Source organism: Puma concolor, chromosome A1 (assembly GCF_028749965.1).
Source record: "Puma concolor isolate L17-30 chromosome A1, mPumCon1.1.hap2, whole genome shotgun sequence".
Lineage (NCBI taxonomy): Eukaryota > Metazoa > Chordata > Mammalia > Carnivora > Felidae > Puma > Puma concolor.
Window position 1 is genome coordinate 133123615 of NC_141667.1, and position 72089 is coordinate 133195703.

Genomic DNA, 72089 nt, shown 5'->3' on the forward strand with positions numbered 1-72089 from the left:
TGTCAGATCAAATTAGCTCTTAACTGATGGATGCCTGTGATGCTGCTTGTGTTTCTAGAGATGAGGGAAATATGACTTAGCAGTCCTGAATGTAGAAAATGCTGAGTGAGGTGTTTTGCTTTTACAAAGTGAAACCTATTGAACAAGAGATTTCTAGTTGTTTTCTTTTTCTTTTTTACTCCCTCTCCTTCTCAATTACTGATAATGTAAATGTGACTGAGGAAGATTAGGAAGCCATTTAATTGGAGTCCATTTTATTTATTTATTTATTAAAAAAAATTTTTTTTTGACGTTTATTTATTTTTGAGACAGAGAGTGACAGAGCATGAACAGGGGAGGGGCAGAGAGAGAGGGAGACACAGAATCTGAAGCAGGCTCCGGGCTCTGAGCCATCGGCCCCGAGCCTGACACGGGGCTCGAACTCACGGACTGTGAGATCGTGACCTGAGCCGAAGTCTGACGCTTAACCGACCGAGCCACCCAGGCGCCCCTAATTGGAGTCCATTTTAAATGAAATTCTCACCTAACTTAAAATACAAAAATGGGTTAGTAACTTTTAAATTCTCTTTACCCCAGCAGTAAATGATTTTGCATAAAAATAGTGATCCCATGGGGGCACCTGGATGGCTCAGTCGGTTAAGCATCTGACTCTATTTTGGCTCAGGTCATGATCTGACAGTGGAGAGACTGAGCCCCATGTCAGGCTCTGTGCTGACAGCATGGAGCTTGGGATTCTCTCTCTCTCTCTCTCTCTCTCTCTCTCTCTCTCTTTCCATCTCTCTCTGTCCCTCCTCAACTCACTCACTCTCTCTCTTTCACAAAATAAATAAATAAGCTTTAATTTAAAAAAATGGTTCCAATGTAAGTGAAAACAAATATCATCACCCTGTATTCAAAAAACAATGTGATTTAACAGTGACCCAAAATTGCATGTGAAAAAATATTTTTAAGCTTATTTACTATTTAAACTAAAGTGAGTGCTTAAGCAATATCTCACATCCAGATGGTGGTGATTTAGGGGCCAAGCCAAGTTTCCTAATATTCTAAGGGCCTGGGGTTTCAGACAACACTCATATGCATGTCAACACTTTGGGGTAGATATATAAAGAGAAAATAAAAAGAGTTGGAATTCCAGAAGTTGGTACCACGAGAAGAGATTTCCAAAACAAGGAAGAAGAAATTGTTAAAAGAGTGCTTGGAATAGACTGTTGAAAGCATTACAAACTATGAGAGCCTAAGTAACTTATAAATAATTCAACTATATTTAGTTTGAACCGTATTATTTACTCATAATCTAGTATAAATTCAGTGTAAAAATTTTTTGTAAAGGTAGAATGCCATGCGATACAGTAAAGGAATTTTTTCTGGAGGAGTGAGAAAATGTTATGCACCAAGGTTCATGAAAACACATCTTAATTTTATATAATTAGCGGTAGTGATGAAAAGTTAACCCAAGTCCAAGAGTAGGGAAGATCTTGTATGGGTGCTACCCATAAGTGAAGTCCCCATAATATCAGTGAAGAAAGTTCTGGAGTGCTCTGAAATTGATGATGATGGCATGACTGGAAGAGGGTGCTAACGCAGACTCAAACAATCATAAAGTGTGGGAAATAGCATCAGCAAGTGCTCAACTCACAAAACGTGAGTGGAGAGAACCTCCACCACTGTTCTATGAGAGATAGGTTTTCTTTTTTTTCCCCTTCAGATCATGGCAAATATTCCTAAATACAAATCTATGAAGTTGATATTTTTAAAATCTTGGGTACAGGCAGTCAGTAATCAACATGAGCTCCTAACACACAGATGTACAAGTGCACAGTGACCTGTTTGCAATGGTATGACTACCTTTTTTTTTTTTTTTTTTTTTTTAATTTTTTTTTCAACGTTTATTTATTTTTGGGACAGAGAGAGACAGAGCATGAACGGGGGAGGGGCAGAGAGAGGGAGACACAGAATCGGAAACAGGCTCCAGGCTCCGAGCCATCAGCCCAGAGCCTGACGCGGGGCTCGAACCCACGGACCGCGAGATCGTGACCTGGCTGAAGTCGGACGCTCAACCGACTGCGCCACCCAGGCGCCCCTGACTACCTTTTTTTAAAACCTTGCTTGAAGTTCTTAATTAATTTCTACAGGGTTTGGATTTGTATATATGTCTGCATGTGAATCAGGGACCTGTGATTAAACTTCCTAATGCTGAGTTGAAAGCTCACATCCTCAGTAGTGCACACCAGCTTAGAAAATTCATCTGGATCTCACTCATAAGCTGAGGACATGATCAATGAGGATGGCTAAAGAGAAAAGCTAATACTGGAAGTAATGACAATTGGAAACTTTATTTTCTTCCCTCCTTGGTCCTAATAGAGATCTAGACTTTATTTGGAAAAGATGGGGCGCTCTGTCTGCTTAACAGGGTGATTAGTATGACACCTGCCATATACACTAAACTATAGAAATCTACAGATGCTGCTTCGTGTTGGTTCAGTCTACTGCAGAGGTCAGGCCTTCTGCAAAGACTTATACACATATATGAACAGCACATATACACAACACAGATACATACACATACACACACATGCGCATCCCCTCTGTGGTGAAAGTGACTTTGGGTTAAGATGCGCAGGGAAATAGGGGCACCTGGATGGCTCATTCGGTGAAGCATCTGACTTTGGCTCAGGTCTGACTTTGGCTCAGGTCTGACTTCAGCTCAGGTCATGATCTTACAGTTCTTGAGTTCGAACCCTGTGTCGGGCTCTGTGCTAACAGCTCAAAACTTGGAGCCTTCTTCAGATTCTGTGTCTCCCTCTCTCTGCTCCTCCCCCACTCACACTCTGTTTCTCGCTCTCTCGCAAAAATAAATAAATAAAAACATTAAAAAAAATTTTTTTTTAATGTACAGGGAAATGAACTCCAAATCTGTTTCATAGATGATGCCAGGAACCAAAAGAATGTTTTTCATTTTTCCAGGGTGCTGAGCTAAATCATGCCTAAAGTGGGAAGAAAAGTAGCGGACTGCCCACCTGAGAAGAAACGATTTGACAAATCTGATGTAGATATACTGAATGCATTCTTCATTTTTTAATACCTTTTTCTGAACCAATTAGTGGCTCAAAAGGCAACTCACTGAATTATGGTGTTTTCTTTTATACTTTGGGGTGCCTGATATACAAAAAATTGATATATATTTTAAATATATATTTAAAAAAATTTTGCTATGTATTTTTTTTCTCGCATATTAGTGATTTTTTTTAAAAAAACATTTTTTTTTGTCACTCCTCTGGAGAGAATTCCTACTCATTGGACAAAATATTTTCTATTTTAATAATTTTGAAATTGTGTCTGCAAGCAGTGTAAGAGTCATATAAAATGTTCCATGTCAACTGTGCAGTGAGTTTATCAAACCTATTACCAAAATTAATGAAGGAGCATGAAATACAGTTAAAGAAGAATCAGTATTCTGAACTCTATAGCCTCAAATCATCTTTAGTCCCCTGAAGACACTTTTAATCACTAAAAGACATTAGAAAGATTGCTGGTTGAAACTTCCAAGCAATAAAGCCAGAAATAAATGGCTAAAGGTCTAGCTTGCATTCTCATCACTGTGTATGCAGCCGTTTATCACACCTATGTGAGGACCCAATAGTTCATCTTCTCTGGATGGCATCTATAAATATAAAGATGTTAATGGATGCTTAGGGAGCATGTTTGTGAAGTAATATAAACTCTTTGTAAAAACATCCCAAATACATTATTTCAACTACATACCTTTTTTTTTTTTTTTCCCTCCAGAGTAACTCTATCCCAGTAAGAAACTCATGCCTCCAGGTTCATTTATATTAACAAACACAAAGGGGAGTGAAGCCAGGCTACAAAAGTTGTCACCAGATTGTTCTCTTCAGGTTATCTACACTACTGTGCTAGAATCTGGTCGGCAAGTCAGGGATCATCTCTGTGGTCCAGACAAATTCTTGAACCTGGGCTCATTAGCATTTATGTTCAGTATTAAGAATTGCTGTCAGAATCAAAGTAAAAGTACTTGACATGTTGTTAGACAGGCTGAACTCCGACATCACAAATAATGTATTGCCTAGCTTTCTCCCAAAATTTAAAGTTGTCCTTTAATAAATGTTTAAGTGTATTTTTGCAAATATGTACCACTTATGTTGATCAAAACTTAAAAAAAATCTCAATATGGAATTTTATCATGGATAGAGATTTTCACAAGCTAATTAGATTTTTTTTAATGTTTACTTATTTTTTAGAGACAGAGAGAGAGACAGAGAGAGAGAGAGAGAGCGAGAAGGGGAGTGGCAGAGGGAGAGGGAAACAGAATCCCAGGCAGTTGCTGTGCTGTCAGTGCAGAGCCTGACGTGGGGCTTGAACCCATGAACCATGATCATAACCTGATCCAAAACCAAGACTCAGATGCTTCACTGACAGAGCCACCCAGGAGCCCCTGCTCATTAGATGCTGACAAAGTTTCTATGAACTCATATTGGCAAACGATATATCAGCTAATACCAAAAGATAAGAAAATTCACTGACTTCTGGAACTAACCCTGAAAGAGAAATGACTTAACGATCACTGGACCCAACCTCCTTCTATATACACAATGACAGCATGGACAGGTAAAGCTTGAGCCCACCAGCAGGTAGAAGTCAGGCTGCATGACCTCCCATCTAACCCATGACCTGCAGACTCTAAGAAAGGAGCCAAGTAGTATCTGAATCCAAAAACTTATGGTCATTGGTTCTTAAATTGTGGTCCCCAAACCAATAGCATCAGCATCACATGGGAATTTGCTAGAAATACAAATTCACAGGCCCCACCTCAGAGCTACTGCATCAGATACCCTGTGGATGGGGCCCAGTGATCTGTGTTTTAATAAGTCCTTCAGATGATTCTAATGCACGCTGAAGTGGGAGAACCGCAGCGATAGGAGATTAGTTCAAGAAAGGATGGTTTAATGTTACCTATTCACATTTACAAAGCATTAAAAATAAAACAACTGAAATTGAAAAATACTCTGATCAAAGATTTATAATTATGTTGACAATAATTTTCTTTCTTTCTTTATTTTTGTATAAAAAGCCAACTGGGTATAATGTTTAAAAGATATGCCAGTTTAATGCATGATTCTTTGCTAAAATAAATAGGTGAAGAGGATTAAGACATATAAACTTCCAGATATAAAATAAATAAATCATGAGGATGAAAAGTACAGCATGAGGAATACAGTCAATAACACTGTAATAGCATGGCATGGTGACAGATGTGATTACACTTATCCCGGTGAGCACTGAGAAATGTATTGAACTGATGAAGCACTATGTTGTACACCTGAAAGTAGCAGAACACTGTATGCGAACTGTAATTCAGTAAGAATAAATAAATAAAAATAATACCTTAAAGGAAACATACAGTTTAATATACAAGAGTTATATAATAAAACATCAGTCTTCAAAAAATGCTTATTTTCTTTAAGTTTTTATTTGGAGGTGGGGGGAGGGTCAGAGAGAGAGGGAGAGAGAATCCCAAGCACTGTTAGTTCAGAGCCCATCCCAAAAATTGTGAGATCATGACCTAAGCTGAAATTAAGAGGTGGATGCTTAATTGACTGAGCCACCCAGGCGTCTTAAAGAAATGGTTCTTTTCTGATGAAGACTCACTCCTCAGCTGAGTGCTGTGGTTCATTTTGCTGATGCCATATTACCTTGATATTTTCTTCTCTACCAAGAATTCTGTGTTGTGCCACATTCTATTCACCATCCAGGCACAGGCACAATTACCAACCACATGTCATTTCCTGTTTTCGTCAACTACAAAAAAATACACATTAAAACTCCAGATGTCTAAAATATTGAGTGACCTTAAATTTCATCATATTCATTATGCTAAAAGACAGAATATATCAGAAAATCTGTTGCAGCATAAACATTTCTAGAATTCACCCATACTGTGCATAAAGATATAGTCAATTAATTTTTGCTGCTGCATAATATTCCACTGTATGGACACACTCTCATTGACTCATCAACTCCTACTGACAGGCATTTGAGTTACTTCTAGGTTTTTGATCTTACAAACAGTGTTGCTTTGAACATTGTTCTCCATGTCTCCTGGAAGATAAATGTGAGAGCTTCTTTGGGGTCTACATAGATATAAGTGAAATTGCTAAGTCACAGAATATGTGAACATTGAATTTTACAAGAGAAGACCAAACTGCTTTCCAAATAATTTTTTCAATTTATACTTGAATACTAATCGAGAAGAAAGACTGTTAAGTCACATATTCCACAAACCTCATTATTGTTCCAACTTTTCAATACTGTTTTAGTGGGTGCAAAATGGTATTGCATTGTGGCTTTATTTGCATTTTTCTGACTGCTAATGAAATTGCACACCTTTTTCTACACTTATTCACATGTGTTCTTCCTATGAAACAGCTGATTATATTTTGCCCATTTTAAAATAACTTGTTGTGTAGGAATTCTATAGTCTTTTTACCCCCCAAAACAAATATGGTTTTTATTCATTTTCTCACTAGCTAGTTGACCTATCACACTTAAAAATTTCCAGTGGATGGGGCGCCTGGGTGGCGCAGTCGGTTAAGCGTCCGACTTCAGCCAGGTCACGATCTCGCGGTCCGTGAGCTCGAGCCCCGCGTCAGGCTCTGGGCTGATGGCTCAGAGCCTGGAGCCTGTTTCCGATTCTGTGTCTCCCTCTCTCTCTGCCCCTCCCCCGTTCATGCTCTGTCTCTCTCTGTCCCAAAAATAAATAAACGTTGAAAAAAAAAATTTCCAGTGGATTCAAGCAAACTTTTATTTCTTAAGAAAGCAATATTATAAATTCCCCACTTAGAATTTCTTATGGTTTTATATTGTTAAAATTTTTGTTCTATAATGGAATATGTTTTTGTTTCACCCACTGCAAAAGCTTTTGCTACATATTCATATACACTTGTTCCTAATAATACTATTAATAATAGAAGATGAGTTTAACTTTGGATGAATTTAGTGTTCCTGAGCTTTGGTTTCTTCATATGTAAAGTGCAGGTCACTAAAGATTAAAATGAAGTAATAAGGTATAACAGGTTTAGCACATTAAAGGCACAGTAAAGGATGGTTATTTTAACCTGAATGAAACTAATTTCCAATAGAGCAATACCCATAACAATATACTCACCACATAACATAAGAAGTTATTCACTATCATTCCCCCATCTACCCAGAGATAATCAAAGCTAGCCTGTTAGGCTGCCCAAGATCATTGAAGGCATAAAGTGGAAATCAACTATGTTCTAGCCAGTTGAATTCTCATTTGACAGATTCAAAAACACAGGTCTAGGAAGTTGGTGAACCTTGCCCTCAGATGGACAACTACTTTGGGGCTGAGCCAAGTTTAGGAGCAGGATTCTTCTTACGGATAAAAACACCTCCTTCATCTATGTGACTCCTCACAGTTTGCAAAGCACTTCCTCAGCTCCATGACCTTGTTTATTGCATTACACCACAGCTTATAGAAATGGCCTTTGTCTTCCTTCTTCCGTTTGGGAGAAAGTCTAGAGAGTGTGTTTGTTTTCTCAAACTCCAATGCTTTGCAGTTGATTCTACAATGAAACTTAGATAAAAAGAAAAAAAATCCATACACATAAACATGTGTGTGTGTGTGTGTGTGTGTGTGTGTGTGTAAATAGATATATATGGAAGAAGTCTTATCATGTCTCGTGGGTCATCCATTGCTGGCTAAATCTTAGCAGTCATGAAGAACAAATGGGGAATGGATTTCAGTTTGAGAACTTCAAGTTGCTTTGGATGCTTTGGTAATAAAGGGCTCAGAAATGTTTATGCTTTCAAAAAGGCATGATACCCATGCATACGATACTTTTTAATGAGGCTCATTTTGAGAAAGATGATGAGGTTGGCCAACTAGCCTTCACATAATTTTTTCAGGAAAGCATTCAAGGAATGAAAAGTTAAGCCTTTCAAAATTTCTCCTTTTAAAATTTTTCTTCTTAATATTTTTCTTATTTTAAGGTTATTCTGTTAAAATATGGGTTATTAAACATTATAAAAGATAAAAGAGATCAAAGAAGGGATAAAAATCAGATAACAAATCCAAAATAATTTGGAAATATTACAGATCAGAACTTGAGGGTGAGCAGAAAGGCACCATACACTCCCCCTCCCTCACAGAGCCGTTATGCACAACATAACTATCTTCAAAAGCAAGAATGGAAAGAAACAGACAGTAACTCAGCTGCAGAATGAAGATTTAATCTTGGCTCTTTAGCTCATAATCTCTTTAAAAATGGGCATCAAGTACTCTTTCCAGAAAAGGTAAAGAAAGATAAATCCAATTTAGACTTTTAGTCAGCTGTGTGGACAGCAGTTCACGCAGGGGTACACTGTTATGGGAACACACCCAGTTTTTCGCATTCCCGCCATAATGCTTGCACCCACTGGATGGGGAAAGATAACCAGATTTACTTATTTGAGGTCTGCTTGTTGATCCTGTAGACTTCTATACCATACCACTACCTGGTTTAGTTAATAAAACACCAAATGAGACATCTCAGTGCTTAAATGTGTAATGGTTGTTTGCAAAGTCATCAAAAAACAAAAACAAAACTACTTTCTTAGTATGTTTAGCATCTGCTGTACCAGTCATTTTAGGAGGTTTCCTCTAGAAAGCGTTGGTCACCCCAAGTTCTCCTTTTCATCAAAGGAATCAAATGGACACGCTATTTGACATTCAGGATCTGCTTGAGGTAGTAGAAGTCAAACCGCGTTGGTCCAGAATGAAGGCCATAAAGACTGGAGAGACAGATATATTCTAGTGGCTGCGGAGTCCCAGTTCAGATCCAGGCCAGGCTTGGGGACACTACCCAGAACAGGACGCTGGTGGGTCCTACATGCTGAGTTTCCATTATATTCACTTCTGATACTAATCGTTTGTTGGTTGTATTTGTTGAACATATCTTATTACAGTATGAGGTTTGTTTTTACATATATTTTTTGGTATTTCTTCATAACAATATTTTACTACAATTAAATACATCAAATTTTCTTTTAGAATTATTGCACTTTTTAGTGGCCTGCTTAAAATACTATTTCCTGGGGCACCTGGGTGGCGCAGTCGGTTAAACGTCCGACTTCAGCCAGGTCACGATCTCGCGGTCCGTGAGTTCGAGCCCCGCGTCAGGCTCTGGGCTGATGGCTCAGAGCCTGGAGCCTGTTTCCGATTCTGTGTCTCCCTCTCTCTCTGCCCCTGCCCCGTTCATGCTCTGTCTCTCTCTGTCCCAAAAATAAATAAACGTTGAAAAAAAAAATTTTTTTAAAAATTTAAAAAAAAATACTATTTCCTACCTCGAGTCAGAAAGATATTCAATGATATATTCTCAAGTTTAAGCTTTGTTTTTTACTTTTAATTTTATACTCCATCTGGATTTGATTTTGTGCATGATGTGAGGTTCAGGCCTAATGTCCTTTTTTCTAAATGGAAATTCACTTTTCCAAGCTTCTTTTATTGAATAATCCTCCATTTTCCATGGATTAGTCAAGCAAACACTGTCAAATGTCAAACTGACTGTGTCTGCATACGTCCTAATAATGGAGTAGGGCACGTTCCTCCTCCTCTTGTCGCATCTTCTTGTTCTTCTTGTCCTTTCCCCACTTCCTCCTTCATCAAAAGTGTCTTGTCTATTACTGGATCTTTCAATTTTCCATAAAACTATTAGAAATGTCCAAGAAAAAGATGTCCCAATGTCCAAGAAAAAGAAAAGCTCACAAGGTTTTTACTGGAATGACTCTGTGTAGCTCAAATTAGAAAAACTGGTATCTTCAGAAGTCTTCCATCCATGAACAAGATCTCTCTCCATTTATTTAGTATGCTTTATTTCTGAAAAATGTTATAAATTTATGCATCCAAGTCTTAGACACAGTTGTTAAATTTAACGTTAGGTATTTTGTGACTTTGTTGCCATTATGAATGATGCTTTTAAAACTTATATTTTTGAGTGGTTGATTTATAGAAATGTAATATCCACTCAGGTTGCCAAAATATAGTGCTTTTCTGTATATTATTTTTGTTTTTGGCTTTTTAAGTTTTTATTTTAATTCCAGTTAATTAATATATAGTCTTATATTAGTTTCAGGTGTACAGTATAGTGATTCAACAATCCCATACGTAACCTGGTGCTCATCACATGAAGTGTACTCCTTAATCTCCATCACTTCCCCTGGTAACCATCAGATTGTTGTCTATAATTGAGCCTGTTTCTTGATTTGTGTGTATCTCTTTTTCATTCCCTTTTTGTTTCTTAAATTCCACACGAGTGAAATAATATGGTTTATTTGTCTTTCTCTGACTTCTTTCACTTAGCATTATACTGTCTAGCTCCAATCATTTCATTGCAAATAGCAAGATTTCGTTTTTTTTTTTTTTTGACTAATATTCCATTGTGTGTGTGTGTGTGTGTGTGTGTGTGTGTGTGTGTGTGTATCTTACATACCATATCTCTTTTATCCATTCATCTACCAATGGACACTTGGGTAGCTTCCATATCTTGGCCACTATAAATAATGTTACTATAAACACAAGGGTGCATGTATCCATTTGAATTAGTGCTTTTGTATTCTTCAGGTAAATAGTAGTGCTATTGCTGGATCATAGTCCTATTTTAAATTTTTTGAGGAACTATGGGGAACCTTTTCAGATACCAAGAGCCCTCTCTTTCCATTATTCAGGGGGGATTGTATTTCTTTGTCTCTCTTTTCTTGCCTTCTTTTAGATTAGGTGAAACATGTTCTTTATTATTCCCTCTTTGTACCTGTTTGGAAGTGTGCTTCATTCCTACATTTTTAGTGGATAATAGGAATTAAAACATGTGTATTTACCAATTTCTGAATCAATAAGATGTTCAAAATTTGCAAGATAATTGACTGTATATAAATCTCAGGGAGTAGGGCATAGAAACATGTGTTTTAACAAGTTCCCTGAGTAATATTTACATATGATAAACGGAGAACCAGATTAGGAAACAATTATACCAGAAAAAAATAGCCTAAATTAGGCTAAAGCAATTAAGGTTAAATTATATCTATTTATTTCTTGGTAGTCAAAATGAAAGCAGATATTACTGAATTTCTCATTATTTAGCAGAAAGATGATAAGGAGAAGTCTATTTTGTGTTAGCAATGAATTTGAAGAGTAATTTTCTCTGTCAGATTTTAAATACACTTTCAAATAAATTTTTAAGTAAAGACATTGATCAACATAATGGACTGTGTCATCAGGAGCTATTTTACAAAAGATAAAGAAATATTTTTCATATCATCTATTGCTTAAAGCCAAACCCATTATGTTTAAATCACATTGCTACAAAGGTTTTTTTTTTCCACAGCTAAAGTAATTGCTCTTGAATGTGCCTTTTTGAACTCATGCAAGACTAGAAGACAGAACAACTCAGGCTTATCATGTCACTAACATAAGGAACAATTTTAGGATTTATTCTGTACTAAAAACTATGATGCACTGAGCATAAAGAAATGGCTAAAAAATGGCCTCTGTCCTTAAAGAATTAGAGTCTAGAGAGAAAGAGTAGACCACAGAATAGTACACTGCTGTGATAACTGCTTACTTACACATGTTCCACAGGCATCTCAGGAGAACAAATGACTGATATTACATGCAGCAGCAAGGAAGCATTCACATACAGGATGATACTCCTTGCTTCTTGAAGGATGTTTGCACAGAGTACAGAAATGTTTTTGACAAGTCAGCCTCCATTTCCCCTTTTTCCAGTAAGAGAATTCCTTAACTCCTTATAACTGCTCATCTTCCATCTGAATGGACTAACAATCACTGAGTCCTCTGTCTCCACCAAAGAAGGCATCATGAAACCACAGCTTCAATGAGAGCACCCAATTCCAACAGGTTCAATCCAGAAAAGTAGGCATTACGCAGGTATGGCTGATCAGTTTTTTGGGGGGAATATTTTGGATGTAGGGAAGAATAAACGCAGCTAGCTCTCTTTCTGAGAGTTCAAAGTACACTAAAAAAACTTTTCCCAGGAGCTGTCCATTGCTGTCTTTACTGTCATTTGGACAGAGTCTGCTTCCGTACAATAGTGCACATTTTCTAAACCAAATACCTAGGTGCAAATCTTACAAAGATGAGAAGACAGACTATACCAGGAAAAGATTCCATTCTGTATACAACTACATGTCAAAAGAACTTGAGAAGTTTGTTTTAGCTAAGAACAGTGTTCAGAGCTGAAACTGGAAAATTTCAAAAGAAGGCCTTTGCCTTTATTTTCGCTATAATGGGAAATGGTATAGATGAGCCAGTGGTGAACATGTCTTCTAGATCATCTAAGCTGAAGACAGGCTATCTCAAGGGAATTTTAAAGAACTACATAAAGACATTTCACTGTTGAGATCTTGTCCAAGTGGTGAAGTGTAGACATATTCTACATTATTTACTCTTTTATATACTTCTAGAAAAAGGTGTGTAGACAGCAAAGATAAGTTTCTTAAAAATTTAAAAAAAAAAACTAATTTTTCTTACTGAGGTGGGAGGTCACTTCTTGTGGATAGGCCACAGAAACACATACAATGTTAAAACTTTTTTTTAAAGTTTATTTATTTATTTTGAGAGAGAGAGAGAGAGAGAGAGAAAGAGAGAGAGAGAGAGCATGACCAAGGGAGGGGCAGAGAGGGAGAGAGAGAGAATCACAAGCAGGCTCCGCACCATCAACAAGGAGTCTGATGTGGGGCTCAAACCCGTGAACCATCAGATCATGACCTGAGTTGAAACCAAGAATTGGACACTTAACTGACTGAGCCACTCAGGCATGCCCCAAGACAAAAACTTCTCTTAAGGTTCCTATGTTCCCAAGATGGGCTCAACTGAAGGTCCAGAATCCTATGCTGTAAACCATAAAAAATGTCCGTTCCTGAAAATATTCAAGAAGAGATATAACCATTTAATTGGTAATTGGCTCCAATAAAGTGTTCAGTTTTTGAACAGGACTCTACCTTGATAGGCCAATCAAGGTGCCAGTGCCAGAAAAGGCAGCCACAGATAACCAGTTAGGGAAAGGTGCAGAAATTCTTTAGTATTAGCCATCTGGAAGTGAAAGGATGAAAGCCATAATCAACAGTTTGAGTTTGATATAATTAATATAAACATGTTTCTAATGATACTTAAATATGTACGGAATGGGGCGCCTGGGTGGCTCAGTCGGTTAAGCGGCCGGCTTCAGCTCAGGTCATGATCTCGCGGTCTGTGAGTTCGAGCCCCGCATCAGGCTCTGTGCTGACAGCTCAGAGCCTGGAGCCTGTTTCAGATTCTGTGTCTCCCTCTCTCTGACCCTCCCCTGTTCATGCTCTGTCTCTCCCTGTCTCAAAAATAAATAAAACGTTAAAAAAAATTAAAAAAAATATGTATGGAATGAACCATGCATGTTAACATATGATATGATACAAAACTTATCTTCTGTTCACTAAAACGGGACAGCGTGAGAAAGTTTATCCAAAAGTTGTATCAAATATTTAGATGGAAACTAAAAAATAAATAGATTTGAGATTTATGCCAGGTTATGATATGCAATATAAAGTCCACTTTAACATAACACAAAATTATTTGATTGTTAATCAGTAAAAAAATTCCCTGATTTTGAAACTCAGGTGTGATTATTCCTCTTAAACTAAACTCTACCTAAAATGGACATATTTAAATGTATCCTTATAGGTTTATTGTAAAATTTACAAAGAGATAATAATATTAAATCCTTCTGTAAACTACAGAGTACTACAAAGTATTAGTAACATTTTTGTTAATGCATTACTATATCATTGTACATATTTAAATAGAGAGCTGACAATGTTGAATACAAATTTATGTCCTCCCTTTAAATATAAATAGTAGTTTCATTAGAAAGAACATTTATTCCTACTTTGCTTTTTAAAAATTAGCACTAGAAGTATAATTCCTTGTTGCTTTTTTTTTCTTTTTCTTAAGCTGCTAAACCACCACAGCTTAACTGAGTTATGATGATAAATATTTACAATAACAAAATAAAAATTCAAAATATAGTCAGTGTTTAAACATTTATATGATCATAGAAATAATTTAAGTCTGAAATTATATTTGCTATGGTACCCAGTGGTCACTGTGGATCTCAGTTTGGTAGACTTCTGGAGACCAAACAAAAGCTCACAAAGCCATTAAATATTGATTTTTTGCACAAGGAATTTGTAATGGATCACTACAGATATCAATAGAGGCTCTGCTCAAATATTTACATCAATAACTAATGCCGATTCAGGGACTCAATTTTTTTAACGCATAATTTCAGTGAGAATTATTGAAGCACAAATTCCCATAATGAACAGGTGATGTATTCTAAACTATGGTATTGTGAGTTCCATTTATTATATGTGTGTGTTCAGATGTAAGATCATCCATTTATTATTTATTATGTATATGTGTGTGTTTGTGTTTTGGCCTCAGATCCATCCCTGGATAGAATTTTAGAACACTTCTTACCATATCTTATTCAATTAACCATCTTTAAATGAAAAATTTCTGGCATCTGAACTGCTTAATTATTAAGCGTCAGATATTCATTATTCTGAAGGCACTTAGTATACTGATGCTTGAGTCGTTACATTATTGTGAGTCATGGTATGTGAAGGTAAACACAAAGACAGCACTGAGAGAAACAACACACAGCTATCTCTAAGGTGGCACAACTTTCACTCACTTATCCCCTTTAGCAACCTAAGTAGGAAATGAGAAAAAGAATGGAAAGGGCAAAAAAGATAATAACTCCCAGGCCCAGGGATTAGTCAGTCTCCCCTAACCCCTGACCCATGAGTCTAGTGACCAGTTTATGGATGACTTCATAAAGAACTGGAGTTGCCTTATGATTATTGTGTGGCAGTATGCTACCAGTTCCACATACTGCCGGAACACATATGCTGCAATGACACACATAATGTATCTTAAAAAGGAAAAGTTAAATACTTGCTTTGTCAACTCTATATGTTTTATTTATGATTTATATTTGATTTATATGATTCATTTTTAAATGCTTTATATTTTCCTATTACTCTTTGAATCACAGTTCTGTATATGTTGTGCATTCACAATGAACTATCATCACTATATTTATATTATTGCCTTAACCTCGAGTTTGTTGCACCTAACATATGAAATGTGAAAGTTGAGGACTGGATGGAAAGTGCATTAAATACTTCTTTGCACTCTTCAGTGACCACCCTTAAAATACTTTATAGAAATACACAAAAAGAAAATCAACCTATAATAGCAAGAAGATTGGGAGGAAGTAATTTTAATGTATCTGTAGAAGAAGAAAAGTGAGTTAAGGTTGGTTTGTAGACAAAGCTGAGGAATGGAAGAGAGAATGCAAGGCAGTAACTCTTTCAAGCAGAATCCTAATAATGAGCATGGTTCTAGAAGTAAGAAGAGGAACAGAAAGTGGCCATTAGCTAAAGGTCTTTCTGAATGACAGTTATATCAGTTTCCACACCTTTCCCCCTCTATTCTGGACTCTGTGAGAGAATGAATTTTATCCTGAGATGGAAAACCTGAGGATTCTTCTTTAATGGCTTCTAATGTGGGTACTCATGCCCTGACAGAGCCAACCTCAGAGCACCTTAGAGGTACACAGTCTTGTGTCATATCCAGACATATGCACCTTAAGGTGACTTTCCAGAGAAGAAGCCTGCCATGACATAACTCTATCCACACAACAGTAGGGAAGGAAATCCTTATCCATTTTCTAGAATAATAATGGTATGCTTCATTAATAATATGCACAATCAACAATCAATAGAAGTGAAAATAATAAATAATACATAAAAAGACCAGAATGAAAAGAACAAATAAATCCAAAGGGAAAGTGTTTGACCATTGAAATTTAAACCACAATATGATACAAAAGCATAGCTGTCAGGATACCACAATATTGAATTTGGTGAAAGAAAAATGCCCTAGGTATAGGAATCGTCTCTTCTATATCTTGCTTTCCTTCCATTAGTACTTAGCACATTTATCTACAGATAATAGTCATGCTAGACATTTGGAAGTTGAAGCTGAGAAAACAGTAACTCATGCCAACTTTGGAAGGGTAAATTAGAACACATAATTTCTAGATCATAAGTGGTTGAGGTCACACAATGTAGCTGCTCTTATTTGACTAAGCAGAGTATGAGTTAGGCCTATGAACCCTAATCCCAGTAGTGGCGAGGACTGTTAATGCAGCTATGATAAAGGACATGAGAGTTGATGCATCAGACTGTTACATACTGAAGAGACCCTGCTGAACCAGTTTTAGAATCTTCACTTCAGATGTGGCCTAAACATGTGCTAACAGATGGAAAATAAGGGAGTCAAACACATCAAAAGAAACATCCTTCTGCAGTGTGTGTGTGTGTGTGTGTGTGTGTGTGTGTGTGTGTGTGAACAGAAAACCTACTAATTAGTACCTTGGGCATCATAATCATGGAATCAGGGTGGAAAAACCCACATCTTCACCACAAAGCATGTTACTTCTCCATAGTTTCTTCAACTCAGCTCTATTACTTATAACTACTTATGCCACACCAGACCAGTAAGTTGATCTTTCTGTGCCTCAGTTTCCTCACTTTTATTAAAAGGGAATAATTATACTTACCTCATAAGATTTTTGAGTTAAATGAGAGAATAAAATTGATAGTATATATATATATATATATATATATATATATATATATATATATATATATATATAAAGTACTTGGAGGAATAACTGGAATACGGTAAAGTCCCAGTGAGTACATGTGAGTCTAGAGATAATAGGTGAAACAATGAGAAAAAAAGAGGGTGGCAAAGAGGGAATGAGGAGAAGAAAAGTCAGCAGATGAGAAGAAGTAGGCTTTTCTGAGGGGAGGGAAGTACGTTATTAGACTGGCAGAGAAAGGGTACAGTGAAGGAAACAAATATGGTACGATGATAAGACAAAAGAATGAAGAAAAGGCAGGCCTAAAAAAATCAAGGAGAGAACAATTTTTTTTTAATTAAAAAAATTTTTTTTAAAACATTTATTCATTTTTGAGAGACAGAGAGAGATGGAGCATGAGCAGGGAAGGGGCAGAGAGAGAGGGAGACACAGAACCTGAAGCAGGCTCCAGGCTATGAGCTGTCAGCACAGAGCCTGATGCAGGGCTCAAACTCACGAACTCTGAGATCATGACCTGAGCTGAAGTCAGACGCTCAACCGACTAAGCCACCCAGGTGCCCCATGAGAACAAATTCTGAAGAAACAAATAGTTGACTGATTTTGAAGAGGTATACATCCTCATACCAAGTGACTTTCTCTGATAGTCCTAATAAACTGGGAAATTCTTTCTCCTTTAATAATACTCAGTTTGGAATGATGGACAATGTTCCAGAACAAGGACTGATAAATATGTCACCTCTCCTAGTGAGTCACACTGGATGTGCCATAAAGGACCATTATTTTTGTCTACTGCCCAATTCTACTTCTCAGGATTATGGAACTTTAATATGAAATAGGTAGAGCCTTACAGTTCATAGAACAGCTGTTTGCTTTTGCCTCAAAATAGCTTCTGCAGCATCATTGGTCATTATACCAGTGATCTCCAGTTGTGATGACAGTTTATTACAGCTGGATGACTCATCCAGTAGGAGTCTTCCTTTCAATGACAGGGTTTTTAAGCTTGTCTCACAGAGTACCAGTGCCCACTTCCTGCTCAATACAAGTGGTTCTGGAAGATGAACTTTCCATTACTTATTATACCAATCATGTTTATAGTAAACATGTTTTGTATTTTGTTGCTAATTTGGGGACACTTTCACAGATGAACATCTGAGTCACACTTCATGAGTTTGAATCATACAAGTCTTTCCCCTAAATAACTTGCTGTAATTAGTTTAGTGACTTTATACAATTCAGAATAAAAATATTGTTAAAAAAGTAAGAGTAATAATAAGATTTCATGTTGCATAGGCAGGGCTGATAATACAGCTTAAAACACTTTTGCCAATATCGTAAAATATCCAAAGTACAAAAACTTATAAAGAAGCAGAGGGGAAAAAAGTACTCATGGTTCTATCGATTACAGGCATATCTGATTGGCACTTAGGCATATTTGCTTTTTAATTTTTTGTAAACAATTATTTTAAATACTTAAGATTATGCTGTATTAGCTATTTTTTATTTTTTAATATTTTATTTCCCCTGTATTAAAAAAATTGTTCATTGTTACATCATTTTTAATAGTTATATAATATTTAACTGCTTAGCCACTGTAACATCATTTTAATGACTATATAATATTTAATTCCTTGATATACACTTTTCAATTATTTATTAAATGCATGTTATGGCTTATTAACATTATTTTTGATCCGTCAATGAGCTAACATTATAGCAAACTTATTTTCTCTTTTATTAGTTATTCATATTCTTTGCCCTTTTATTTTTGTTGTAGGTGTTCCAAAATCTCCCTATACAATCTTGGTGTCACATTCCCCTTTTACAACTAGTACAGATACATCTTTTTTCCTTTTTTCTTGGTTAAGTTTAACAAAACTGTATTTTATTCACATATTTCTAAAAAGATGATCTTGACTTTATTTAATGATTTCACCGAGTACTGAAAAAATTTTTTTCTGATTCTTTTATTCTGCTTTAATCTATTTCTTTCCCTTGTACTTTTTAATTTTTTTTTTCAGGTAATTCATGAATTCAATGACTAGGTTTTTATTTTAACAACAAAAGTGTTATTATAAGGATTCAAAACTAGGAAAGATATAATTTTAGAAAAAATGTTCCAATGACTTACCAAAAATGAGTATTTTGTTGTATGTGCTATAGACACATTATTTTTTTTAAAGAAATAAATAGCTAAATAACACTAACATTCTTTTACTCTTATACCTTCCTCAGTAAGCACTACTAATGTCAATGTGTACCATTTTTATAAACATTTTTTAAAAGTTACAACAAATATATATGATTATAAATGACATATAGTAATGTCTGGGGTTTTTTTTACAATTTATATGTAATATGATCTATATTTTCTCCAATAGTCTCTTATGCTTAATATTATGCTTTTGTGATATACTCATGTTGGTACATATAAACGTACTTTAATCGTTTGAGTCAGAGTTTCTCAGCCTCAGCATTATTGACATTTTGGTGCTATAATTCTTTGTTGTGGAGGCTGTCCTACACATTAGGATGTTTAGCAGCATACCTGGCTTCTCTATCCACTGAAAAGATGCTCACCCTTAGTGGTAACCACAGCAATGCAGAAACTTTCATCTACAGTTGTAACAACCAAAAATATCACTAGACACTGCCAAATGTCCCCTAGAGGGCAAAATCATCCCTGGGTGGGAACCACTGATTTAAACTAATATGTTATCTTATAAGAAAGATTTATTCACTCCCATTTGATAATTAGCTTGTTTATAATTTTCACTGCTGCAAACAATGTTGCAAAGAACAAAAAAGTGCTTGTTTCCTGTGCCCTTATGCTAGAATTTCCTAGGGCACACACCAACTGGTGGATTTGCTAGGATGTAAAAAAAAATAAATATTCAAATTTAAAAGATACACCAATAACTTGAAAATAGTTAAGCTAATCACCAGCAATGTATACATTTCATGTTTCTTCACATCTTTGCCATTATTTTATCAGAATTGAAAAATTCCTAACAGTCTTTTATATACAATAGTAACTTCCTGTTCTGTGAATTGCCTACTCATATCCTGTGCCATTTCTCAATTAGGTTTTATGTATTTTTTCAACTCAGTTTAGAATTTGTTTATCCTAGAAACAAGCTTTCTGTTTTTTTGTCTGTGCTTTAGTTGTGACTGCTGTTCTATAGCAGATTGACATTTATTTTCTTCAGATTACTTATCTGTTATCTGTACTATTCATTTACTTGCTTTTTATTGTTTACCTCCCCCCACCTTTGAATGCATGAGAATGTCAAAGTAAGAATAAAGATTTTGCTATCTTTATTCACCTGTATATTCCAAGTGTCCGCTACATGGTGAGTAAATTAGTACATGCAAATTACCTTTGAAACCATTGTTCCAAATATTACAATTGCTATTATTTAGTCACTTCTCTGCAACCAAGCTAACATGTAAATGAGGAATAAAGATTATAGAGCAAAAAATATAAATTAAAACCTAACTAAGTGAAATTTAAATAGCTCAGATTTGAGACAGGGAAGATGGAACTGAAAATAATGACATTTTAGTTTATTTGGGAGAACTTGAAATGAAATGCAATTTGACCTTTAATGGTTTCTGTTCTATAGCTTGGGTATGCATTTTGTCTAATTAGCTGTATTAACAGGAAACCAAATTTTGGATGCTGATTCTAGAAATTTAAACATAAGGGAGATAAATTAAGTTTGTGCTACAATTCAAGCTGCTGAAGAAAAGCTATTTGTAAGCATATTATTTGGGATCTCAAACTTAGTAGACAATGAATCTCAAACCATGGTCTTGTTCCAGGGATGAACACTTAGAAAGGATTATTTTTGAAAAAAAAATTGTTATTGTTGTTTTTTTAAGTTTATTTTTATTTATTTTGAGAGTGAGACAAAGTGGAGGAGAGGCAGAGAGAGGAAAAGACAGAATCCCAAGCAGGCTCCACGCTGTCAGCAGACAGCTTAAAGCTGGACTTAGAACTCACAAACCCACAAACCATAAGATTATTGATAGGGAAAAGATAGGATAAAATAGGCAGACAGGGAAACATTACGACCTAAAGTCCCTGTGTGGGGGAAAACACATATTTTGGAACAATTCTGGGAATGTGTGAACATGTCAAACCCCCTCAGGGGTAAGGTTCTTCTTAAGAATGTAACAGATGCCACCTACTCCCCCTCAGGTTTCCCTCAAGAATTTGACAAAAGACTTGACTAAAAATAGAGCATAAATCGTGTGTATGACCCACAAGAAACGTATGGCCATAGACTACCCTCATACAAGGGAAATGAGCTAATCAGGAATGGACAACCTAGCTCCTAGAGTTATCCAGCCAATAAGGGTAAAACCTGAGAAGGAACATGGGGGAACAGAAGAGGGGGCGACCAGAACCTTATAAAACAAAGACCCTTGACTATAGTTGGGGATGGGGGTGGAGGAAGGGTAGGGGGAGATTTACTTTTGAATGTGCCCTCTCTGTAAGGAGAGCCTTCATACTATTCTGACATTACACTCTAATAAACTTGCCTGCTCCTCATTTTGTGTCCACCTGTTCATTTTTGGAAGCGGCGAGACAACGAACCCCAGGTATTGAGGTAAAAAAAAAATCCTGCAACATTATGACCTGAGCTGAAATCAAGAGTTGGACGCTTAGTCCACTGAAACACTGAGGCGTCCCCCAAAACTCTTTATCCACAGGAATGAAAAAAAATGTGTCTGTACTTTGTAATATATATTTGGCAGTCTAAAATTTAACAAGGAAAGGTACTCATTCAAGTGGGCTAAGGAACCATGGAATTATGAGTCATCCCATATGTTTAAAGGGAATCAGAAGTAATTATTGATACCTAATGACTGAGAAGGTATTTTCTACTCATTGAAAATTCTGAGTATCTCTTAATAATAAAAATTATTTAGTTGCTAATAATGCTAGTTTGAGATTTATAGGCAGGTCTTGAGATGTTATGAATAATTGGAAAAGATCTATGTGTTCACAATGATAATGGAAACATTGTAGTCTCCACTGTAGTATCTATAGCCTCATGGGAAAGAGAGCTGTTTCTATTTAGCTTTAATTATTTTGCCATCTCATCATCTCAGGGACCATGTCCTTGGTGACCTGAGGAAGGTCATATCACTATTTGTCTTCTGATCTCCCACCTAGATAAAAGTAGAAAACAGGAAAAAATAACAACAATGTGAAGCACTTGACAGATTTGAAGGAAATTATAAAGATTAAATAGCCATTTGATAGAAGAATTAAAATGGTCATTTAAGATACACTGACAACTGGAAATTAATAACAAATTCATAGTGTATGATGCAAATGAAAGATGAGTCTAAACACCATGTTGGACCCTGCCTCTAATTTGTTATTTTGCCACTACAGGAAAACAACAACTCTATTTTGCTCACTTTTTCTTGCACCAACACCTGGTATAATTAACAGTAGCTTGATTGCTTCTCACCATTTTATTTTGAAATCATGTTTTTTTCACTCATTTGATTTTATTTTGGTTTCTGTTACCAAGGATTATTTTTTGGTGTTAATTTTCTGCTCATCAACTGAATGGTCAATGCAGATTTTTTACCTTTCAGGCCCATTATTTTCTGCTATGGTACACTTTATCAGCACCCTGCTAGGGTAACTGACTTTCCTGGTTTGCTTGGGGTTGAGTGGCCATTCAAGATACTGACTTTTAGTGGTAATTTTGGACAGCCTGGGACAGTTGGTCACCCTAGCACTGAGAAAGAGAAAGCATTTGTAAAGGTCTTTGAAAACATGAGATGAAACAAGAGAAGTTAAGGTGTTTTTAAAAACTTGGGCCTTTTTAACTGTATGTTCCTCTGTCAGTCCATTTCTGACATAAGAATGTTGTCTAAATTTTAGGATTTTTTTTACTGTTTACTTATTTTTGAGAGAGAGAGACAAAGCACAAGCAGGGAGAGGGGAGAGAGAGAGGGAGACACACACAGAATCCAAAGCAGGCTCCAGGCTCTGAGCTGTCAGCACAGAACCAGACACAGGGCTCGAACCCACGAACTGTGAGATCATGACTTGATCTGGAGTCGGACGCTTAACCAACTCAGCTATCCAGGCTCCCCTAGGATATTTCTAAGCAAAAACATTGAGGTTTAAAATTCTGTCAACCTAAGAGCAACGAGAAATGTCAGGATGGAAACATGTTCTACTTAGAAGTGGAAACTGCCAGACGTGAGCTAGTAGTCTCAGTGCTCTACTAAATACAAACTACTTTGAAAACTTAAATTCATGATTTTCAAATTGTTTCAGAGGTTTACTGAATTCAGCCAAAACTATCTTCGTAGGCAGGGATCCTCTACTTGCTATCCTCCCCAGGATTTTTTGCATTTTATTTAAATTTATTTAAGTTTTACTGTATTTATAATTTGTTAGAGAGTTCATTTCACATATCATGAGTTCTCAAGGATGGGATCATGTAGCCTGAGATTGAGGAACTAGCTGATAGATCCGTGATACATTTTTAACCTTCTTGTTAACCTTTTTGAAATTATTTCCACTTTTCTTCACTGACACCACTCTCTCTCACTTTCCTTTTAGTTTTCAAATATATCGTTCTAAAAACTCCTTCTTGGGAATCTAACAAGCTACTTCAGTGTGGGGATTTCCCAACCCTCTTCTTCTGCCTTGCCTTTTCTTGCCTTCTCTTTTACTGCCTTTTTTTTCTCTTCCCTCCCTTCTTTGCTCGTCTTTTCTCCTCTTTTTAGAGATGGTGATCTTAGATCGTACTTAGGAGATGATCTCATCTATTCTCATGGTTTCAATTGTCATCTAAATATTTGTGACTCTTAAGTTTGTAACGCTAGCCCGTATTGCTCTTCTGAGCTTCAGACTTACAGATACAATTGCTACTGGCTCTATACAACCAAACTCATGTGTTCTTCAATATCAACACATAAAAAATAACTCATCACTATTCATGTTCCAAATGGCTCTTTTTCCTGACTTGCCTTTTCAGAGCATGGCACCTCCTTTCCCCGAAGCCTGGAAATTAGGGCTTATCTTTTTTCTCATACCCATCCAGTCAACAGTTTTGATCAGTTCTGAACTTTCTAAGCTTTGTAGGTCTCCATCTTCTTTGCTGCATACCATCATCGTTGCTCCCTGGGGTTACTTTTTTTTTTTCTAAATAATGTCAAGTTTCTTTTTTTTTTTTAAGACTTTATTTTTAAGTAGTCTCTACACCCCACACGAGGCTTGAACTCACGACTCTGAGATCAAGAGTCACACGGTCTACCGACTAAGCCAGCCAGGCACCCCTCTAATCTGTTTTTCTGTTGATGAATGGCCTTGTCCTTTCTTTGGTGAATTGCACATACTTCAGCCAGGTAGCTTCCTAAATTATGAATCCTGTCATGTCACTCTCAAGCTAGATATCCTTCAAGGCCAAAGTCCAAATTCCTCAGTATAAATCATGCAGACTTGAACAATCTCATCTATTTACCTGTCTAGTACCTTTCCTGAATACTCATCAGCTCACTTCCTCCCCACCCACCTGCCCCTACCCCTACCCTCTGATGTTGTGTCTAGTCAAAGTAAGATGCTTACAGTTCCATGAGCAGATATTTGCTTACGCCATCCCTGTGCCAGGAGTACTTCTAGGCCTGGCTAATATTCTCCTGCCTTCAAGATTCAGTTCAGGTATCACATTCTCAAGGAAGTGTGTCAGTTCCCTCCACGATGTAATATAGTAACTGTGCATGCCTTCTACATAAACATTTATCACAGTTTACTATAATTTTTGTTATTCATTTGTCTCCCTCTATTAAAGTGGAATCTCCTTGCAAGAAGAGACCACGAATTATTTATCTTTGTGATTTCAGCTTCCAGCACTGAAGGTAGTACATACTAGGTGCATGGCAAATGTTAAATCAATATCTGCAATGCAAGCCATAAGAGCAAACATGATGACTTTCTAAACCTGGCTATTATAAATTTGAAGCATATCTATGAAATCTTAGGGAACAAAGAGAAAATTCTCCCCATTTGCTACTCTTACGCTGCCAAGGATAAAGATAATGTTCTCTATGTTCTGTAAGGTTGAGTTTCTTTTTTTTTTCTTTTCCTATCTCAAATTTCCTCAAAATCAATGTCTTTTCTATTATATAACAGTCTCTCTGTCTCTCTCTGTCTCTGTCTCTCTCTCTCTCTCTCTCTCTCTCACACACACACACACACACACACACACACACACACACATATATTAGTGTATGTTTTATATGTAGACTGCTTAGATCAGGGCGATGGTAAAATAAAAATAAAATTCTTTTCTCTCAAGTCAATAAGATCTGGGTTTGAATCCAGACTCTGCAACGTGTTAGCCTATAACTCTTCACACATAATTCACCTTCTTTTATTCTTAGTCTTCAAATTTAAAATGGTAAAGTGGGCATAATACAACTCTTATTGTAAAATTATTGTAAAAATTAGAAATGATATATGTCAAATAACATGTACTAAATGTTCAATAAATTACTACAACTGTGGTCGCAACAACAGTGGCTCAATATCCCAACAACAGCAACAGCTGTAATTCTACCACCAAACTTAACTTTTCTGTACTCTATAAAGGAGTAAAAGAAGTAGGAAACTCTTACAGTGTGAACGACATTATATTTTTAAATTTGTATTTTAACAAGAGCACCAAACTGTAGGCCTAACATAATAAATGATCCGAGTTCTTATTTAGGTTTGTTGATATTCATAAATTTATGTGTTTAAAACCTTTCTGAAACTCCTATCAAACATTTTGCTAAGCGTTATGGGAGAATGTAAGATAATGAGATCTATCATGACAAAAAAAGCTTAAAATTCATTCAGAAACATACAAGTAAAAATGCTGAATTATAACAAGTAATTCTTACTGAGTATCTTATTAAACATTCAGAACTTCAGATAAATATCCAGAGTATCAATTTACATAAAATAGCCTAAACTTCTGATAACCAGACATTATCAATTTAAATAAGGAAGTATATAATACATTTATTTCTTTTACGATTTCATTCAATATGCTGGTTTTAAATACAATTTTTGCTGATTAATTCCAAATTCATATTTCCAGTCTGGACTTCCCTGAACTCCAGGCTCATGTATCCAATTGTCTCATTAAATCTCACTTAAATTTAAAATGTCCAACAATGAACAGTGACATTTCTACCTTCATATCATGGTCTTCTCCATGTCAGTAAATAGTAACTCCATTCAACTAGTTTCTCAGGCCAAAATACTTAGTTCCATCCATCCTTGATTCTTGTCTTTCTGCTGTACATCCCTAACAGCCAACCTCATTAGTCTTGTCCTTAAAATATATCCAGATTCCAAAAATTTCTTACCATCTTAACTCTTAGGCTAGCCTAGGACATTATAACTACAATGTGGGTTGCTAGTCTCTCTGCTTCCCTATAATTTGTTCTATAAGCAGCAGTAGCCAGAAAGCCTTCCAGAAAAATTCAGATCTATGAACACTTTGCTCAAGGCCCTCTTTTGGTTTCCCATCTAACTCAGAGTAAAAACCAAAGCTCCCGCCATGCCCTATGAGGATCTGGCTTCATTACCTTTTTAACTTCCTGCCTACCATACTTGATTTCCTTGTTGTTTCTTTGAAAAAAAATTTTTTTAACACTTATTTATTTTTGAGAGAGACAGACAGAGCACAAGTCGGGGGTAGAGGAAGAGAGAGACAGAGTCACAGAATCTGAAGCAGTCTCCAGGCTCTGAGCTGTCAACACACAGCCTAACACAGGGCTTGAACTCATGAGCTGCGAGATCATGACCTGAGCCAAAGTCAGACACTGACTGACTGAGCCACCCAGGTGCCCCAATTTCCTGTTGTTTCTTAAATTCACTAAGGACCCAGAACTTTTGTGCTTGTTGTTCTTTCTGCTTGAAACATTTTCCCTTGATACATGTCTGGCTTTTTCTTCACCTGCTTCAGGCCTCTTTTCAAATTTTGCCTTGTCAGAGAAGCCTGCCTTGTTTGTCTCATATAAAATGGTATCCTCTCCTGGCACTCTCTCCTCCTTTCTCCTTACCACTTATCTCCACCTATCATCTTGGTATAAAATTCTTTTCTGTGCTGAGAGCAGAGAGCCCGATGTGGGGCTCGAACTCAGGAACCATGATATCATGACCTGAGGTGAAGATGGATGCCTAAGCCAACTGAGCCACCCAGGCACCTCCTGGAATAAAATGTTTTCTTTCTCTTTTGCTAAAATGTGAGCCATAATGGCTTTCTCGTTTACAGGGCTTTACTCACAGTGCCAGCCCACATCAGTGTCTGGCAAATGATAAGCACTTAAATATACTGAACAAATCACTGAATGAAACTTACTATGCCTACTATCAGTGGGAAACAAAAGCAAACAGCAAGTATGACTTCTCAATACATTGTTAGTAGGATGTTAACTCTGATACCAATAAAACTATTTACTCACCATCAATTAATCATGTTACTGATTGCTACATTCCTAATTTTCCTTTGCTAAGCTTGTACAGAACTATGGGTTGTACTTGAAACATCTTGATTTAATTAAAATGACATTCTTAAAAAATAAAGTCTTCAATTTTGCTTTGTAAACATGCAAGTTATCTTTGTAATATTCTTTTGAGTTTCTAAATAACAGCCTCTTTTCTCAGCTTCAAAAAACTCTTAAAGAAGTATTTACCTTCTTGTGACCTATAAAGCATCAGTCTGTCATTAAGCTTTTTAAAACCAAAGAACATTTTTCTTTATTTTGCAGAAAACAGGTATGTTAAAGCAGTTCGGTAAATTTCCATATGTTTTCCTCTAAGTTTTGCTATGTATTGGAATAAGCTAAAGGGTTTTCTTATAAGGTTACCATATTTAAAATTAAGTGTTTTGAATCATGTCCTTACTAGAATATATGTGTGTGATTTGGTGTGAGTGGGATGACAGACAAAGTATGAGTGTAAGAAGGATTGTTATAGAATTTATTAAATTTGTTTAATATTTTAGATCCTGAGATACAGCTCACACTTTGATGTCTTAGCCTATCTGCCAAGAGGTACGTACCTTTCACTCCCGAGTTTGATATTCACACTTTTTAAATTTTATTTAAATCCAAGTTAGTTAACATAGTGTAATAATGATTTCAGGTGTAGAATTTAGTGATTCATCACTTACCTATAACACCCAGTACTCACCCAAGAGGAGCCCTCCCCATCACTGGTTTAGTCTGTCCCCCTGCCCTCCACCCCTCCAGCAACCCTCAGTTTGTTCGCTGTATTTAAGAGTCTCTTATGGTTTGCTTCCCTCTTTCTTTTTATCTTATTTTTCCTTCCCATCCCCTCTGTTCATCCGTTTTGTTTCATCATATGAGTGAAATCATATGATATTTATCTTTCTCTGACTTAGCATATAATACACTCTAGTTCCATCCATGTTGTTGCAAATGGCGAGATTTCATTTTCCATGATCGCCGAGTAATATTCCATTGCATATATATACCACATCTTCTTTATCCATTCATCAGTCAAGATATTCACACTTTTCATCACACTATGAGAATGCTACAGAAGAAAGGACCTTGCAGTTGGTCAGACTGAGTTTTTTATTGCCTACTCCACCTCATTCTAGCTCTGTGATAACTGGCAAGTTATTTAACCTTTTTGTGCTATAATTTCAAAGCCTATAAAATGGGAGTAATAATGGATTATTTCATCTTCAAATAAAAATATGTTTACTAAGCACCCACTCAGTAAGCAGGCTGACGTATACTTCCTGGGTGGCTTCCAATTTGGCACCAAAAGGTAGCACCCACATCTCATGGACAGGCTTTGGCACCCAGGCCTGAGGTCACATACTTATCTGCAACTCCAGGTGTTCTAAAATGCGTAACAGTTTTGAGCACATGAGTGGTGAAGGAAATTGTGCTGGGATGGTAGGAAGCTTCTTTGAGGATTCTTTACTAATGCTGCCGGTCCTTTGGCCTCAGATTCCAAAAGTAACATAAAGAAATCCTCCAAATGTCTCTGTGATTTGTTCCTTGCAGGCCATGGCTGACCTGATTATAAATAGATCTTCTCATGTGGGTTAACATGAAACACTGAGCCATGAAAATGTTCTGACTTGATTCACACTCCATGATTCCCACCTTCCTTTAACCACTGATAAACCATGAAGAATGTCAATCTTTCATATGGCTTAGTAATTGTCTTGAATTTAGGAACTAATTTTCAACCTTAGATAATAGCCAAACACTGGGCAATAATTTGGGAATATTTGAATGGCAGAGTTCTCTTTACAAAATAAGCATCTCAGTGGGTGTCAATAACTTCCTTAATGAATTGACTATATATCCGTTCATGTATATATACAGTCTCTAGCCCACAAACATGTACTGGCACCCTAAGGACATTATGGTAGGCATTACTCAGACCCTTTCCTCAAGTTTACCCTTACAACACCATCAGAGTTATTTTGCTCAAATCCAAATCTGATTATTTAGATCCCAACATAAACAAAATAAAACAAAATACAAAAAACCCACAACAGAAACAACAACAAAATCTTCATCAGTTGACTGTTGACTACTGACTTAGGAAAAATTTTCTGATGCATTATTATGACATAAAAGATTTGTCTCCTATTCTTTGCAACTTAAATTCCAAATACATTTCAATACAATGTATTTAAATGAAATACATTTCAATACAATGTATTTAAATGAAATACATTTCACCAGTACCAGCAAATTACAAGTTATTTTTGTCAATTTTATCAGTATAAACATTTACTTTTGCCTAGAAATTTCCTATGCCTTTTTCTTTTTAAAGTTTATTTATTTATTTTGAGAGAGAGACAAAGTGCAAGTGGGGAAAGGGAAGACAGGGAGAAGGAGAGAGAGAATCCCAAGGAGACTCTGTATCAGCAGTGCAGAGCCCAATGCAGGGTTTGAACTCACAAACCATGAGACCACAGACCTGAGCTGAGGTGGGAGGCTTAACCAACTGAGCCATCCAGGCACCCCTAACTTTTTCTTTCAGATAGCTTGCAGTTCATCCCCTCAAGTTACTTCTCCAGATATAATCTCCTTGTTCATAGTGCTCTAATAGTACATTTTCATGGTTCTATTTGAGCTCTGTACATGCTACTTTGCATTTTATCTCCAAGTGATAAGGGTGAGAGATAAATATGGGAGAAGGAAAAGTAGACAAGGAGAGAGGGATAGAATGTGGTAGCAAAGAGAGAGGAGAAAAAAGGGAAGAAAGATAAAGAAACAAAGGGAAAAGACCCTCATGTGAATCTGGGTATCTAAAAAGATTATAGTCCTATATGATCCATCCCAAGGTAGAGCATACATACTGCCATGTGTGAAGAGAATGAGAATACACAGGATTGATTTGTTACTGATCCTTGGAATGTCAATTTTCCTTGAAGAGCAAATTAAAATATTTTTAAAGTAATCATACCTTTATATATCATACAAGATATATATCAAATGTGAATGAATGGTTATAATATTCCAATTGGTTTTATGCCTACCCACGTTTTTTCAAGCTAAGGTTACCAAACCTCTTTCTCAAGCTTGGCCTATGTGTTCACCCTCTTCCTCTGATAGGAATAGCTGCCTTTAGGTGACTGCAAACAATGACTTATTTCATCTTACCGTTAAACATGTCTTATTCATAAATTTTAAAAGGTGCAAAATACCATGAAAAGAGAAATGAAAGAATATGAGACATGAGAGGAAGAAAGAGTTTCAGTTAACTGGAAAAGTGTTGATGAATGGCATTTGAATTTGATCTTGAAGGATGAGAAGCTCTTTTGAGAAGCAGACACCAATATGGGTCTACGCATGCTAGAGATTTATTGGGGGGAATACTAACGAAGATTAAAGAGTGAAAATGCAAGAGTAGACAGGGAGGGCCTGAGATTGTGTTGCAATCTTGCCCCTTTTGAAAGGTTAGAGGGAAGGAGGATTAAGTAACCAGAGCTTCAGATGACAGCACACTTTTGAGAAAGTCTCAGGCAGGAGAGGGGCTCCTGACCAAAAAGTAGACTGAGAAATACTGCGTAGGGCAGGAAGAAGCCAGTACTCCTTATGTGCTGTGATCAGTCACTGGCTGGGAGTAGCCCAGGGAAATGTGGCCTCAGCAGTTACAGGGCTGGCTCCTGCAGCTTTTCAGTTAACTCTGCTCTCTGTAGCAGTTTCTCTTAAAGAGACTGAATGACAAATCTCTATGGTTGCCCTAGGGAGTAAAGGCGATCAGGCACAGAAAGAGAAACATTTGTCTGTGACAAATGGCAAGATGAGACCGTGTGGAATATAGCAAATGTGAAAGGTAGTGGTAAAAACAGGTTTTAAAAGACAGCCTGAGAGCAAAATTCAAAAAACCTCAACTAGTAAAATGGAGAGTGCATAATGACTTGTTACAAGTTTAATTTTTTAAACAGAATAGTGATGCCAACTGACTGTCTTGTAAAAGAATACTGCAGAAATTCACAACGTTGATTTCAGGCAGGACGGAGACGGCAGTTTTAGGTCTAGAGGTCAGGGCCTGGAGAGGAAGTTTAATTCACCCATTGCAAAGTGAGAGCTGAAGTGTGAAGCTGAATGGCACTGCCTAGAAAGAGCACAAAGAGAAGAAAAGGGCAGAAAATGTCCTTGAAGAATGTGTTTAATTAGGAGAAAGCATTATTTATGTGTTCAAGAATCTTATTTCCTATCTTATTTTTAGAAACCACATGCGTTATTTTTTTTTATTAAGAAAACATTTTCACTCTAATATATAAGGTCAAATTTTCATTTAAAATTTTTCCTAAGAGGGTGCCTGGGTGGCTCAGTAGGTTAAGTGGTCGCCTTTGGCTCAGGTCATGATCTCAAGGTCCATGGGTTCAAGCCCCGCGTTGGGCTCTGTGTGGACAGCTCAGAGCTTGGAGCCTGCTTCGGATTCTGTGTCTCCCCTCTCTCTCTGCCCCTCCCCTGCTTGCGCACTGTCTCTCTCAAAAATAAATAAATGCTAAAATAAATTTAAAAAATAAAATTAATCAATTGCTATCCATAAATGGTATTCAAGTACACACAAGGTTGGTCAAGAAATAATAACTTCACCTGTGGTGTTGACTGTCCTCAACACTCATGTATGCCACACACCTTTACACACTCAGCACATGACAGTTTCTCCCCACCTTGTCCCTATCCCTTGGGGTTTGTCATGATTCCTTCTCCTTTTTCTTCACTTTTCCCTTTTTTGTTCCTTTTATTCCCATCCTGCTCTTACACAGTCTCTGAGTAATACAGATCCATAGAACCACATTTCTCTTAATCAAGAAAGCCCTTATTGAGGCACCTTTTAGGACGAATTCAGTTTGCAAGCCTTACTCTTACCTAGTAAATATAGTATTTTTTTCAGACCTTGGCAAAAACTATGAAATACGGCAGGTAAAACAAACATCTACAAGACCTGAGACTTACAAAGAGGACAGTAAACTTGAAAAGCTGATGATGCGGGCAGAAGCGGCCAGACTCCAGGCCAAACAGTTGCCAGGAGGGGGTGGGGGTGTCTAAGGTAAATGACTTTCATCTGGTCATGAAATGCAGTTCTCACCAGCTGAAAGGGGTACGGAGGCACCTTGTGAAGCTACAGCAGCCTTTTTTCTTGCTATAGGGTTGAGCCACTTAGAAAAAATCTATTTTACTTCCTCAAAAATCAAACCCAGCACTTGCACCTGCAGAGAGGAAGGGTTTCAGAAAATAGTTGAAGCGAATTTCCTTGTTTGAATAACAGGAAGCTGATACTTAATTCCCTGGTGGACTCTTGCAATGAACACTAAAAATCCATTCAATAGGCATCCACCTGTGGCCAGAGCTGCAAATGTGATTGCGTTCCTGTTGGAAGCTTTGCTATATGCTTTGAAATGATGGCTGAAACTGTTTTAAAGGTCTTCGTGCTTAAACCAAAATGCTCTTTAGGCTCTCTCCTCTTGGTCTAGCTGAGCTGTGTGATTAAAACAGTGAGGCACTAAGGATCTGGCAGAGAATAAGACATTATAGGTCTCAGGACAGCCCCACGTTCCTGGTGCCACATGCTTTCATTCCACTGTCACATATACCATCTTAATAACCTCTTTGTTACAGGTAAATCACAAATTTAGTCCTGAGATCAGAGCTGGAGATAATCGCAGGCCTTTTTTTCCCCCACATTCCTTTAGGAATTTCACTGTTCTAAATGATTAGAAACCATGTATTTTTTCTCCACCTGAGGAGGGTTTTTTTTTTTTTGAAGATCAAGATGTGTAAGTCATGATGACTCAAAATCTCATAATTTTTCACAAGCCAAGCACAATATCCTTCTGAAAATTTGATTAGGCAAGGCATCCAGCTATAGAAAAATAAGAAGTGAAATGTTTTTAATATTACTAAAATTGTTCACTTTAGCAAATGTTTGAAAAACTACCTTAGCCAGAAGAAGAGAAACCAGATGGACTACTGAAAAATTAATGTTAGTAGATTCAACTGCCCAGAGGTTCCCTCCCAAGCAAGCAGAATACACTGAAATTACTGAACCGAAAGAGGAGAAATCAATGGAAATTTTGCTGAAATTCTGCTTGGAAATAAAAACTTGATGCGAAATGGAAACACTATGATGATTACAAGTTACTTATGTTTTCAACTCTCTAATAACTGTAATCTGTATTTGGGCGTTTTGCAGTTCATTCAGGTTGTTCTTGCTGTTTCTTCCACAGAGACTGAAATAAGCAAATGGATCATCCTTGATCTGTTGTTTTCCTTCCCACTACCCATTCAGTCCATCAGCAACTCCTATTACCTCCTCCTTAAAACACATTCTGAATTTCAACTTCTCTTCTCCATGATACATTCTCGTGCAAACAACATCTCTAGCCTGGATGCCTGCAATGGCCTCCTGACTGCTGTCCCCAAACATACTGCTCCCTATAGTTTTATAGTAGCACAGAAGCCATATTAAAATTAATCAAATTGTGGTCCTGTTTGGAACTCTCTGGTGAGCCACTTAGGATGAAGCCCATATCTACATTTTGTCTTACAAGACCCCACCTACCTAGTTTCTATGCCTCTCCTTGACCTCATCCCCTACCAATGTTCCCCTTCCTCAGTTTTCTGCACCTTGAGCTGCCCTGCAAGCTGCTCTAGACATGTTAGACTACTCCCTACTTTAGAACATCCATTCGCATTTGTTCTTACCCCAGACCTAGATTTGCCTTATTTCTCGTAATTTGAGTGTCCCCATACTTGTCACTTCCTTGGACCCCTCCCTCCAGCATTCAAGATCCCTTTATCTTGCTTTATTTTCTTTCTGGCAATTATCACTACATTATACTATTATTGCCTATCTACTTCTTTGCTACCTCTCTCTCCATTTAGACTGTAAACTCACAAACTAAAGGCAAGTGGAGAGTCATGACAGTTAAGTACAACGTGGTACCCTGGATCAGAGCTTGGAACACGAAGAGGAAAATCTTGGTAAAAACTGGTCAAATATAAATAAAGTCTTAAATCTTATTTTTGAAAAATAAATAAATGGGGTGTTTTCATCCCCAAATTCCATAACCCCAGGCTAACAATGAGAAAACATCAGACAAACCTAAATTAAGGGACATTTTACAAGATACCTGGCCAATAATACTCTTTAAAACTGTCAACTTCATGAAAGACAAGACAGAGAAATTGTCATAGATCAGAGGAGAGTAAGCAAACAAGATCACTAAATGCCATGTAGTATCCTACATTGATTGGATCCTGAAATAGAAAAAGGCTATGTGTGGGTAAATTGGTGAATTCTGAATAAAGTCAGTAATACTGTATCAATGTTAGTTTTAACAAATGCACTCTGATTAGGTAAGATGTTAACATTAAAGGGAGAGAATATAAATCCTCTGTATTATTTATGTAACTTAAAAAAAATAGAATGCAAACTCCATGATATTATCATGGGTAGCTGCTCTCGGCTGTACTGACAACATTTAGGGTAAGGCCAGAAACATAGAGTGTGTTAATTTATTTTTTTCTTAAAAAAAATTTTTTTTTAATGTTTATTTCTGTTTGAGAGAGAAAGAGAGAGAGACACAGCATGAGCAGGTGAGAAGCAGCAAGAGGGAGACACAGAATCCAAAGCAGGCTCCAGGCTCTGAGACGTCAGGCACAGAGCCCCACACGGAGCTCGAAATCACCAACTTCCCTGAATAGAAATGATTACCGTACTCCATAGAAAGAAGACTCCATATTAATGTCTACATCAAAGGATCAAAGGATTTGGATTTGGAAAAGTTGGCTTCTGCTCTATGAGAGATCAGATAGCCAAAGTTTCCACAAATCTTATTAAGGCCACAGAAGTGGCATGCCTTCAAAACAAAGTCACATTTCCAGCGAGTGTATGGCTCTGGGGGAGAGGGTGACAATGATTCCATGTTCTGCAGAGTAGGGGCCAATTCTTTGTGCAAAGTCTCAACACTTTGCATAATCAATTTGACTGAACTAATCTGCTGTTTCAGTCACACAACCTGGCAGTTGGTAAAAATTGCAGCAAACTAGTCATATTCATAGTTGAGACCTATCTCATCCTTTGCTTCTTATGGCAGATGCATAATCAATGTAAATATTGTGATAATCAATGTAAATATTAGGGCGTATTTCGGAATGTATCTGAGGGAAAAAATGAGATTGGCATGAAAACAAGAGGATGAAAATAAAAGACAACAGAGAGATACAGGATACATATTATTCTTAAAGTTTTAAAATAATTCTCAAATGGGATACCCACAATTTATTTTAGGAATTATGAGACATTAATTTGTTGATTTGGGAATCTTTAGCATTCAATAATAGAAAATTTACTCAAAAGGGGGCGCCTGGGTGGCTCAGGGGGTTAAGCATCCGACTTTGGCTCAGGTCAGGATTTCACGGTTCATGGGTTCGAGCCCTACGTTGGGCTCTGTGCTGACAGCTCAGAGCCTGGAGCCTGCTTCAGATTCTGTGTCTTCCTGTTCTCTCTGCCCCTCCCCTGCTCATGCTGTCTCTTTCTCTGAAAAATAAATAAATATTAAAAAAATTTATTTTTATTTATTTTTTTTAAAGTTTAGTTATTTTGAGAAAAAGAGAGAGAGAGAAAGAGAGAGAGAGAGAGAGAGAGAGATAAGGGGAGGGGACAGAGAGAGAGAGAGAGAGAGAATCCCAAGCAGCCTTCACGCAGTCAGTACAGTGCTGATGTGGGGCTCAAACTCACAAACCATGAGATCATGACCTGAGCCAAAACCAAGAGTTGGACACTTAACCAAAAGAACCACCCAAGCACCCTGAAAAAAACTTTTTTTTAAATTAAAAAAAAAAAGAAAATTTATTCAAAAATAATGTGGTATTAGTGATAAAGTGTGTGTATATAGCTGTACATATGCAGCTGTGGACATGGTCAGGGTGTTTTATAAAAAAATGGACAAACTCTGGCTTAGCAGCAGAGACGTCAAGGTTAGGATCTGAGTTGGCTGAATCTGCTAGCTTAGGTAGTGTTAATAATGAATGCAAGTATGTAATTCTGCTTCATGAACTTGAGTATATGAGAAAGGTCATACCTATTTTTCTTTTTTATCTTTTCATTCAATCTGACTTAATCTGACCTCAATCTGCCTAGTCTGATAGAAAAGTTTATCTTAGCCATTCTTGGTACTCCAGCCCATGCCCTTGCCCAAGGGTGTGCAAAGATCCCAAACATCTTTGCAAGGAAGGATCTTCACGAAGTCAACCTTCGTGGTCAACCTGGTCTTTACTTGCCCAAGCCCACAAGCTTCTTAAAGTCCAGTGGCTCCTCAAATTCTATTCCTTGCTTGTGTTTGAAAAGATCAATTATCAGAGAAAACGCTGGAAACGCCATTCAAATCTACCACGGGAAAAGGCATGAATGAAGACCATGTCGTTTTGCCATTTTCAAATTTAATCCATAAGAAACAGGTAATTCCAGTGTTAAACTAATCTAGGCTATAGAAAATGATGGTAAATGCCCCAATTTATTTTATAAAGTTACCATAAAATAATAACGAAATGCAGCAAATACAGTTAAAAAATACAGATCAAAAGGCACAAATGAAAATACATGAGAGATTTAAGTAAAAAGATTTCATCTATGACCCGTCAACATTTACTCCAGGTATAAAAAAATTATTAATTTTTTTTTTTATGTTTACTTATTTCAGAGAGAGAGATAGAGAGAGGGAGCACAGAGTCTGATGCGGGCTTGGACCCCCGGACCATGAGATCGTGATCTGAGCTGAGGTCGAATGCTTAACTGACTGAGCCACCCAGGGGTCCCTAAAAAAGCGAAATAATGAAAAATGTCATAATAAGGTTAATAATAAATTAACTAAGAAAATTAAGAAAACCCACTTAATAAGTTTGTTAAGGCATTTAATCTAATTTAGTAATGATTTATAAGAAACTCTCTAAGGAAAATAAAAAGTATAAAATTTGTTAAGGGATATTAGTTTTTTTTGAAAACAATATATACTTTAAATGACAAATGTTAAATTTTTGAATAAAAAGCAAAAATAAACATGTCCATTACATTTAAAAAAATTTTTTTAAGTTTATTTATTTGTATTGAGAGAGACAGAGACAGAGTAAGTGGGGGGGCAGGGCAGAAACAGAGGGAGAGAGAGAATCCCAAGCAGACTCTATGCTGCCAGTGCAAAGCCTGATGTGGGGGCTCAAACTCATGAAACTATGAGATCATGACCCAAGCTGAAACCAAGACTCAGATGCTTAACCAACTGAGCCACCCAGATGCCCCTAAATATGTCCATTACATTTCAACAATGAATTGCAGATTCAAGTGAATGCAGTAAGAGTAAAGTAAGAGTATAAATATGGGAAAGGTAGAGCTAAAACACTGATTTTTACAATGATAAAGATTTATCACTAGAAAAAACAAGAGAATTCAGAAATATCATGCTAGAATTAACAATATATTTGAATAATGTGGCTGGATTCAAGGTATGTGCAAAAAAGTTAATACTTTTTCTTTATATAAGCAATATTCTCCTACATGTGGTAATAATAAAAATTAATTTTCAAGAATGACCTAGAATGTAAGAGAATTAGGAAAACGTTATTAAATATTATATTATTAAGACAATGGAGCTATCTAAAGAAAAATACAAATTAAAAAAATTATAAAACAAGGTTTAGACAGAGACTCATCATATTCTTAGATAAGAAGACTTAAAGTCACAAAAGTATGAATTCTCTACTGATATTAATAAAGGAATTTAATGCAATTTCAAATAGAATTCCTATAAGATATTTTGGGGGAAAAAAAGACTGAACAAATATTTAAAAAACATTTTTTTAAATGTTTATTTTTGAGAGAGAGAGAGCACTAGTAGGGGAGAACAGAGAGAAATAGAGACACAGAATCCAAAGCAGGCTCCAGGCTCTGAGGTGTCAGCACAGTGCCCGACGCGGGGCTCAAACTGACAGTGTGAGATCGTGACCTGAGATGAAGTTGGATTCTTAACCGACTGAGCCACCCAAGTGTCCCTGAACAACTATTTTTATATTCATGTAGAATACTAAGGGATAAAAGTAGCCTTTTTTTCTTAGCACAATTGTTTTCTTAAGAGATCTAAGAATAGAGTCCCTTCTTCCTACTTTCACAGATACTAACTTAGCAGCAATTCTCACTGGAATTCTACTACTTTAAAAGTGTTTAACAGTGTTACTCACGCAGGCATCTAGTTAACCACTTAATAATTCTTTTGCCCCTTTTTATAGTAACTGAGCCCCTATATTGTTGCATATAGCAGTGTATAACAGCTTTTTTTCCATTATGAAGTAGGCAGTAAGTAAGTAAGATGTGGGGTGGGATCCCTATAAATCGCTTTAAGGGAGGCTGACTCAGCTGGGTCAATGAATTTTTCCCTCTTTCCCTCTTTTCATGTTTGATGACCGCTATGTAGATCCAATAGGAGTGGATATTCAGCTGTCATCCTGATGTGACCTTGATGACTTTAGCCATGCACTAAAAATATGACAGAGAGATGCTAGATCCATTCCGTGTGTGCCTACCTTTGCACGTGGCCACAGCTGTTTTGTGATTTCTGTTAGATTCAGCCAAACTTAATCCACCTGATACAGTGCATCTTCAAGCCAATCTCCATCTTTGTAGGGACTTCCTAAGTGTCCATGTAACTGTGTCCATCTCCTACTTATCATACTTTATTAAATCCTTATTATTTAGAGGATAAAACTGAAATTCTTCAGACTACCATTTACTATCCTTTATTATATGACCCTTTCTTAAATCTTCAGCTTCGTCTCTGTCTCCAACTCAGATCCCTTCCAAATACATAAAATGATATGTAGACTTCTGAAGAATCATGTGTGATTTTCCAAGTTCCGCTTTAAAGCCTTTTCTGAGATGATCTGGGAATCTGTGAGTTCCTTTCTCAACAGGTTTTAGTTTTCATTTTCTATTTATTATTTGGCTGTATTCCAACAAATGGGGGGTGGTTTACTTGAATACAGATGAAATGTCTTCCTTTTTCATATCTCCAGGTCCTTGTAAATCAATTGGAAAATATCAGACATGCCACAAATATGTTGCATTACTGATTAGACTTTATGATAACTAAATAGCCAACGAAGTTTTCCATCTATAGTTTCCTTACTGGGCCATCAATATCTCTTAAGATAGATCCAGGAAATCCTACACCTAGACACCTAGAGAGTGTCTAATTCTAAACATTGGGATAGAGAATATTCATTGAGCACTTAGGATGTGCTGGAGATAATGCTCAGCACTTTATATGTCTTTTCTCCTACAGCTACAGTTTAAAACACCCCAATGAGATAACTTATATTAATATCCTCTTCACTTTGCATTTTGAGAATCTCTAGATGTAGGAAAATAAATTAAAGGCCTCAGATTACAAAGGTAGCCAGTTGTGAGGCAAGGGTTTGACCTTGGGCAATGACTAGAGCTTTATGTTTCGTACTGCCTCCCCAGTGTGGATACCAACTGTTCAGCACTGGAATCAAATGAGACCTAGGTTTTAGTCATAGCTCTGCCATTTATTACTTATGTGACCTCAGGGAAACCACTTACATGTATCCATTCCTTCATTTGTAATAAGGAGGTAATAGTTATGCCAACGTGTGATTTGTTGTAAGAATTAAAAGAGTTGTTCAGACTATTCTAACTCACTTGTTCTTAAAATATGGGGTCTCTTTGCTTGTTTGCATTTTAAGGCATCCATTTTGGGGAACCTGAGATAAGGAGTGATTTTTTTTTCAATACAAATATTAGTTTTATTTAATTGTTAGCCTTTGATGTTTGAAAAACGCCAGCAAGTCAAGTGATACTCTTAATGTTCTGTAGTTCGATAGCATTGTGGAGTTAACCACAGTGAAAGAGTATCCGTTTCAGCCCTTACAAGGATTAACCAAATCCTAATTAAATGGATCAGTTAATTATGCAAGTTCAATGTAATGACAGAAAAGCTCGTATCTTCAAGGATTTCAGCTTACTTGATTCTGACTGACGACACGTTTCTCATTTTGTTGATCAGAATTAACAAAAATAGATATACTGCTTCACCTGAAATTTTTGTTTCTGCGTAAACCCAGTGAATATTACTCATATTTTCTGAAAAAACTATTTAGAATCTTTCTAAATCAAAATGACTTGCATGAGAAAAATTCAACATCCAGGACTGACTAGGAAAAATGATTCCTAGTAATGACACAAATGTTCGAGTGTGGTAGCATTATTCTATGTGTATGGTTATGGAGAAAATCAAGAAGTGAGCAACGTGCAAGTGAGCTTTGTGATCAACACAGTCTTTTTGGGAAATGATAGAGCACCTGCTTTAAAATACCACTAAGTTTAACAGGGTATAATCAGGTTGCAAACTAGCAACTTTCAAAATAGTATTAAAGGTTAACACTCGAGTTTTCTACTAAAGGAAAGTGACAAGAAATTTTGGGGTACATTGCTAAAGTAGGGCCATTGTTTAGGAATATAACTAACAATTTCATGTGGTAATTTGTGACAATTACCACTGCTTTTCAACTCTGAGAATTCTCAGCTGCAGTCTTTTTTAGCTTTTTTTCTTGCCAGAAATTGAGTGACTGGGACCTCAAAATCCATAAACACAGATCTATATCCAGTGGGCATGCAGTCCCCTCCCTTTGTAATTATGGCATTACTACTTTAATAGAGGAAACAAGAAATTAACAAAGATTAGCCTCCAGAGGAAGGAGGATTTGTTAAAATTATGAACATAGCACGCTTACTTTTCACCTTCAGAGCCCAAGACCTAGACTGACAGCTCTAGAAAACAATTACCTGTATTGCCATTGAATCAGACAAGGTTCTCAGGAGCCTCAGCCACAGAGGACTTTAAGAACTGTTTTATGACTCATATTTATTTTATCTAGAAACTTTTTGGCTACTTGTTTTTATAACCAATCCAATCAGCCATGCCCCTTCCATCTGTCAGGTCCCCAACTCCTGCTAGCTTTATCAGGGAAGGAAACTCTCAAGGATTAGTATCTGGGAATTGGCCATGCGTTAACCATGCATGCATTCACTACTCTTCTTTTTTAACTTTACACTTCTTTCCAGTAATTAAAACTCTGAAGGATCTGATTTTATTTGCCCTTTGGCTAAAAAACTGCTTCTAATAGGTTACTTTCAATAGGTCCCTCTAATGTTAAACTAATCAGTAAATAAAAAAAGCTTTTTGTCTTGTTTTTTGTTTCTGTTTGCGTTTTTTTTTTTTAATTGCATACCGAGCATGTCATCAAGGAGCTTTCCTTAGCATGAGTGTGGAGGACCACGGTTTGGGCTTTTCAGGGTTCCATTTTGTACTGTTCCCACGGCCCACTGTGAATGCCACCCACCACTCTTTAGACATCTAGAGATTCAAATGTGCCATTAGAGTGCTTAGATTCTACTTTTCCTTTTTTTGGTTATTTTTCTTGATTAATAAAATAACACCACATATATTGTTTGTTTTTAATATTTACTACTCACGTCTCATGACTGACTGATAACTAAAAGTGATCCTCTGTCCTTTTCTATAACATTTCCCATTTAGAGTTAAACGAAATCTTATATAAAGGTAATATTTGATACATATGCCACGTTTAAAGTATTAAATTATAACCCAATAGCTTTAGAAAGTGAATGTTGCTCAGTCTTTCACAGGAAGAGTCATTTCCCCATTTTAATGCAATAGACTGCTGAGAGAGGAGAAGTGAGAATATAATGTTAGTGTACCACAGACCTATTCAATAAATAGTTTCTGTAAGTCTACAGAACATAATTTTTTGATGAAAACAATGCTAGCAAATCTTATTTTTCTAGTAAGATGATTGGTACTTTACTCATAATAGAAGAATTAAAACACACTGAAAAGCAGTCATATACCAATGACTGATCTATCAATTCAACAAATATTTATTCAACACCTACTTTGTGTGAGACTGTTGAAGGTAACTGAACAAGCCTGTGAGCAAGATGGGCAAAGATCTCTGACCTCGTAAAATGTACATTCTCATGGGGGAAGCATACAAGACAAAAATAGATAAATATATTATTTATCAAATTTCAGGTTAAAAGTGATCATGAAGGAAATATAAGGCAGGGTAAGCATATAGAATACAAAGAATCACACACGATCACAGAATGCATCTTTGAATAGGCGACATTTAAGTGGAAACTGAAGGAAATGAGTCCTTGAACTAAAAATATTTTTGGAGAAGACTTCCAGGCAGAAAAAACTGTGAGAACAGAGATCTTAAGGCAAAAGCACTTGTGATTTGTTTGGCAAAAAGCTGTGGAGCTATTTGGAGAAGTAGCTGGAGGCCAGGTCATGTGAAGCCCAATAAATGATAGCAAGGAATATAGACATGATATACTAATAGAGATTTCTGCATGGGACTGACTTATTATTCTGTATATTGTGTGAAGAATGGGTGTAGGGGGAAGCAGTTTGTTTTAGTTATGTTAAATCTGCGGTGCTGAGGAAGCCACTGCATCATGTGAATCGGGAGTTCTGGAGAGAGGTTGGGACTAGAGGGTACAGTTGGGACTCATTAGTAAATATGGCACTTAAAAGTCATGACAGTAGGGGCGCCTGGGTGGCTCAGTCGGTTGGGCAGCCGACTTCGGCTCAGGTCATGATCTCGCGGTCTGTGAGTTCAAGCCCCGCGTCGGGCTCTGTGCTGACCTGCTCAGAGCCTGGAGCCTATTTCGGATTCTGTGTTTCCCTCTCTCTCTGACCCTCCCCCGTTCATGCTCTGTCTCTCTCTGTCTCAAAAATAAATAAACGTTAAAAAAAAAAAAATTAAAAAAAAAAAAAAGTCATGACAGTAGACAGATCACCCAAGGATTACACATGAGAAGAGTGGGCATCTGTAGGCCGTGGGGTTCCCCAACACAGTGGCCAGAAAGAGAGTCACCTGAAAGTGTAATGGGAACATAACACCTTCAAAGTCAAGTGTTTCAAGAGACAGCAAGTAGTCATTTGTGTCAAATGCTGCTGAGAAGCCAAGCAAAATGACTGCCAAGTAACTAAAGGATTTGCAACCTAGAATTTATTATTTATTATTTTTCAAGATTGTTTTTTATGAAGTAATAGAGAATAAAGCCTAAAAGAACTGAGGTAGCTCTCAAAATTTTTTCATAAACTTAACATTCTTCCTTATTTGTTTAAAATATATTTTTAAAATAAGTAAAGTTTTACACCAAATAGTTTGAAACCTCCCTCTCCCTTTTTCTCTGTCTTCTTCCCTAAATTATCATGACTGGGGCGCCTGGGAGGCTCAGTCAGTTAGGCGACTAACTTCAGCTCAGGTCATGATCTCACCATTTGTGAGTTCAAGCCCTGTGTCAGGCTCTGTGCTGACAGCTCAGAGTCTGAAGCCTGCTTCAGATGCTGTTTCCCTCTCTCTCAGTCCCTTCCCTGATTGTACTCTGTCTCTCTCTCTAAGATAAACTGTAAAAAAAATTTAGAAAAAATAAAGTATCATGACTATACTGCATTGTTTAAAAAATTTTTTTAATGTTTGTTTATTTTTGGGAGAGAGAGAGACAGACAGAGAGAGAGGAGAGAGGGAGGGAGAGGGAGGGTGAGCAGGGGAGGGGCAGAGAGAGGAGACAAAGAATCCAAAGCAGGCTCCAGGCTCTGAGCTCCCCGCCCTATGTGGGGCTCGGACTCATGAACTGTGAGATCATGACTTAAGCCAAGGTGAGTCGCTTAACCAAATGAGCCACCTAGGCACCCCTTGGTTATTTTTTCTTTAAGTTTATTTATTTGGAGAGAAAGAGAGAGAAACACTGCAAATTGGGGGTGAGGGTGCACAGAGGGGGTGGGGGGAGAGAAATGAAGCAGGCTCCATACTGTCAGTGCAGAGCCTGACGTGGAACTTGAACTCACAAACCGTGAGATCACGAGCTGAGCCAAAATCGAGTTGGACGCTTTACTGACTAAGCCACCCAGGCGTCCCTCTTTTCGGTTATGTTTATAAATCTCTTTATTTGTTCTACCTTATAGTATCTTTGAAAAAATTATGTCTTCAGTTTCTTTATTTTTTTAATCATGTGAAATATATTCATTCACAGCCTCTTCCAGATCTTCCTACTACTTCCGCTTCTGAAGGTGCTAATTCTTGCATCTGTTGATCCTTCCTCAGTATGTTTCACTTTCTTGCATGACATACAATATCCTACTGTGAATTCAGCTACCATAAGACATGTCTATTCTGTGGGAATCTCCTGTGAGCTGTGTTAAAGTTCTGGAGACTCAATTTCTACTTCTTTAAAAAATATTTTATCTGTATTTCCGTGTTCCTGTAGCAGAACGGGTGGCATCTATTCCAGTTCAGCCTTCTTTGTTGGTTTTGAATCTTACATTTAACTAAGTCTTACCTATCACTCATTACATTCTCATGCCATTTTCTATGTCCTTCTCTATTACTAAATTCACCATGCTTTTGGAGCATTTCCATCTTTTTTTGGGTAGACCTACTGCACTCTTTACTGGGATGAGTTGAAAAATAGCCCTTCACGGATTATATTCTCTGGGCACGTCTGCAATGTATGTGGGTTGCAGAGTTTCTTAGCTGATAGCATTTTAGACCTGTATCTGAACACTTTGCAAGATAATTTGTTGAGACTGAGTTTTTGAAAGAGTAAATTTAGTGCTTAAACCTCTGGGTAAGCAACAAAACTCTTCTAAAAATACGTACTAATTATCTGTTAACTTTTATAAATCATAGTATAGAGTTTATTCTCTTTCCCTGGCAGGTCATGGAGGTTAGCAAGGAGTTATATCACCTGGATTGTGGGGGTGCTTTACTAGGAACTGACTAAATGACAAAATGACAGAAATGACAAAATATTTGTCCTCACCAGTTAGGCTTCACTCTTCACCCATTCCATTATTAAAAGATGTCTTACTTATGGCATAACTATGGCATTATACTTGTAATTTTTACTAAAAGGAACAAAAACAACATTATTTTCTTGGTTTGATTAATAATAACCACCACCAAACTCCCCAAGAACTGCGTACGCAGGAGAAAACAGCAACAGGGGCTGCTGCTTTGGAATTCCCAGTTTACCACCAATCCCTGTTGAATGCAATCAACCAGCTTGAAAACTGGGATCTCCACACTCCTGAATATGCTTCCTGCAGATTGCAGTTTGTCAACTTAGCATAAGTGAGAAAAAATCCTTTAGGTTTTCTGTTCAATAAGTAACTTCCTGGTGTATGTTCTGTGGCAACTAAGCTATGAATTGTGCACTTTGAAATAAATGTTCTCTCAATGCCAAATAATACATACGAATTTTATGCTCTTTGCTAATCCAATTCAAGCAAATCTTTAAAAAATACACTGGAGTTCATATAGTTCCCTAAGGACTATTTCAAGGACAATAAAAACAGAAGATTCATATGACACTCCTGCATAATGTCCAAAAGTCACCCAGAGCCAGTACTTAATGGCTTAAAAAAGCAGTCAGTATGAGTGATGCTATTGGTGAAGAAATTTTACTGAAATAATTAATTTACTGAAATAATTAATTGGGAACACAGAGCAATTCCTCTTCAATGTGGCACCACTCTATCATTCTTTACAGAGAGATAGAGTGAGAGTCACATGTACAGATAATTTACCAAACCAAAATAAACAGGTAAGATTTCTTTCCAGATAAACAGGATAGCTATTTTAGGAAGTAGGTGAATATTAAACAGCTCATTGTATTCTCAATTTGGGTGGGGGGCATTTCTGCTGTCAACCTGGTTGGCAGACAAATGTCTTCTCTCTGTGTTCTCCAGTGGTGGAAAGAATGAGGGAATTCTCTAAATCTGTTCTATCAGGCACTAATCCCATTCATGAATGCTCTGAGGAAGAGCCCTACCTTCCATTACCATCACATTGGGATTAAGAATTTCAGCATATGAATTTCAAGGGCACACAAGCATTCACTTTGCCACAAGAGGCAAAGTTTGTTTTTGTTATTGTTTTTTTGGAGGCAAAGATGATTTCCCGCAATCTTACCCTGTTTTATCCTTAAAGGGTACAAACTCTGGAATCTCTGTCCATCCTCTCTAATAGGTCTCTAAAATTTCTAAAAAGTACTTTGGTAACTGGAATAATGCCCTCCCCCCTCCCCCCCCCCCCCTGCTGCCCTCGCCCCCAAGATGTCCCTACCCTAACCACCAGAGCCCTTGAATATGTTACCTTACATGGCAAAAGGAGATTTGCAAATATGATTAAGGTTATGAACCTTGAGCTGGGGAGATTAGCCAGATTACCCAGGGGTCCTACTCTAATCATAGCAGTCCTTAAAAAGTAAGAACGCTTCCCAGCTGTGCACAGAGATGATCAACAGAAGAGGGAACAGAGCATTGCAGTATTGCTGGCTTTGAAGATGGGGGGAGGGCGGGGGGAGTGGATAAACCAAGGGATGCATGCAATCTCCAGAAATTTGGAAGGTAAGAAAACGGATTCCTCCTAGAGGCACCAGAAAGCATTGCTGCCCTCACATTAGCTCAGTGAGTCCTATGTCGGACTTCTGACCTACAGATTATAAAATAGTTAATTTGTATTGTTTTAAACCACTACGTCTGTGGTAATGTGTTATAGCAGCTGAAGAAAATTTATACAGATCTAAGGGCAAAATAACAAAAACTATCAATGAACATGTGAATTAATTCCATTCTGCTGTTTATAAAATGTGATTGACACTGTTCAGAGCAGAAAATATTGGCCACACACAAAAACTTCTTTTATGACAGTTATCAACATTTCAGTTTCAGTAAATGGATAAAAAAAAAAACCACTGATGGAACATTGTTAGCAGAGCTTAATAAGAGGCTATTTAGGTTACATAAATGATCGTCACAAAACAATTTTTCTTAATGTGAGAAAACTAACTAAAGGCTTTTTAAAATGGAGTCCTAATTCTCTTCCATTTCTGAACTCTGAAAAATCAGAGAACTATATGCAGGTACTGGGATTTCAACTCTATTACTTGATTTCTTTATTCATTTGTTCAATCATTCAATAAACATTTGCTGATGGATCTCTCTTTGCCAAGCACTGTGCAAGAAGTGGAGTCATAAATGAAATATGTTACAACACCTTCTCCTCAGAAACCTCTTATTTTTACTGAGAGATTTCCTGGGATGAGGAATAATAGGCTGAAATGCCCGATTCAAGCCCTTGTTAAAGCTGAATTTGGAGAAAAGCAGTTAATAACGAAGTTGGCTGAAGAATAACAGGGCGGGTTGGAATAAGTCAAGTTCCTTTTAGCTCTGCAAGAGACGACACTAAAGGTATACTGAAATTATGGAGAAAATTTTGGATATTCAAATGTGAGTAAGCTAACTCAAATTTTTCTCTTAGGAAATTTACATGAGCACTCTAGTTAGTAGCTGAGTTTAGGGAGGAAACAAGGCTAACTAGTAACAGTCTAATGCATGTATTTCTTTAAATCTTATTTTACACTACATTTATTTGCTTATATTTTACAAGTATATTGTGCTTTCAAATGTGCATTTTGTTACTGTAACGAAGAACTTCACTCTTTTAAAATAGGAAGAAACGTGGATATCTTGCACTTCTTTCAAGTTCCCACTTCAGAAGAGTCTTTCCACAGAGTCATGTACCTACTAAAAGATCACCAAAGTTGCAGACACAGAATCAATGAAGGATAGGGTCAACCTTCAGGGACATATGTGAGGCAGTGACAGGAAGTAACCAAAGCAGCAGCATAAAAAAGAAGCGTATCTATCTCTTTAAACAAACAGCAAAAGACTAATCCTAATGAATCCTTTAGTGGAGATTTACAAAATAAGAATTTCTCATACTTTTGAGCCATAGGAAATGATATTATTTCTTTAGAATGTGAAATAATATGGTTTTGTAGAATGAGAAAGCACATGAAGGAGAGGAATATAAGAAATATGCTTACATAGAAGGAATCAAAGATCTTGAGCAGATAAACCCAAATTGTTTCAAAATATTACCCTGCTCTTTTCAAAATGCTTTTTTGCTATTCATTTCTACACCCACATTTCTACTTTTATTTTAAAATGGACTAAGAAAGGGATGCCTGGGTGGCTCAGACTGTTAAGTGTCCTACCGGCTCAGGTCAGGACCTCATGGTCCGTGGGTTCGAGCCCCGCATAGGCTCTGAGCTGACAGCTCAGAGACTGGAGCCTGTTTCAGATTCTGTCTGTCTGTCTCTCTCTCTCTCTCTCTCTCTTCCTCCCCCGCTCATACTCTGTCTCTCTCTCAAAAATAAATAAACATTAAAAAAATTAAAAAAAATAAGCTGGAGTAAGTAAAGTTATTGAATTCTAGGAAGGAAGTCAAGCCTCTTTTTCCATGTTTATTTTTTCTTTTTCTTGCCTTTTGCCAAGGTGGGGCAATGTTAACTATATTTTTCTTGTTAATTTGATGGTATTAGGAAGAGTTTCTGTTATACAAAAGTTTATCTTCCCATCTCTGGCATCCAAAAACTTTTGTAACTTTGTATTTTACAAACAATATGTATTATGTGAATGTGAAAATAGGGATGCTCTTAAGACACCGTATGTGTGATTGTTCCTGTACATGAGCCTCATTCCTTCACGATGAAAGTTTTATTTCCCACCTCATCTTTACTTGAATCTTGTGCTTTCCAGAGACAGTAAAAAAGTTTTGGTTCTACACTATTATTAGAGTCCTCTTTTCACCTATTTTCAAATTTCACAAATAATTAACACATGTATTAGAGAATCTTAAAACTTTATAACCCCTTCAGAATTGAATTGCAAAAAATTCTAACACTCTTTTGCATATCTTCTGTCTCTTCATCTTGTGAGAACTGTGTTTAATTTAATTGTTAATGGGTTAGAATGTTTTCTGGAACATTTTCTCAGATAAATAATTTGGTAGACCTGCTAAATCCTTTCATGCCTAAAATGTTCCTCTTTAACTTGACAGATAATCTGTATCTCAGCTGGAGAGAGTTTTCTTGAAACACAATTCTTAGGTCTCAATAATCTGTAGCTAATTACCCCGTATCTTCGCATCCTCTGTGGAAGATGGCAAATTCTCTACCTCACAAGGGCTTTTTAAAAAGCGTTTCTAGAGGCGCCTGGGTGGCGCAGTCGGTTGAGCGTCCGACTTCAGCCAGGTCACGATCTCGCGGTCCGTGAGTTCGAGCCCCGCATCGGGCTCTGGGCTGATGGCTCAGAGCCTGGAGCCTGTTTCTGATTCTGTGTCTCCCTCTCTCTCTGCCCCTCCCCCATTCATGCTCTGTCTCTCTCTGTCCCAAAAAAATAAACGTTAAAAAAAAAATTTTAAAAAGCGTTTCTATTGGTATGCTTGTAAAATTTTCTTCTTGACCTTGAAGTTCAGCAATTTAGCCACAGTATATCTAAGAGCATGTCTCCTCATTCTCTTTCTTTCTCTTCCTTTTCCTCTTTTCTCTTTTCTCCACTGAAACTTTTGGCAAGCAAACTTCTTCCTTCTTTAAAGTCTGCTTTTTGATGCCACCTCTCTTGGTTTTCTTAACTTTTTTTCTTGTTATTTCTACTCTGCCCATATTCTCTAGGACCCCGTCTTCCATACTTCTCCTTGTATGCATTCTTCCTGGTTGATTTTGTTTGACTATTTGATTTCTACTATCCTCCAGTAGTCAAGAACTCTTAAATGTGTCTTTAGTCCTGACATCATATATGCAACTGCTTTCTAGTCTTCCCTACTTTAGTGATCGGGTGAATCAAAACTCATTATGTCCAAAACTAACTCCTACTAAGCCTTCAAAACTCAGCCCTACCCTACAGTGGCTTCTTTCATTTTTTAAATCTTTTTTTCCCCCGTGCATATATTTTCTTCCTTTTTACTTTGAAATAATTTTAGCTTTATAAAAACGTTGCAAAATACAGAGTTTATGTATACTTTTCATCCAGCTTTCCCAAATATTAGCATTTCATATAACCATATTTAACATTATGTAACATGTAAACACTAAAAAATCAAATTGAGGTAGTGTTTGCTAAATGGTAATTTTTTAATTTCCTTCACTATTTCTACATTTACTGAAATTACATATTAAAGAAGAGTTGTCCCTTCTTCTCCATTAATTTATATATTGCATTATTTATTTATATCAGTATAGATTTATGGGCATTTATTTTATTTGATGGGGTATAACTCATCACTATTGTTATTATTTCACCTTAAACTGTCTCAGATTTAGTCAGTGGGCACACCTTCAAATTAGCTTCTACGTTCTTTTTATATACTCCATGGTATCATGTTTTAAATGTTTCTTGGGGTGCCTGAGTTGCTCAGTCGGTTGAAAGTCTGACCTTGGCTCGAGTCATGATCTCACAGTTTTTAAGTTCGAGCCCTGCATTAGGGCTCTGTGCTGACAGCTCAGAGCCTGGAGCCTGCTTATGATTCTGTGTCTCCCTCTCTCTCTCTGCCCCTCCCCTGCTTACTCTGTCTCTCTGTTTCTCTCTCTCTCTCAAAAATAAATAAAGATTAAAATAAAGTTTTTACAATATTTTTTTACTTTCTGGTCCCTCAAGATAATACAGTTGCATTGAGTATTTTCTCTGTTCCATCCTTGGAATCAACCATTAGTCTAAAAAGTCTCTGGTTCCTTTTATTGGAGAATGGTATTTATAACAGGTATACACAATACATGTGTGCTAGCTGTACATATTGCTACTATGATGTCATTGATTCCTGGCTCTCGTAAAAGAAAAAGCCAGGAAAAATATGCATTGATCACACATACAACACAATACAAAAACACACACACACCTATATATCTCTGTCTGTCCATATATTAAAATTCATGAGTATGTAGCAATAGTTCCATTACTAATATAACAGCACAGTATTTATTTTAGCCTTCCCTTTCTCCTAATTTTTAACTTCTTTCTATTGGTGAGAAACCTGGCTATCATCCACAAAATATTTATTTATTTCCCCAGTAATCGAATAAGTATAACGTCGATCCAGAATTTGTTAATCCTTAACTCTGTGAGAAACAAACTTACTAAATAGCACACAGTATTTGTATACATTATTTTCAATCAACTGTACAGTTTGGTGAAAACTGCAGAGTTTTGGTCATTCCAAAGTCATTTGGCTGTTTTGTTCCCAGCTTCTGTCAGGGTAGGTCTACTATTCATTTGTTATAGAGTTAGATTCATTTGTTACTGTTTGTATTTTATCCCTTCCCATTCTCCTCCCCAACTTCTACATACACACCTGGTTGAAATGAATGATTGATGGACTTATTGATATGTTAATTGTTACCACAATACTAACAGTGAGACCACTACAAAAAAGTATATTGAAGAAATGTTGCTGCCTCTTTATGGCAGAAAGAGAGTGAGAGACAGAATCTTAAGCAGGCTCTACGTCCAGCAATGAGCCCCACGTGGGGCTCAGTCTCACAACCATGCGATCATGACCTAAGCTGAAATCAAGAGTCAGACATTTAACCCCAGGCACCTCCCCAGGGAAAAAATGTCTTCTCTTAATTATATTCCTATAGTTATTTACTTTAACATTTTTATATAGTAATACCTATCATGTACTTAGCACTTATACCCATAATATTACTTTATTTACTTTACTTTACTTTAACTTTACTTTACTTTAACATTTTTATATAGTAATACCTATCATGTACTTAGCACTTATACCCATAATATATATATACCCATATATATATCTATATCTATATCTATCTATCTATCTATCTATCTATCTATCTATCTATCTATATATATCTTAGTGGTTTTGTTTCTCCAGGGAATGGTGAGTAATAGAGATCCCTACATGCACTTCATTAAGTCCAGTCCGTTTTAAAAACACATTACAGTAACATTTACTACACACTTACAATACAATGTGCTAAGTGTTTTATATTTTTGTTCAATTCTCACAATTATCTTTGACACTAAGTACTATTATGCCAATTTGACAGAGGAGGAAACCAAGTCTAAGAGAAGTCAATAACTTGTCTAATTATTAAATTAGTGATAAGTTTCAGGATTCAGTACTCTGAAGCCAAAGTCTACAGTTTTACTTTTTTTCAAGTAGCAATAATCCTACATCAACAGGTCTGTCATTTTAGAAAGCTGCTTTTTAACAGAGAGAAAAACCCTACACGATTTTGTCTTAAACCACCAGCATTCATTTACATTTTATTTATAACCTTGAATTTCATTGTAATATTTAAAGTGGCATTACTAAATATTAAAACTGTCTTGAACACTAGATTGAGGATCAAAGTAGCTGATTTTGGTAAACCAGGTTTCTGTACTTGGCATTTTTTCCATGGAGAGCATTACTTAGAACTTGAGAAACTGCAGAGACTCTGCATTAATGAAATGCAAAAGAGGCAGTTCACATGTCCCTTACAAGGTGTATTAAGAAGAAGATAATAGGACTAATACAAAAATTGTTATACCCTTTAACTTAGAGTACATCCCTGAATTACTTTTCTAAATATGTTTTTATCTTGGCAGCTGGCCAGACAATCGCTGCTTTATATTCCCAGCCAATATTAGCTCAAATGTAAAGTAAATGGCATATTCTATTTTAGAAATGGGAAATGATAAAATGGCATCATAGGAAATGCATAAAAATTTCCATTTTAATAAGCTAAATCATCCATAGAATGCTAAAGAGAAAATAAATTAACTATTTATGACTTTAAGACATTTTCAACTTAAATGGATATGACATGTTGTAAGAATTAACCTCCTTCATTGCACTTTTATCTTGCCTTTAGAAAAACTTGATTTAAATCAGAAATAAAACACACACACCAAACTCTGGCTGTTCTCTCACACACTTATGCATGGCTTGCTCTCACATCAACTCTATGTCTTTGCTCCAATGTCACCTTCCCAGCGATATTTTCTGTAACCATTCCACTTACGACTGAATTCTTTTCTTGCCCCATTCTCCCCCATGACTCCTTTGTCACCTATTATGCTTTATTTTCTCCTTAACGTTTACAATGTCTGGCATCTTATTCATCGTCTTCTCTTACCCACCAAGAATGTAAACTTTTATGAAAACAAGAACCTTGTCTATTTTGTTCACCTATCCTAGAACGTTGCTTGACACATCATAATGTCGTCATCTCACATATTTTAAACTTCCTTTTCGATGTCTTTTATGACTTTTCTTTGACATGGGATGTACTGGGCACGTTATCTTTCAAAGAATCTGGAGAGTAATTAATTTGCTAACAATTTCCATCTTAATTTATTGTTGCAAAACAATGTGTCCAATGATAGCACTTCTTTGAAATTGTTTTCCTCTCTGGTGATGTCATAATATTTAGTCAAGTTTTGCAAATTTCCACATGTATTTGAAAAATAATCTTTATTTTCTAAGCATTCACTACATGGATCTATAAAATCATTTAGACAGACTTTTCAAATCTGTATACGTACTGATTATTTTGTCTGCTTCATCTATCAATTACTAAGAAAAATACATTTAAAATTTCTCAGAAAATATCAAATGGTGGATTTATCAATTTTCCTTGATATGTGTGTTGCTCTGTTTTATGTCTTTATGAATTTTGCATTATATCACCCATTGAATTAAACCTTTAAAATTATTTTATAGTAATCTTTAATTACCAGTCACTTTTTTTTGCCTCAAAACAAGCTTCTTTTATGTTAATATAGTAGCTAGGTCAGTTTTATCTTTTGTTTATAAATGTCTGATGTTTCTTCCCCCATATTTTAACTTTTAATCTTCCTTTGCCCTATAGGAACAACATGAAAAAGTTAAATTTGCAAGTCTGCATATCTTTTATTGGCCAGAAAGAATTAATGTTACTACCAGATCCTTAGATATAACTTAAGCCTAGAGGGAAAAAAAGTGACTTAATATGCTACTATAATGCATCCTTTCATTTGTCTTATGTATCTTCTATGTCATAGTGTGTATCAGACCTTATGGTAGGTTTAGAAGAATAAATATTGGCTGAAATGAATGTATCGGATTCTTACAACAACTTGGTAAGACAGTGAAGGTGTTATCTCTATATTACAGGTGGCAAAGTATAGGCTTAGATAGTTTTTAATGATTTTTCAAGCTTACTCAGGTTGTAGAAGAAGAACTTAGAATTGGTATCTTCAGACTTCCATTTACACTTCCTGTCTAGGTTACTTTTACTCCACAACAATGCCTGCCTCTCTCTAGTAATGATATTTGTCAAATAAACAAATAAAGGATGTGGAAGATGGCTGCAGATAACATATAGATGTTAAATTGCTGGATGTCTGCTACTTGCCACAGGCTCATTGATGGAGTCACCAGGACTAAAACCATTATTAACCGCTTTCACAGAAGCGTATTAGAAATAATTAAGATAGTTATCCTAATAAAGTCAAGAAGGAGAAAATAACAACGTAGACAAATATATTAGCCTTGATAAGACTCTGAATCTTTCCTTGTCTGTAATTAATTTTTCTGTAATCTCCCACCACTGCATGCACACCTAATATCACTTAATAACCAAAATGAAATATAAGGCCACTGAAAAATGATAGTTTTGATAATAAAATCACTATCATTGTATTTAATATATACCCCTTTTTATTTTATAGTTTGTTTAAATACTGTCTCTTCCCAGTAAATAGAAACATTTCTATAACTAAGCTTATTTTACGTAGCAAAGTACAGAAATAGCCTTGCAGAGCTGGGTATTTAAAGCAATCAATTGCATGTCTAGTTAAGGAAATATGCCATAATCATTAAACACATGAATGGTAACAAGCCATTTCCTTAATGAATCCCTATTAAGGTATATTAAAGCCAGCTTTACAAATAGCCTTAAAAATCACTTGGACTAACAAAATTTATCTCGCCTGCCAGATGAGCAGAGTTCACAACTATACAGCTTCTTCTGTGTTCTGAAAACTTACCCTCCCTTGTTCAGAGGGAATCCTTTTTCCTACTGCTGCAGCTAATGATGTCTCTCCAAATCCCTCAATTTTGCTCTTAGGCTCTGTCTATTGCTCTTATCTCTCTGTGGGAGAGGACAGGGTAGTAAGTGCACCCTTCTTAATACTCAGTTGCATTTAGTGGACATTATCAAGGCTTGTAACATTTATGTCTTTCAACAACTGCACCCACATACTCTAAAGTGATCCTTGCCCTGGAGAGAAGGGGAGAGAACCCCTTAGACCAGCACACTCACAGTTCTAGCAGCTGGGCCTCCGGTGGCTGCATAGAGAGTAAGCACTGCCATTGTGTATGGCTGCATCTATGGCAGAGAGCTGGTTACAGATACCCAGTCTAACTGGTGGCCCCACACACCAATGAAGCCTCTGAGTTGGCTGTGCAGAGAGCAGGCCCTGCTCTTTGGTATGCCTACAGTTGTGGAAGAGGGGGTGATGACAGACAGCTAAGGTATGTGTTAGCCTGCCCACTAACAAGCCCACAGTGACCTCAGAAAGGCCTCTCAACAGTACAGGAACCAAATCTTGCCTAGTGCATCCACAGCAGACGAAGTGGGTCATTACAGCAGACAAGAATGAAGGCAAATGCAGTGCAGAAAAATAGTAAGGCACACAGAACTCACATAGGATTAACATCAGATTTAGAGGATGCAGAAGAATGGATCAGCAATCTGGAAGACAGGGTAATGAAAAGTACCCAAGCTGAACAGCAAAAAGAAAAAAGAATAATAAAAACTAAGAATAGGTTAAGGGAACTCAGTGACATCATCAGGCATAATAAAACTCCTATTATAGGGATCCCAGAAAGAGGAGAGAGAAAGAGAAGAGATGAACATTCATGCAAAAATCCTCAACAAAATATTAGCAAACCAAATGTAAAAATGTATTTAAAAAAATCATTCACCACAATCAAGGAGGATTTACTCCACAGATGCAAAGGCAGATCATATTCATAAATCAATCAATGTAATATACCACATTAACAAAATGAAAGATGATCATATGATCATCTCAATAGATGCAGAAAACTCATTTGGAAAAAAATTCAATAGCCATTTATGATAAACATAAAATTCTCAACAAAGTGGGTACAGAAGGAATGTACCTCAAAATGATAAAGGCCATAAATAAACCCAAACTAACATCATACTTAATGGTGAAAAACTGAGAGTTTTTCCTTTAAGGTCAAGATAAGGATGTCTACCTTCATCACTTTTATTCAACATAGTACTGCAAACCCTAGCCATAGGAGTAGGACAAGAAAAAGAAATAAAAGCCATCCAAAATGGTAAGGAAGAAGGAAAACTATCACTATGTGCAGATAACATGATATGATATATGGAAAACACTAAAAATTCTACCAAAAACCTATTAGAAGTCATAAATGAATTTGGTAAAGTTGCAAGGTACAAAATTAATACTCAGAAATATCTTGCATTTCTATATGCTAATAACGAAGTAGCACAAAGAGAAATTAATAAAATAATTCTATTCACAACTGCACCAAAAAGAATAAAATACCTACAGATAAGTTTAGCCAAGACCTATACTCTGAAAACTACAAGTCACTGATGAAAAAAAACTGAAGACAACACAAACAAAAAAAATATAAAGTGGTAATGAGCTGGAAGAATTAATATGGCAAAAATGTCCATACTGCCCAAAGCAATCTATATGCTCAATTCAATATATACCCAAATACCAAAAGCATTTTTTCACAGAACTAGAACAAATAACACTAAAATTTGTATGAAACCACAAAAATCTTCAAAGAGTCAAAGAAAACTTGAGAAGGAGGAACAAAGTTGAAGGTATTATAATTCCAGATACCAGGATATATGACAAAGCTATAGTAACCAAAACAGTATAGTACTAGTAGAAAAATAAAACATATCAACAGAACAGGACAGAGAGGCAAGAAATAAACCAATATCTATATGGCAGATTAATCTATGAGAAAGGAGGAAAAATATAAAATGGGTAAAGGACAGTCTCTTCAATAAATGGTATTAGGAAAACTGGATTTTTTGGATTCTACGAAACAACTGACAATTTATTTGAGTAGTGGAAATATATTCCAGGTTTCTAATTTTTCACTGTCATTGCTTTTTATTCAGGTGCATTTAAAGTGAAGATGGGGGAAGAGGAAAAGACAATACCGCTCACTAAATTAGAATAGTGGAAAGGCACTAAAAGAGAACATAGGTAGTAATTTCTTTGATATTAGCTGCTATAACATTTTTCTAGATGTGTCCCTTAAGGGAGGGGAAACAAAAGCGAAAATAAACTAATGCGACTACACCAAAATAAAAAGCTTCTGAACAGCAAAAGAAACGAACATCAAAAAAACAAGAAGGGCAACCAAGTGAATGGGAAAAGATATTTGCAAATGATAGAGCCAATAGGGCTAAATATCCAAAGTATCTAAAGACCTTATAGAGGCCAACACCAAAAAAATAAACAATGCAATTTAAAAATGCACAGAGGACCTGAACAGACGTTTTTCAAAAAAAGACATTCAAGATACCCAACAGACACACAAAAAGATGCTTGACATCACTAATCATCGGGAAAATGCAAATCAGAACCACAATGGGAGGTCACCTTATGCCTGCCAGAATGCCTAAAACAAAAAAGACAAGTAATAGCAATTGTTGGTGAGGATGTGGAGAGTCTTGAGCGCTGGTGGTGGGAATGCCAACTGGTGCATCCACTGTGGGAAACAGTATGAAGGTTGCTAAAAAACTTAAAAATAGACATACCATGTAATCTAATAATTCCACTACTGGGTATTTACCCTAAGAAAACAAAAACACTAATTCAAAAATATATATGCACCCTTGTGTTTACTGCAGCATTATTTCCTAACCAAGATAGGTAAGCAACCTATGTCCATTTATAGATGAATAGATAAAGAAGATATGGTGGACACACACACACACACACACACACGAATAGTATGTAGCCATTAAAAAAGATGAGATCTTGCCATTTGTGACAACGTGGATGCATGGATGGACCTAGAGAGTATTATGCTAAATGAAAAAAGATGGAAAAAGACAAATACCATATGATTTCACATATACGTGGAATCTAAAAAACAAAACAAATGAATAAACAAACAAACAAAAAGTAGAATCAGACTTATAAATACAGGGAACAACCTGATGGTTACCAGAAGGGAGGGAGCTGAGGGGATAAACAAAATGAGTGTAGGATTGGGAAAGATACAATCTTCAAATTATAGAATGAATAAGTCATGAAAGTAAAAGGCATAGTATAAAGAATATAGTCATTGGTATAGTAATAGTGTTGTATGGTGACAGATGATAGCTCCAATTGTGACAAGCATGGCAGAATGCATACAAATGGTGAGTGACTATAGTGTACACCTACAGCTAACAATGTTAACATTGTGTCAACTATACTCAAATTAAAAAAAAAAATAAAAAGAATAGTGTAAAAACCATCGATATATCTATCATCCCTAATGTTTCCGTGTATGTAATTATAATCTTTATTATCCCCACCACCAGCCCCAGGCAACCACAGATTTGCTTTCTGTCACTAAACATAAAATGTGCATTCCCTAGAATTTAAATACATGGAATCACAGAGTGCGTAGTTTTTTGGGGGCTGACTTCTTTCACTCAGCATAATTATTCTGAAATCCAGTTAAGTTGTATGTAACATGTATTCATATTTTGTTTGTTTTTACTGCTGAAGAGTATATAAGAATATGCCACTTTGTTTACCCACTCACATGTTGATGGACATTGACATTTCCTCAGTTGTGATTATTACATAAATAGTTGATATGAACATTTAAATACAAGTCTTTGTATGGCCGTATGCTTTCATTTTTCTTTGAAAACTTCCAAACTATTTTCCAAAATGGCTATACCATTTTACATTCCTTCTAGTAGTGTATGAGAGGGCCCATTTATTCACATCTGCACCAATACTTAGTATGCTCAATCTTCTTTTCTTTTTCAATATATGAAGTTTATTGTCATACTGGCTACCATACAACACCCAATGCTCATCCCAAAAGGTGCCCTCCTCAATACCAATCACCCACCCTCCCCTCCCTCCCACCCCCCGTCAACCCTCAGTTTGTTCTCAGTTTTTAAGAGTCTCTTATGCTTTGGCTCTCTTCCACTCTAACCTCTTTTTTTTTTTTTTTTTTCCTTCCCTTCCCCCATGGGTTTCTGTTAAGTTTCTCAGGATCCACCTAAGAGTGAAAACATACGGTATCTGTCTTTCTCTCTATGGCTTATTTCACTTAGCATCACACTCTCCAGTTCCATCCACGTTGCTACAAAGGGCCATATTTCATTCTTTGTCATTACCACGTAGTACTCCATTGTGTATATAAACCACAGTTTCTTTATCCATTCATCAGTTGATGGACATTTAGGCTCTTTCCATAATTTGGCTACTGTTGAGAGTGGTGCTATAAACATTGGGGTACAAGTGCCCCTAGGCATCAGCACTCCTGTATCCCTTGGGTAAATTCCTAGCAGTGCTATTGCTGGGTCATAGGGTAGGTCTATTTTTAATTTTTTGAGGAACCTCCACCCTGTTTTCCAGAGTGGCTGCACCAATTTGCATTCCCACCAACAGTGCAAAAGGGTTCCCGTTTCTCCACATCCTCTCCAGCATCTATAGTCTCCTGATTTGTTCATTTGGCCACTCTGACTGGCGTGAGGTGGTATCTGAGTGTGGTTTTGATTTGTATTTCCCTGATAAGGAGCGACGCTGAGCATCCTTTCATGTGCCTGTTGGCCATCCGGATGTCTTCTTTAGAGAAGTGTCTATTCATGTTTTCTGCCCATTTCTTCACTGGGTTATTTGTTTTTCGGGTGTGGAGTTTGGTGAGCTCTTTATAGATTTTGGATACTAGCCCTTTGTCCGATATGTCATTTGCAAATATCTTTTCCCATTCCGTTGGTTGCCTTTTAGTTTTGTTGATTGTTTCCTTTGCTGTGCAGAAGCTTTTTATCTTCATAAGGTCCCAGTAGTTCATTTTTACTTTTAATTCCCTTGCCTTTGGGGATATGTCAAGTAAGAAATTGCTACGGCTGAAGTCAGAGAGGTCTTTTCCTGCTTTCTCCTCCAGGGTTTTGATGGTTTCCTGTCTCACATTCAGGTCCTTTATCCATTTTGAGTTTATTTTTGTGAATGGTGTGAGAAAGTGGTCTAGTTTCAATCTTCTGCATGTTGCTGTCCAGTTCTCCCAGCACCATTTGTTAAAGAGACTTTTTTTACATTGGATATTCTTTCCTGCTTTGTCAAAGATTAGTTGGTCATACTTTTGTGGGTCTAGTTCTGGGGTTTCTATTCTATTCCACTGGTCTATGTGTCTGTTTTTGTGTCAATACCATGCTGTCTTGATGGTGACAGTTTTGTAGTAGAGGCTGAAGTCTGGGATTGTGATGCCTCCCCCTTTGGTCTTCTGCTTCAAAATTACTTTGGCTATTCGGGGCTTTTTGTGGTTCCATATGAATTTTAGGATTGCTTGTTCTAGTTTCGAGAAGAATACTGGTGCAATTTTGATTGGGATTGCATTGAATGTGTAGATAGCTTTGGGTAGTATTGACATTTTGACAATATTTATTCTTCCAATCCATGAGCATGGAATGTTTTTCCATTTCTTTATATCTTCTTCAATTTCCTTGGTAAGCTTTCTATAGTTTTCAGCATACAGATCTTTTACATCTTTGGTTAGATTGATTCCTAGGTATTTTATGCTTCTTGGTGCAATTGTGAATGGGATCAGTTTCTTTGTCTTTCTGTTGCTTCATTATTAGTGTATAAGAATGCAACTGATTTCTGTACATTGATTTTGTATCCTGCAACTTTGCTAAATTCATGTATCAGTTCTAGCAGACTTTTGGTGGAGTCTATCGGATTTTCCATGTATAATATCATGTCATCTGCAAAAAGTGAAAGCTTAACTTCATCTTTGCCAATTTTGATGCCTTTGATTTCCTTTTGTTATCTCATTGCTGATGCTAGAACTTCCAACACTATGTTAAACAACAGCGGGTAAGAGTGGACATCCCTGTGGTGTTCCTGATCTCAGGGAAAAAGCTCTCAGTTTTTTCCCATTGAGGATGATGTTAGCTGTGGGCTTTTCATAAATGGCTTTTATGATCTTTAAGTATGTTTCTTCTATCCCGACTTTCTTGAGGGTTTTTATTAAGAAAGTTTGCTGAATTTTGTCAAAGGCCTTTTCTGCATTGATTGACAGGATCATATGGTTCTTATCTTTTCTTTTATTAATGTGATGTATCACGTTGATTGATTTGCAAATGTTGAACCAGCCCTGCATCCCAGGAATGAATCCCACTTGATCATGGAGAATAATTCTTTTTATATGCTGTTGAATTCGAGTTGCTAGTATCTTATTGAGAATTTTTGCATCGATATTCATCAGGGATATTGGCCTGTAGTTCTCTTTTTTTACTGGGTCTCTGTCTGGTTTAGGAATCAAAGTAATACTGGCTTCACAGAATGAGTCTGGAAGTTTTCCTTCCCTTTCTATGTCTTGGAATAGCTTGAGAAGGATAGGCATTATCTCTGCTTTAAACGTCTGGTAGAACTCCCCTGGGAAGCCATCTGGTCCTGGACTCTTATTTGTTGGGAGATTTTTGATGACTGATTCAATTTCTTCACTGGTTATGGGTCTGTTCAAGCTTTCTATTTCCTCCTGATTGAGTTTTGGATGTGTGTGGGTGTTCAGGAATTTGTCCATTTCTTCCAGATTGTCCAGTTTGTTGGCATATAATTTTTCATAGTATTCCCTGATAATTGCTTGTATTTCTGTAGGATTGGTTGTAATAATTCCATTTTCATTCATGATTTTATCTATTTGGGTCCTCTCCCTTTTCTTTTTGAGAAGTCTGGCTAGAGGTTCATCAGTTTTGTTTATTTTTTCAAAAAACCAACTCTTGGTTTCGTTGATCCGCTCTACAGTTTTTTTAGATTGTATATTGTTTATTTCTGCTGTGATCTTTATTATTTCTCTTCTTCTGCTGGATTTAGGCTGTCTTTGCTGTTCTGCTTCTATTTCCTTTAGGTGTGCTGTTAGATTTTGTATTTGGGATTTTTCTTGTTTCTTGAGATGGGCCTGGATTGCAATGTATTTTCCTCTCAGGACTGCCTTCGCTGCGTCCCAAAGCGTTTGGATTGTTGTATTTTCATTTTCGTTTGTTTCCATATATTTTTTAATTTCTTCTCTAATTGCCTGGTTGACCCACTCATTCTTTAGTAGGGTGTTCTTTAACCTCCATGCTTTTGGAGGTTTTCCAGACTTTTTCCTGTGGTTGATTTCAAGCTTCATAGCATTGTGGTCTGAAAGTATGCAGGGTAAGATTTCAATTCTTGTATACTTATGAAGGGCTGTTTTGTGACCCAGTATATGATCTATCTTGGAGAATGTTCCATGTGCACTCGAGAAGAAAGTATATTCTGTTGCTTTGGGATGCAGAGTTCTAAATAGATCTGTCAAGTCCATCTGATCCAATGTCTCATTCAGGGCCCTTGTTTCTTTATTGACCGTGTGTCTAGATGATCTATCCATTTCTGTAAGTGGACTGTTAAAGTCCCCTGCAATTACCACATTCTTATTAATAAGGTTGCTTATGTTTGTGAGTAATTGTTTTATATATTTGGGGGTTCCTGTATTCGGCGTGTAGACATTTATAATTGTTAGCTCTTCCTGATGGATAGACCCTGTGATTATTATATAATGCCGTTCTTCATCTCTTGTTACAGCCTTTAATTTAAAGTCTAGTTTGTCTAAGTATGACTACTCCAGCTTTCTTTTGACTTCCAGTGGCATGATAACTAGTTCTCCATCCCCTCACTCTCAATCTGAAGGTGTCCTCAGGTCTAAAATGAGTCTCTTGTAGACAGCAAATAGATGGGTCTTGTTTTTTTATCCATTCTGATACCCTATGTCTTTTGGTTGGCTCATTTAGTCCGTTTACATTCAGTGTTATTATAGAAAGATATGGGTTTAGAGTCATTGTGATGTCCGTAGGTTTCATGCTTGTAGTGATGTCTCTGGTACTTTGTCTCCCAGGATCGCCCTTAGGATCTCTTGTAGGGCTGGTTTAGTGTTGATAAATTCCTTCAGTTTTTGTTTGTTTGGGAAGACCTTTATCTCTCCTTCTATTCTAGTTTTTTTTTTTTTTTCCAACGTTTATTTATTTTTGGGACAGAGAGAGACAGAGCATGAACGGGGGAGGGGCAGAGAGAGAGGGAGACACAGAATCAGAAACAGGCTCCAGGCTCTGAGCCATCAGCCCAGAGCCCGACGCAGGGCTCGAACTCACAGACGGTGAGATCGTGACCTGGCTGAAGTCGGATGCTTAACCGACTGCGCCACCCAGGCGCCCCACTCTCCTTCTATTCTAAATGACAGACTTGCTGGATAAAGGATTCTCGGCTGCATATTTTTTCTGTTCATCACATTGAAGATCTCCTGCCATTCCTTTCTGGCCTGCCAAGTTTCAGTAGAGAGATTGGTCACGAGTCTTATAGGTCTCCCTTTATATGTTAGAGCACGTTTATCTCTAGCTGCTTTCAAAATTTTTACTTCATCCTTGTATTTTGCAAGTTTCACTATGATATGTCATGCAGAAGATCGATTCAAGTTACATCTGAAGGGGGTTCTCTGTGCCCTTAGATTTCAATGCTTTTTTCCTTTCCCAGATCCGGGAAGTTCTCAGCTATTATTTCTTCAAGTACCCCTTCAGCACCTTTCCCTCTCTCTTCCTCCTCTGGAATACCAATTATGCGTAGATTATTTCTCTTTAGTGCATCACTTAGTTTTCTAATTTTCCCCTCATACTCCTGGATTTTATCTCTCTTTTTCTCAGCTTTTTCTTTTTCTATAATTTTATCTTCTAGTTCACCTATTCTCTCCTCTGCCTCTTCAATCCGAGCCGTAGTTGTCTCCATTTTATTTTGCAGTTCATTGATAGCATTTTTTAGCTCCTCCTGGCTGTTCTTTAGTCCCTTGATCTCTGTAGCAAGAGCTTCTCTGCTGCCCTTTATACTGTTTTCAAGCCAGGCGATTAATTTTATGACTATTATTCTAAATTCACTTTCTGTTATATTGTTTAAATCATTTTTGATCAGTTCATTAGCTGTTGTTATTTCCTGGACGTTTTTCTGAGGGGAATTCTTCCGTTTTGTCATTTTGGATAGTCCCTGGAGTGGTGCGGGACTGTGGGGCCCTTCCCCTGTGCTGTCTTGAATAACTTGCGTTGGTGGGCGGGGCACAGTTAGACCTGATGTCTGCCCCCAGCCCACCACTGTGGCCACAGTCAGACTGGTGTATACCTTCTCTTCCCCTCTCGTAGGGGCGGGATTCACTGTGGGGTGGTGTGGCCTGTCTGGGCTACTTGCACCCTGCCAGGCTTGTGGTGCTGGGGATCTGGCATATTAGCTGGGGTGGATCGGCAAGGTGCACAGGGGCAGGAGGGGCAGGCTTAGCTCGCTTATCCTTTGGTGATCTGCTTTGGGAGGGACCCTGCGGCACTGGGAGGGAGTCAGACCTGACGCTGGAGGGATGGATGTGCAGAAGCACAGCGTTGGGTGTTTGCACGGTGCAAGCAAGTTCCCTGGCAGGAACTGGTTCCCTTTGGGATTTTGGCTGGGGGATGGGCGAGGGAGATGGCGCTGGCGAGCGCCTTTGTTCCCCGCCTAGCTGAGCTCTGTCGTCCAGGGCTCAACAACTCTCCCTCCTGTTGTCCTCCAGCCCTCCAGTTCTCTGAGCAGAGCTGTTAGCTTATAACCTTCTGGATGTCAAGTCCCGCTTGCTGTCGGAACACACTCCATCCGGCCTCTCCGCTTTTGCAAGCCAGACTCGGGGGCTCTGCTTGGCCGGCGGGCTGCCCCTCCACCCCGGCTCCCTCCCACCAGTCCCTGGAGCGCACACTGCCTCTCCGCCCTTCCTACCCTCTTCCGTGGGCCTCTCGTCTGCGCTTGGCTCCAGAGACTCCATTCTGCTAGTCTTCTGGTGGTTTTCTGGGTTATTTAGGCAGGTGTAGGTGGAATCTAAGTGATCAGCAGGACGTGCGGTGAGCCCAGCGTCCTCCTACGCCGCCATCTTCCCAGGATCTCAATCTTCTTAATCTTAGACATTCTAATAGGTGCATACAAGTATCTCATTGTGGGTTTTAATTGTGTTTTGCTAAACACTAATAACATTGAGCATCATTTTTCACACTTATTTTCATCCATGTGTCATCTTTGGTCAAGTGTCCATTCAAGTCTTTTGTCCCTCTCTCATACCCTTTTAAAAATTTATTTTCTTATTGTTGAGTTTTAAGAAGGTTTATATATTCTAGATACAGGTCCTATATCAGGTATCTGTTTTGCAAATATTTTCTTCCACATTGTGGTTTGTCCTTAAAGTTCCTTACCCATGTATTTTGAATTGCAGAGATTTTAATTTTGAGAAAATAAAATTTATCAATATTTTCTATAGATTGTGCTTTGTGTCACAATATCTCTTTGCCTAACCCAGTGTACATAACTCTTTGTGTAAACTGTCACCCCCATCTTAGTAACTTAAAATGATAATCATTAATTTTGACAACAAGTCTGCAGTTTTCCCAGGGCTTAATAGGGAAGCTTATCTTTACTCCAAGTAATGATATGCGATCAGGTGTCATGGGTTGAATGAAAATTGGGATTCACTCCAAAATGACTGTCCAGATCAAGTAGATACTGTGTGTCAGCTGAGACTCACTTGGAGTTATGGGCATGGAACCTCAGTTTCCCTCCATGTGGGCTTTCCATAGGCTGCTTGGATATGGTGGCTGGATTCTCAGGATAAGTGTCTAAAGTGAACAAGGAAGAAGTGGACTTTTTTAAGACCTAACCGTGGATGTCACATAACATCATTTCTGCCATATACTGTTGGACAAGTCAGTCACAAACATCCACTGAATTTCTGGCGGTGGGGGGAGGGAGCACATTTTGATGGACTGGAGGTAAAATTCTAGAAAACGATGCAGGAAGGGAGATACTATTCTGGCCACCTTGTTAAATGCAATCTGGTATATTCCTAAACATCAAAATGCTGATCTACAACTGCAACTGCATTTTTTTCTATTTATCCTATGTTTTTTAAATTTTTATTTATTTATTTTTAAAAATCCAGTATAATTAACATACAGTGTTATACTTAAAATATTCAATTCAAATATATGGTTACGGCAGTTACAAAGGTTCATGTGATGGTTTCAAGGGGAGAACTTAGGTGCCACTCATGGCAGCTGGTACAGAAAAAAAGTGTACCAATTATCTATTGTTATCTAAAAAGCCAGTCCAGGGGTGAAGATGGCAGAGCAGCAAGTAAGTTTTTCTGCCTCTCTCTTCCCTTAAATGCAGCTAGATCAACACCAAAGCATCTTGCACACGTAGAAAACTGATTTGAGGATTAACACAACTGTCTGCACAACTTGAAGCACAGAACTCAGCAGTAATTGACCTAAAAAGAAAGAAGAGGAAGAAATGACAGCCAGGGACTTAATCAACACAGCTACAAGCAAGATGTCTGAACCAGAATTTAGAATCACAATAATAAGACTACTAGCTGGGGTTGAAAAAAGCATAAAATCGCTTTCTAAGGACATAAAAGAAGTAAAATCTAGTCAGGACAAAATTAAAAATGTTATAACTGAGATGCAATCTCGAATGAATGCCAGAGCAGCAAGGATGGGTGAGCAGAACAGCAAATTAGTAATATAGAAGACAAACTTACGGAGAATAATGAAGCAGAAAAAAAGAGGGAAAGTAAAGCAAAAGAGCACAATATAAGAATTAGAGAACTCAATGACTCATTAAAAAGGAATAACATCCGAATAATAGGGGTCCCAGAAGATGAAGAGAGAGAAAAATGGATAAAAGGTTTATGTGAGCAAGTCATAGCAGAAAATTTTCCTAACCTGGGGAAAGACACAGACATAAAAAATCCAAGAAGCATAGAGAACTACCATTAGTTTCAACAACAACTGACCATCAATAAGGCATATCATAGTCAAATTCACAAAATACTCAGACAAGGAAAGAATTATGAAAGTAGCAAGGGAAAAAAAAGTCCTTAATATACAAGGGAAGACAGATAAGGTTCACAGCAGACCTAGCCACAGAAAATTGTCAGTCCATAAAGGAGTGGCAGGATATATTCAATGTGCTGTATTTGAAAAACATGTAGTCAAGAATTCAGTATCTTGCGAGGCTGTCATTCAAAATAGAAGGAGAGATAAAAAGTTTCCCAGACAAAGAAAAACTAAAGGAGTTTGTGATGACTAAACCAGCCCTGCAAGAAATTTTAAGGGGGACTCTCTGAGGGGAGAAAAGACAAAAAAAAAAAAATAAAACCAAAAAAACAAAAAACAAAAACAAAACAAGACCAAAAGCAACAAAGACTAGAAAGGACAGAAAACACCACCAGAAACTCCAGATCTAAAGACAACATAATGGCAATAAATTCTTATCTTTCAGTAGTCACTCTAAATGTCAAAGGATTAAATGCTCCAAAAGACATAGGGTAACAGAATGGATAAGCAAACAAGATCCATCTATATGCTGTTTACAAGAGACCCATTGTAGACCTAAAGACACCTTCAGACTGAAAGTAAGGGGATGGAGAACCATCTAACATGCTAATGGTTGCCAAACAATGCCAGAGTAGCTGTACTTATATCAGACAATCTAGACTTATAAATAAAGACTTTAACAAGAGATGAAGAAGGGCATTATATCATAATTAAGGGGTCTATCCACCAAGAACTAACAATTGTAAACATTTATGCTCCAAACGTGGAAATGCCCAAATAGATAAATGACTTAATCACAAACATACAGAAACTCATTGATAAGAATACCATAATTGTAGGTATTATGGTACCCCACTTACAGCAATGGACAGATCATCTAAACAGAAAGTCAACAAGAAAACAATAGTTCTGAATAACACACTAGACCGAATGGACTTAATAGATGTATTCAGAACATTTCATCCTAAAGCAAAATACACATTCTTCTAGAGTGCATATGGAATATTCTCCAGAATAGATCACATACTGGGACACAAATCAGCCCTCAACAAGTACAAAAAGATCAAGATCATAACTTGCATATTTTTAGACCACAGTGCCATGAAACTCTAAATCAATAAGAAAAAATTTGCAAAGACAACAAATACTTGGAGACAAAAGAACATCCTACTAAAAAATGAATGGGCCAACCAAGGAGTTAAAGAGGAAATTAAAAAGTATATGGAAACCAATGAAAATGATAACACCACAGCCCCAAACCTCTGGGACACAGCAAAGGCGCTCATAAGAGGGAAGTATATAACAATTCAGGCCTTCCTAAAGGAAGAAAGAAAGGTCTCAGATAGGCAACCTGACCTTACACCTTAAAGAACTGGAACAAGAACAGCAAATAATGAAAACCAACAGAAGATGGAAAATAATAAAGATTAGAGCAGAAATCGAAGATATCAAAACCAAAAAAAAAAAAAAAAAAAGAACAGATCAATGAAACCAGGAGCTGGTTCTTTGAAATAATTAACAAAATTGATAATCCCCTAGCCAGTTTTATCAAAAAGAAAAAGGAAAGGACCCAAACAAATAAAATCAAGAATGAAAGAGGAGAGATCACAACCAACACAGCAGAAATACAAACAATAGTAAGAGAATATTATCAGCAGTTGCATACCAATAAAAAGGGCACTGGAAGAAATGGGAAAATTCCTAGAAACATATAAACTACCAAAACTGAAACAAGAAGAAATAGAAAATTGACACAGATCCATAACCCATAAAGAAATCAAATTACTAATAAAATATCTCCCAAAAAACAAGAGTCCAGGGCCAGATAGCTTTCTAGAGGAATTCTACTAAACATTTAAAGAAGAGTTAACACTTCCTCTTTTGAATCTGAGCCAAAAAATAGAAATGGAAGGAAAACTTCCAAACTCATTTTATGACATCAGCATTGGCGTTGATTCCAAAACCAGACAGAGACCCCCTGAAAAAGGAGAACTACAGACCAATTTCCCTGATGAACATGGATGCAAAAATCCTCAAAAAGATACTAGCCATCTGGATCCAATGATACATTAAAAGAATTATTCACCACAACCAAGTGGGATTTATTCCTGGGACACAGGACTGGTTCAATATCTGCAAAACAATCAATGTGATACATTACACCAAGAAAAGAAAGGATAAGAACCACATGATCCTCTCAAAAGATGCAGAGAAAGCATTTGACAAAACACAGCATCCTTTCTTGATAAAAACCCTCAGGAATGTAGGGATAAAAGGATCATACCCCAAGATCATAAAAACCATGTATCAAAGACCCACGGCTAATAATCATCCTCAATGGGGAAAAACTGAGAGCTTTCCCCCTAAGGTCAGGAACATGACAGGGACGTCCACTCTCACCACTGTTATTCAACATAGTATTGGAAGTCTTAGCCTCAGCAGTCAGACAACACAAAGGAATAAAAGGCATCCAAATCACCAAGGAGGAAGTCAAACTTTTTCTCTTCACAGGTGAAATGATAGTCTATATGGAAAACCCAAAAGATTCCCCAAAAAACTGGAAGAACTGATCCATGAATTCAGCAAAGTTGCAGAGTATAAAATCAATGCAGAGAAATTGGTTGCATTCCTATATACCAATAATGAAGCAACAGAAAGAGAAATCAAGGAATCGATCCCATTTACAACTGTACCAAAACACATAAAATACCTAAGAATAAACCTAACCAAATAGCTGAATAATCTATACACTGAAAACTATAGAAAGCTTATGAAAGAAATTGAAGAAGACATAAGAAAATGGAAAAATATTCCATGCTCATGGATAAGAACAAATATTGTTAAAATGTCAATACTACCCAAAGCAATGTACATATTCAACACAATCCCTATCAAAATAACACCAGCATTCTTCATAGAGCTATAACAACCCTAAAATTTGTATGGAACCAGAATAGACTCCGAATAGCCAAAGCAGTCCTAAAAAAGAAGACCAAAGCTGGAGGTATCACAGTCCCAGACTTAAAGCTTTATTACAAAACTGTAATCATCAAGACAGTATAGCAATGCCACAAGAACAGACACAGAGATCAATGGAACAGAATAGAAAACCCAAAAATGGACCTACAAACGTATGGCCAACTCATCTTTGACCAAGTAGGAAAGAATATCCAATGGGAAAAAAGACAGTCTGTTCAGCAAATGGTGCTGGGAAACTGGACAGCAACATGAAGAAAAATGAACCTGGACCACTTTCTTACACCATACACAAAAAACTCAAAATGGATGAAGGACCTAAATGTAAGAAAGGAAGCCATCAAAATCCTCGAGGAGAAAGCAGGCAAAAACCTCTTTGACCTCAGCCATAGCAATTTTTTACTCAACGCATCTCTGGAGGCAAGGGAAACAAAAGTAATAATGAACTATTGGGACCTCATCAAAATAAAAACCTTCTGCACAGCAAAGGAAACAATCAGCAAAACTAAAAGACAACCAACGGAATAGGAGAAGATATTTGTAAATGACATATCAGATAAAGAGTATCCAAAATCTATAAGGAAGTTATCAAACTCAACACCAGGAAACAAATAATCCAGTGAAGAAATGGGCAAAAGACATGAATAGACACTTCTCCAAAGAAGACATCCAAATATCTAACAGACACATTAAAAAATGCTCCACATCACTGATTTTCAGGGAAATACAAATCAAAACCACAATGAGATACCACTTCACAACAGTCAGAATGTCTAAAATTAACAACTCCGGCAAACACATATGGTAGTGAGGATGAGGAGAAAGAGGAGCTCTTTTGCAATGCTGGTGGGATGCAAACTAGTGAAGCCACTCTGGAAAACAGTATGGAGGTTCCCCCACAAATTAAAAATAGAACTACCCTATGACCCAGGAATTGCACTACTAGGTATTTATCCAAGGGATACAGGTGTGCTGTTTCAAAGGGGCACATGCACCCAGTGTTTATAGCAGTGCTATCTACAATAGCCAAAGTATGGAAAGAGCCCAAATGTCGATCAACAGATGAATGGATAAAGAAAACATGGTATGTATATACAATGGAGTATTACTCAGCAATCAAAGAGTGAAATCTTGCCTTGTGTAATTATGTGGTTAGAACGAGAGGGTATTGTGCTAACCAAAATTAGTCAGAGAAAGACAACTATCACATGACATCACTCATAGGAGGAATCTAAGATACAAAACAGAAGAACACAAGGGAAGGGAAGCAAAAGTAATATAAAAACAAGGAGGGGGTACAAAACATAAGAGATTCTTAAATTCAGAGAACAAACAGAGGGTTGCTGGAGGGTTGTGGGTGGGGACATGGGCTAAATGGTAAAGGGGCATTAAGAAAGACACTTGCTAGGATAAGCACTCAGTGTTATACACAGGGGATGAATCGCTGTAATCTACTCCGGGAATCAGTATTGCACTATATGCTAATTAATGTGTATGTAAATTAAAATAAATAAATTAAAATAAAATGCCACCCCAAATTAGTAATGGCTTGATTCAACAACAGTCACTTATTTTGTTACATTTAATAAAATGAGCAGGGCTCGGCAGGATCAGATCATGTTCCATGCAGTGTTAAGTGGGATAGCTCTACTAGAAGTGGAGGATTCTCTTTCAAGATGGCTCACTCACATAGCTGGTATATTGATGCTGGT